Here is a 72089-nt window from a genome sequence, read left to right as displayed (position 1 = left end):
ACTCAATTAGGCCATTTAATTTAATTAAAAAATAAATACAATAACAGCCATTTTGAAGCCCTAGGTCGAAATTATCATGGGCTATAGGCCCGTGAAATTTCCCATTTGATTATAAGCCCATTGGACTTAAAATCAATGCCTGTATTATTTTCTATTGATTTAATTAATTAATTAAATCCTTTATCAAATTAATTATTTATAATTTGAACCTTGATTTAAATTTATTTATTAATTTAGATACCAATTTATCTTAATTAATAAATCTGCCATAATTTCTCTTTTCTTCTCAAAATTACACAACTCTGTGAAACTATCCAAAATTGACCTGGTCAACTTTGATAATTCTAATTACTAATTAAATCAATTAATTGAGACTATCTAGATGATTTTATCCAAGGTACAATGGGGACCATGGGCCTATGAAATCAAGCTCCAATAAGTTATCATAAATCTAACAAATAAATTTACTAACTTATTAATTCCTCGTGACTCCACTATAGACTTGGAATTGCACTCTTGAATTCATAGAACGCTCTATAACAAATATAGATACGCTATTAATTATCCATTGTTACAACCATAATTTTCACTCAATCCTCTATAGACGATCTACAATGAGATAGGACTAAAATACCGTTTTACCCCTCATTGTATTTTATTGTATTTTATCCTTAAAACACTTAGTTCCTTGTAAATGATATTTCAGTAAACTAATTTAATTACTGAAATGAGATATCTATCATTTAACACCTTGAACCAAACTAAAAGGAAACCATCGTTTCACTTCTTCAACAGAAGCTATAGATGTTCATATCTATGATTAACACTCCCACTCAATTATACTACCGAGTTCCCAAGATGAAAGTATGGGCTAGTCCGTAGGGTAAGCTGGTAACGAACAAGTCAAAGAACTCAAATAATACAATCAGTTAGAATACTAACCACTCAGAATTGAGATTGAATTGACCTATGGTCAACTATATGATATGACTAGAATAGATAATAACGGTATGTTTACTTATCTTATCAACTGTCAATATCGGTCCTACCCGATGTAACAAATACATCCGATCTTATCTACTTTGCTAATGTTCTGGAAAGAACATAACACTGTAATGTGTAAGTAGATCATATCGTAGATTGACAAGTCAGTGTAAATTCTGTGCACTGACTAATCTTAGGACTAACTTATTTTGAACATATAATCATATTTATATTCCACTGTGATTACGTCACTATAAATAAGATTATCTATATGCTCGGGATTTAATAGAAGTTTATATTAAATAAATAATCATGAAAATAAAACATGTGAGCAAAGTGATTGACCAAGTTAAAAAATGATTTCTATTCTTTTATTGATAATAAAATGAGATTACAAAGAATTTGGATTTTAATTAGGGCATAAAACCCCAACATAACAAATATTGCTTATCTTGTAAAACAATCTAAATTTTCATTATTGAAGACTTGCAATTTCATTTTATTAATTATATCAATTTTAATATAATTAATTATTAAATCAATTTCATTTTAATTAATTATTAAATAAATTTAAATTAATATTAATTATATTTTAATTTAATTTATTTATTTTAAAAAAACTGGAAAGTCTAAAATATAGTGGTGACACACAATGTCACAGCTAATAAGTTAACATTAGCAGCGACTTTCAACATCACCGCTAACGATTGATTAATTTGGTGGTTCTGGATTCATTTTTCACCGTAATGTTTTCTTATTAGAGGCGACCCCTAATATTTTTTTTATAATAAAAAGTTAATATTTTTTAATTCATAAAAACAATAACAATTACACATTAATTATATTTTCAAATTAATTCGTTTAGATGACAAAACTAATATTAATATTCATGCATACAATAATATATTAATGGCAAAAAACTAGTTTGGTCCCTGTGTTTTGCCTGAATACTTAATCGGTCCATGTATCTTGTTAAATGAAAAATCAAACCCTGTGTTTTGTAAAATTGAAAAAAATGATACCTTAAGTCCAATTTTGGTCAAACAATTTTTCAAGTTAAATTATTTTGTATGTTATTGAATTATAATTATTTTGATCATGTAAACGTATCGTATACAAATATCCATAGAATTGGCTTTTGAAATCTAAAGTTAAATATTAGATTAGAAATAAGAAAAAAAAATAAACTAGTAAAGATTACTTTAAATATAGTATGAAACTATATACATGGTTATATATATTCAAAGCAATCTATGTATTTATAAATAATAAAATCACATCAGCTTGTTTCAAGTTGTATTTGTACAAGTACACTCCAAACTTGTATTAAAATAAGAAAACTAAGATAAAAAAAATTACCAATCTAAAAATTATAACTAGTGTGACATGTTGATTTGTAACCGGCAATTACTCTACAAAATTGTAACCAATTAGTATCATATTTGTAATTGGTTACCCACTTTAAAAATTGTAAAAATTAATCAAGTGAGATAAAAATATTTATGTAACATCTATAACCAATTACTACTTCCTCAATTTCACATTGGTAACAAGTTACAATAATTCTCTGTTTGAGAATAGTAACCAGTTACAAGTATGGAGCCAAAAGAAGAAAAAAAATTGTAAACCTAGAACTGGTTATAACATTTTTCAGTTTGAGAATGGTAACTGGTTACAAGTTTGGAATCCATTACAAACATAGAACCAATTACAAATCTCAAACAAGGAATAGTGTAAGCAGTTACAAACATGCCATAATAATTGATTACAGTTTTTAGAGTGGTTTTGTTACTGATTCTAATTTTTAGAGTGGTAAACAATTACAAACATGGCACAGTAACTGGTTATAATTTTTAGAGTACTTTTGTAACTGATTACAATGTTTAGAGTTGTAACCAAGTAAAAATATGTCATAGTGGTTCTAGATTTTAGAGTGACTTTGTAATTGATTACAATTTTTAGAGTTGTAACCAGTTGCAAACATAACATAATAATTGGTTCCAATGTTTAGAGTAAGTTTGTAACTGATTACAATTTCTAGAGTCGTAACCAGTAACATAACATGGTAAAATTGGTTTCATAACTCTAATCATTGGATCAATAGCATGGATGTAAAAAAAACTAGAGGGATCAAGTAGTGAAAGTACGAGGTTTGCTTGACCATCAATCTCATAGAGTATTGTTCATTCCAGAATCGGGAGGCATGCACAAACAACATGTAATGACCCTATTTTCCTACTTTGTTAACTCACTAGAAAACGATAGCATTTTCTGTTTTCTGGTGGTCAATGCTTCTAGAAAAGGTCAACGTTTGAAAATGGTCGTTAGAAGACTTCTTTGAAAAGAAAAAAACATTATGTACTATTGGTGCACACTGCCACCATCAGCTTCATCATTAGACGTTGTCGTGGTGACCGTCAATGGTAACCACCCAAAATTATACTAACTACCACAAAAATAACCATCCCTCAAAATGGTAACTACCCCTCAACAACACCATCAAACTTAGATCCACTCACTATAACCTCAATTATCATAGATATCCCATCATCAAAGATCAAATCAAACACATCGGTCTATCACTACTACAAATAATATAAGCTTTCTCTGCAGTTTTTTTTCAACAATAAACAAAAAGCGCAGAGAAAATGTTTGAAAGAGTTGAATACAACCGCAGAGAAAAGTGTGGCCTTTCTCTGCGGTTTGGGTACTGTAATAACCCAGAATTTTTTTTATTTGTTTATTGTGTTTTATGTAAACATTATTCTGTGAATTGATTTTTTTAAGAGTATGAATAATTATTAAAATAATATTTGGTGAATATTATTTTAATTAGAGAAATGTGAGTTGATCGCTTTAGACCATAGTGTGGGAACTTAGATGTGAAATAAATCTAAGATGGACATCTTGTTCAAAGAGTTTAAATATATGATTTTATGTATTTGGAATCCACATAAAATCTTATAATTATTTTAGACTATGATTTTGTGACTTATTTACTAAGAGTCTATGAATAATTCAAGAGGAATTTTATAGGATTAAAATTATGATTTTATGTTGAAATGACTCACATAAAATCATAGACATAAGTTTATACCAAAATTGCATTATTTAGTGCTTAGACCAAAGTTGATTTTAATTAGCTATGGTTTAATGCATTATTTTGGATAAATATATGTAACTTTCAGCACATATGCATTGTGCTTCTTCATTAAGTCTCGGCCAAGCACTCTAAATGGGAGGGAAATTTTTTAACATCTAAGGGTGGTTATTAGAGGTTGAGAGGAAGTTAGAGACATTATCCCTCATTTGCATCAGCCATTGGCGATATTGGAAAGAAGGACCGAGAGAGAGGAAGAAGAAGAAGTGCACAGTGCTTGTGGTGTTGTACGTTCGGGTCCAAGGGGATAAGAACAAGGTGAGTTATTTTCTTTGGGTTTTTCATTGAAGTTACAGACCCTCAACATGTTCATAGAACCTCTTAATCCATTGTAGAAGAAAGCAAAGGAAAGGAGAGTATTCTTGAAGGTTTCGGTACAAGAACAGTTCGAAGGAAAAACGTAAGTAGGAACCTACTTTGCGTTGATTTTTCTCTTAGATTCTGAGTACCAAATTCATGCCGAATGGTTTTGTTGTGTTCATAGTGTTTTTGACTAAGTTGAGGAGAAGAAAGAACACACCAAGAATCGGCCACAGTAAGAGGTATATATTCATAGATTTCCTTCATAGTTTTAAGTTTCCAATTTTTCATTTTCGTTTCTTTGGATGGTGATGAATTTATGGGTTGTTATGTATGGTTTTAATCAGCGTTTTAGGACTAGAGAACATCCTTAAGGTGCTAGGGATAGTTTAATATATGTGTTCTTGAAGTTTTAGATGATTTGGTGGTGGTTGAAGATGGGTGGTGATGGCTGGCTGTGCGTGGGGGATACCACTTTGGGTGGTCACGCGTGGAGGCCGGTGGTGGTGATGGTGGTGTTAGTGGTGGCAGAAGTGATGAGCATGGTGGTCTAGGGAGTGAGATCGTGGCTTCCATGGTGAGAAACCTTGGTTCGGATGGCCATGGCTGAATATGTGATGAGGCTGATGAGAATGGGGTCACGTGCATGCATGTGTGCATGACCCAGCTGGTTATAAATGGTTACAAATTTGTAACCAAGAGGACAAAAAGTGGTATTTGGTCCCGAAACTTACTGCAAGGCTTGGAATTAGGTATTCTAAGATCAAAATCTGATTATTGAGAATTAAGGATAAAAATTCTCTAGTTAATTGTCCAAGTATAATAATTTACAAGCTAGGCTCGGGAATTATTATGTGAGCTTCAAGAAAAATTCTAGGTATGGGAGTTAGTTTCAAAATTTAGATTTGATGACTTAGAACCTACGAAATATTTTCAAGGACTTAGAAAATATTTTAGAAAGTACAATATTACTAATTTTAAGTCTCAAAGTCAAGAGGTGGGCTCGAAGCTCGTGAATTGGACTCGAGCATCGGAAAACAGAATTTTAAGAAATAATTTGAGTTTTGACTTGAAGTTTCGAACATGGCCTAGGATAAAATTATTAATGGAAATAATAATTTTCTAAGTTAAGTTTGGGATTCTGAGAGGGGTATTATGGTCATTTTACCCCAAGGGCTCGAGTTTGGGCCAGGGTCGGGAATTTCAGTTTTTTTTTTTTTTTTTAAATTCCCTTATATATTTTAGAATCCTAGTAAGCATAAACTAAGACATATTGTCCCAATATGATTATAGGGTCTAAACGTGATCGGAAATACTCACAAAGACATAATTCGCGAAAGATAAGGACAAGAGGTAAGGAAGTATACACCAAGAGTAACTTAGCTTGTTGTGATCTTAGTGAATTATTTGCATGTTTGTATATTGCTGGTTAAATTCTAGTTGCTATATATATATGTGTGATTATATGGCTGGATGCACATGATAGTACCCATCTATCGGGTTTGAATGTGCTTAGTGCAGTAAAGTTATCATGAATGCATGTGCAGTGTTTGTGACTGTCAAGGGAAACCTTGTGAGGGTGGACCCCCATGCAGCCGTGTAGTGGGGTTAGCCGCCAAGTCAGCAAAGTCATCGAGTTTTAGCGGAGTATACCCCTTTGGCACGGGAGGTGAGTATTCTCTGGGCAGGGAGGCTACCCGGGGATCATGACCCCACAGATAACTCGATGGCTCAGTACAAGGCCTTGTGAGGGCGGATCCTCATGCAGCCGTACAGTGGGGTTATCCGCCAAGTCAGTAAAGTCATCGTGTTTTAGCGGAGTGTACCCCTTTGGCACGGGAGGTGAGTATTCTCTAGGCCGTGGAAGCCACACTGAGATTAAAACCCCACAAATAACACGATGGCTCAGTTATATGCTTTCAGTATGTTACGCAACACTTTGACTTATGTGAATATGATGGACGTGTTGCTCAGTTTGCAGTTTCTAGATATGCATTTCTGTTATGCAAAGTTTGTTTTGGATAGTAGAATCATGAGTTGTAGCTAGCTTCTTTACTGAGCATTATAGCTCATCAGTTACTCTGTGTGTGTAGGTAAGGGCAAAGCTTAAGGAGCAGTGCAATGAGCTGGAGGGGATTCTGTCTGAAGTATGCATACTGTGAAACAATCGACCTGCAGGGTTGTCAGGGTTCTCTTAAGTTTTCCGCTGAGTCCAGTAATAGTTTTATCAATTTTATGTTTACGAGTTTATTTAAAGAAAGCCATGTGCTACAGACTATTTCTTAAGTTACGTTTAACTACATTTTGTTTTTAAAACTATGAGATCCCATCCAAATACTATTTTATTTCAAAGTACTCCAATGTAAAATTTTCTAAAGTTTACTTTAAAGTTTATTTAGTTTTTAACATCTGATTTTTACCAAAGTTGACCGTAAGGGTCTAGTTGACCCCGGATAGTCATGGTCGCGTTTCAGTGGGTCTAGTTAAAAAAAGTCGGGTCGTTACATATAGAACCCGATCCATTGATTTGTATCCACCCTCACAGAACTTGGTCATTATTTATTATGATTGTAGAAAAAAAATCAAACTCATACATGTCATAAAAAAATAACAATGATATTTATTTGGAAAAAAAAATCACTATGTACAATCATAAATGCAAAGATAATAAATAAAATAAATAACGAAAAAATAAACTAATTTACAAATATTCTTAACTGAAAACATAAGGGCTAAAACGTTAACTAAACACATAATCAAAACAACTAAAATATAAACACTTACATTGGCGGTTAGATTTGGAGCTTTGAGTGTGTGTATCGAGGAGAACTTCATGCGAATGAACCGTTGCTCTGATACCAACTGTAACGACCCAACTATTCTAGACTTTGGACCATTAATGACTACTATACTAATCTTAAGAAAACGTACATATGAAATAACCATAACTTTATTTAAAAACTATAAAGTAAAGGTTAAATACATAAAAATTCATTTAGGATATGGGATCCCATTGTTTTGAAAACAAAATATAACTTAAATAAATTGGCTACAAAATTGAGTGCGGAGAAAAATAATACATAGAAATCATAACTAAAAAACTTAAAAACTTCATCCTCAAATCGAACACGCAATCCACCGATTCTATCCTGCCTCAATACACTTCCCCAAGCTGCCAAGAATCTTTCCACCGCCATAACTATTTTCCTGCACATATAAACATAAAGGAATGAGCCTAATGTCCAGCAAGGAAAATCTACTACAAGCATGAAACATAATCATACACATAACTATAAGCTATAAACATATAACATATATCTATAAAGACGTACATCATATCAGACTATACTACTAATGACCATTAAAACATGTGATAAACTATCTATGTCTCCTTTCTAATATCTGAGGTAGGTTAGATCACATGGTAGGTTTATGATAATCCCTCTACGTCCCCTGTCTAATATCTGAGGTAGGGTAAATCATAACCATGAAACATAAGAAAACATAACATAACATACTATAGCATAACTTATCATAACATATCAACATAACATATAAGCATATAAAACTATCCTATTTTCCTTACCAATATACCGGGATGATGAGAACAAAGTCGGGATTTTGGAACACTCCTAAAAACCATTAATATAGAGGTGAGTATTCTAAAAAAGAGAGATGAATGAACTAAAAACCACTGAGAATATTCTTACCGACAAGAAATCTCAAGTTCGAAGAACTTACATGCCTAACCAAGAATAGAGAAGACTGAGTTAGGACTATAAAACTAATAAAACAATACTGAAAGAAACTAAGAATAGGAATACCTTTGAAATTGCTATGACCGAACTACACCTCGAAATCGAAATACACACTATGAACCTTACTTCCCAAGTGTCTAATAAGCTAAGAATGATAAAGCTTATAACCCCAACCCAAGTGTTTATCACTCTATAGTCTCACTAGCACCTGGAAGGCTCTGATTAATGCTTGAAGAATGAATGAAAATGCTTGGTGCTAGGTCCTATTTATAGAGTTCTAGGAATAAAAATCTTCTTTTTGGCTTTGAATAAAAATAATGAATTTAATTGAAAATATTTGAATATCCTTCAGCCAAAGGCTTAGGACTTGGTCAAATTTTTCAGAGAGATTTAAGGAGTCAAAACTTGATTTTTAAAACAAAAATAATAAAAACAAATAGAATTATAATGTCTAACTCCCTAAATCTCGTAACTCTAAACTCACCTGTAGTAAAATCAACATATCTCGAGCTGTAGGACTCCGATTTAGACTCTCTTTATATCGTTAGAAATCTAATTTAATTATCTACAACTTTATAGAAGTACTATTTTTCTAAATTCATAACATAATTGGGTCAAAAATAGGTCGGAAGTTACACTATCCTAAAGTTACGAAAAATCTATTTAATTATCTAACCTAATCCACAAATAAATAAAATTATGACAAATGTCATGCTCCTAACATATTCTGATGAAGACTAAGTCTTATATTTCCCTTATTTTATCATTTAAATAATAAGTGTCATAATCCTATTGACTCTATCTAAACCTTAGGAATAACTATGCTAATGACAAGTGTTATATTCTTATTGACTCTATCTAAACCTTAGGTTATAATAATTATCATATTAATAACCAACAATATTAATCAAAACTTATGTCATAATTAATATTCTTAAAATATAGGCTAAGCTTATAAAATCCATAACTATTGCTAGGAGTTTCCAACTAAGTCCCGGCTTGAACCAAAATCCATAGTCATAAACATACTACAACTACTACTAGCTATTACTATTACTACTACTATCTAACTAGCTAAATAAAGTTCTTGGACTCTACAAGATCTAGTTTTATTTTTATTCTCTTTGTTCTTGTTCTTCTTTTTCACATATGGTTTTGCCATTTCAAATATGATTTTGCACTTCATATTTAATTTTTTTACTTCTAAACCTAACTGTGTAACCGGTTATAGTTACGATCTGTTCTGATTTGATTTCTGGGTTTTTTTTTTTTCCAGAATAGTTTAAGTAATCGGGTACAATGACATGTGTTTCTTTTCATTCATATCTGATTTTTTTTTTTAGATCTAGCTGCAACCAGTTACAAAAACGATTAATTTAGATTTGTTTGTTTAGATTTAATTTTGTTTTCACACCTTACTAAGTAACCAGTACCATGGCGATTGGTTCTTTTTTTAGATCTGAATTTGTAATAACCAGTTACAATTATGACAAGTTTAACTTTTTTGTTTGTGATTCTATTTGTTTCTAGGTTTGGCTAAGTAACCAGTTACCATCGCAACTGATTCTTTTTCTTTTATATCTATTTTGTTTTTCGGACCTAGTTGTAACCAGTTACCTTCACGATCAATTCAGTTTATTTTTTACATATCATTTTTTTTTTCCAAATCTCACTAAGGAACAAGTTACAATTTAGTTGATATTTTGATAATGGTACATTACTAAGAAAATCAAAATTATTCTTATAGTTGTAACTAGTTACTACAACACCAATTAAAAATGAAACTAATTTTTATTGTTATACTCAGCTACCACACATTACTAAAAAAATTGATAGTAGCACATAATTACTATCACAAAAAAAAATCAAAATTATTTTGATAGTGGTAATCAGTTACTGCAGATAAAATGTTGATTGAGGAAGATAAAAAATGGAAGAAAAGAAGAAGAAATAGGAATAAAATAAATGGTGATGAAGGTCTCTTTTTTCTTCAAAGAATTATGTAAAAAATATATTTTATTAAAATTTGAATGATAAAAAATAATACAAATAGATTAAAATTATAAAAATAATCTCAAAACATATCAAAATTAACTACTAAAAATGTATAAAAGATCAAATATGGCATACAAATAAAATTTTATAACTATATGGGAAAAAACTACCATAAAAATGTAAACAAAAAAATATGCCATAGAAAACTTAAGAAAAAAAAAAACTGCCATATTTTTCAAAGTTTAAGAATAAATCTCATATATGGTGTAATTTCCTCTAAATATAAATATATGGAATTTCTTTGGTGCAACTCGCAAAAAGAAGTACATCGGTGCACCTCTTTTTGTTTGCAGCCTGTGAAGAGTTTTCAGTGCGATTTTTTTTATGATTGTGTATATTATAGTTATTTAGATCATCCTGAAAATTTTCAGAAAATTCTGAATAATTTAGAGTACAAAAAACAATGTTCAAACATATTGTGTTCCACTCGTATAAAAAAAATAGTCACGTGTGTAACAACTTTTTGATAAATGACTAAATTTTTTTGTATGCCACAAATTTAAAGCAACTAACAAACTTAGTGAAAGACCAAAACAAATCTTCTTATGTTCTATTTAAAAGTTATCAAATATTCTAAATAATATATTTAAAAAAAGTTACTTGAAATATTTCTAAAATTGTTTTAAAGTTGTTTAAAATACCATATGACATCTTTTAAATTTTAAATAAGAAAACAAATTTTGATATATTAAATTTTGTATAACTTTAAAATTTAATTACTTTTTTGTTAACAAAATATAAAAAAGAAACTAAAACGTTGCTTTTTATTCTGGTCATTTACTTCGATAATAGCGAAAAAACATGCACTTCCTACATATTAAAATGATCACTTTGAAGAGTAGGTTGCAATGGTGCTACTTTTTGAGCTCAACCGACTAGCGGCGTTGCCAAAAAAGATTTTTAAAGTTAAAGAGATGAGAGAAAAATAAATAAAGAGATAAAGCTGAAAAAAAAAGTGGGGAGCAAGTAATGCGGAGTGAGATCTCACATAAGACAAATTGCTATAATTTTTTTCTTTTATGGTTGTTTATATAGCTATAGTTAAAGAAGTAAAACTGGTAGAATAAAATTGAAGTATAGTATAAAAACACCGTAAAATATAAAAAAAAATAATCACGTAATTATGAAAAATAAACTGAAAAAAAAAATGACAGATCATGTATTTTTGTAATTATAAAACTTTAAAAATTATATTTTTAAAAACTTAATTACATATTTAAAAAAAAAAATTAAGAGCCATAACAAAGTAAAAAAAAAAACCTAAAAAATTATGTATTTAAAAAAATCCCTAATATATATATATATATATATACTACGTATAAATTATGTGCAATACATGTTATATTTTTTGTAAATTAATTAAAGAATAATTTCATATATTAGTATTTTTTAAATAAGTAGAAAAATTCATAACAAATATTAGAAGATGAGAAATTAAATTAAACTTAAAAATAAATAAAAACTCAAAGGAAAAAGAACATCTATAAGAAAGAAATGACATATTGCAATGAACTCAAGTCACCTAATTGGAACTAAGAATACTTACCAATTATACTAGAATAACTTTTTGTTGCGTAAATTGATTATTATAAATTAATATAAGTAAACATAAGTTTAATTATTGTCTTTAAAAATAAAATTAACTAATATATTACTGTAAAATTCAAAATTAATTAATTAATAAAACCAACAATAAATAAAAAAAAATGTAAGGTTTGGATGATTATAAATAAAATCTAAACCATTAGATTATTAGATCAATGATTATAAATTATTTTAACTATTATATATTAAGGAAAAAAAATCCTATTGTACCATTTTTTTCATTCATGCATATTTATTTAAGATGTGATTTATTATATTAAAAGTATTTGTCTAATTACTATGAGTATTTGTAATATTTTATTCTTATGATAAGATAACTACTGAATTGATGATGAATTAGTATTTTGTCCAAACCATATAGACCAACCCTATCTAGAGATGGAAATTGATGATACATACACATGCATAATCTGCTAAAAATCAAAGTTGGCTGCTACAGCTAATAGAAAAGTCAATCAAGAGAAGGAAATTAATTATTGTCTTGTTTGGGGAGCTGTAAAACATGACTTGATGTATTTCACTAAAATTCTAGTGTTAGTATACACATCTCAACTTATAATTATTAATTTTTTATACAAATAATTGTTGTTTTCACTATTACAAAAATGATCATTTGTGATAGTCTCAATTGTCATAATTGATTTTTTGCATCAGTTTTAGAAGTGATGCGAAATCTCATGATGAAAACCAACAACTTGACATTTGTGTCAGTGGAGAATTGTCACAAACGTGACATTTGTGGCAGTTTTACGCGTCAGTGTCTAACTGCCACAAATGCCACGTTTGTGACATTTGGGCACTGACGAGCATTTGTGTTAGTGGAGAATACGTTTGTGACAATTTTCCACTAATACAAATACACGTTTTATTTAGATGTTTGCGTCATTGCCCCGCTACCGCAAACCTTCTGTTAGCGTCAGTTAGGCACTGACGCTAACAATGTTGTTAACAACGTCATGTGGCAACTGACGCAAACAGTCTCTATTAACCCTGTCAGTATTATAACTAACACAAATACCCTTTCATTGCCCCACAATGTTAGGCATCAGTTAATTGACAAACACAAAAAATGTATTTTGGTGAAGTGTTTGTTCAGTTAGTGAATTCTGTTTGATTATAAAATAATTTTTATTATATATGTATTCATATAAATGACATATAATTATATATTTATATAAAGTAGCTTAAGTTTATGTTTTCTTTTTTCGATTTAAAGATATATATTTATTGTTGGGAATTTATAGCTTACACTTTCTAAATCAACAATGAATAATGAGAATTAATTCAATATTACGAACTCTAAAGATTAATTAAGAATTATATTCAAAGTACGAATGCAAATCTTGATAATTAAATAATCATATTCAAAGTATGAATACAAATCTTGATACTTAAATATTATGTAATTAAATAATTATAACATGAATTTAGAAACATTTAATCACAAATGATGACTTATAATTACAAAAGGAATATTGTAAATTATGAGAATCAATCACAATATAACAATGAATTTAATGGAAAAATAATACAAATTAGATAAAGAGAAAGAATAGACATTTGTGGAGAGAAAATCAAGTTACATTAAATCATTAAGATTGTGATTTTATGTGAATCAATGGAGATGACAAAATGCTTGACACATATTGAATTTGTTGTCCAAAAATATCTATTCCTAGCCTCCCATTAGAGATTGTTTGAAGCTACTACAAGTTGGAATGAAATTGAGATTTACAAGCCTTGATCTTCATACAAGTCAAGATTTCTTGATGAAGATCTTGTAGAAAACTAGTAATCTTTGTGAGTTAGAGAGAGAGAGAGAGAGTGGAGAGTGATAAATTCACCAAAGTCTCATATGAATCCCTTAAATAGTATATGAACAATCATTACTGTTAACCAATTAAATTAAATCATTTTAAAATAAGTTTTGGAGCCAAAATCTTGTAACTGTATGGTCATGTACGAACCCCCGGGATGCGTCGCTTGCACACGACGCCTGCACAGAGGCGATGCGTCGCCTGCACAGAGGCGATGTGTTGCCTCCCATAGGCGACACAACGTAGATACTTCTATAATAACACCCAGGATATCACTCCAAAATGTCTCAAAATGCCTCCAAACCTTCTGGGACCTCTTATATACTCTAAAGAAACACTTTGGACTCAAAAATATATAATTTATAGATGCCTATACCATAAGCCAACCTGCTCGCACTACTACAAAAAATGTCATTTATGACAGTTCCTAACTGCCACAATTGATTTTTTGCGTCACTTTTGAAACTAACGCGGAATCCCATGACGCAAACCAGCTTGACATTTGTGTTAGTGCCCAACTGTTACAAACGTGATCCAAATGCTATATTAAAAAAAATAAAAAAATGCTATGAAACCCGAGCCCGTCTACCTAGCCCCCAGCCACCCTATGCGACCCCATGCGACCCTAGCCCCCCTATACCCAATCCCCAGCCAGTCACCTCTCAACCCTTGCGACCCCAGCCACCCCCCATGACCCTTGCGACCCCACCCACCCCCATGACCCCTGCGAATCTAGTCAAAGAAAAAAATCAAGAGGAGGGTTTTTGGGTTTTGGTTTTTCAAACAATAATCTTCAAAATAAAAAATTTATACAAAAAATTAAAAAAAAAACTATATATAAGGTTCATAAACATATTATATTCATCAATTTAACTTTAAAATGAAAAAAAAAACTCACCAAAATGGGTTAATAAAGTTGGAGGTGTCGCTGGTTGGGAGAAAACCTAAGTTTTCGAATTTGGGAGAATGACGGGCTTAGGGACGATGGCTGTGATTTATTACTAGACAGACCGTTTGCGTCAGTAGGCAACTGACGCTAACAGCTTGTTTGCGTCAGTGGGGCACTGACGCAAATACGTCGTTAGTGTCAGTTGCCCACTGACACAAACGGTCTGTTAATGACGTGAGTGCCCTACTGACGCAAATTTTGCCAATTAACATCGTCAGTGTTATCACTGACGCAAATGCCAAAAGAGGTATTTTGGTGTAGTGTCGTATTGACTTTAGTGAAATCGTTATAGTTTTTTCATCTCTTTGTGTCTAACCAATTTCATTATGTATTTAACCAATCCTAATATTTATATTTTTCATAGGTTTATATAATTTTGAGTTTTCTTTAATTTAGTATTAGTTTAGATCCTCATTTTTAAATAATAATTATAAATGAGACCTTTTGTTTTGTATATTGGAAAATATGTTACCCTTAATCAAATAGTTTGTACTTAATTTCTTTCTTAATACAATTTCTCTATCTCCTCTTGTGAACTCAATATGCCATATATAAGAGACTTTGCCACTTTGCCACCTCAAGAAGACTATCAATACATGTTTTGTCAACTGAAGCAAACCATAAAAATAATGGGTAAAAATTAATGGGCATCATTTAAAATGCGCACCATGTCTAATTTCCATTATTTATAGCTTGATCGGCTTTTAAAATATATAGCTCCTATTTAGTTATAATAATAAAATCTTTCTCATAATTTTTCCTTTTTCTAGTTCTATATAAGTGTTTTCTCCTTTTCCTCTTAATCTTCTCTTAAATACTCCTTTTTCTTTTCTTGCTACAAAAAAAATATATACATGGAAGGAATATCAGAGATAAAGCTGGGGAGCTCACTTCCAGTGCCTTTGGTTCAGGAGCTAGCTAAAGAGATTACCACCATTGATGCAGTCCCACAAAGATACCTACGTCCTGATCTTCATCAAGACTCTCTTTTCAACACCATTAATAACACTTCTTCTTCTTCTTCGCAACTACTCATCCCAGTCATCCACTTCAACAACCTTCTTTCTTCAGACAAGTTCCTCATGGAATCAGAACTCCAAAAGCTTCACTTAGCTTCCAAAGACTGGGGTTTTTTCCAGGTGATAATCAACACACTTTTCCATGCACGTACCTTATGATTTTTCCTATATCTCTTCTATATAAAAATTGTGTAGATAACAATTTTTTTTTTGTTTTTTAACGGTTTATTTTATTAACTTTAACGGAATATACTTTAAAATTAACTAAAAATGGATATCTATTTATTATATTAATATAAATTCAAATATTATAAAATATTATTATTATAATAATAATATATAATACAAAACTAGATATTTAATAATTATATTAATATAAATTTAAGTGTTATAAAATATTATTATGATAATAATATATAATTCTATTTTTTTACTAATTATATTAATATGAATTCAAATGTTATAAAATATTATCATTATAATAATATTTAATACAAGATTAATATTTAATACTTATATTAATATAAATTTAAATATTATAAAATATCATTATAATAATGTATATTACATAGTCTTAATTTTTATTAAAAAAAATTATCATTTATGTTTAAAAATATTATCATAATATATATAAAAAATCATAAATAATGTTTTGGTTTAAAATGCACAATATAAAACAAAACGAATTAATGCACAAAATTAATATGTTTATGTTATTCTTTTATATATAATATTATTTATTTATTTAACATTTATATGACAATGATACACATTTAATCAAAATAATTAATAAATTATATAAATAAAACTAAGCAAATATGCATTGTACATTTGTTTGTATCTAATATATATATATATATAATAATATTCTTTTGATTATGAATTATATAATTTATTAATCTTTATTAGTTGGTGGATCATGGGGTGAGCCCTTTATTGGTGGAGGATGTTAAATCAAGAATTAAAGAATTTTTTGATATGCCAATGGAAGAGAAGAACAAGTTTAGGCAACAAAGTGGGGAGTTGGAGGGATTAGGGCAAGCTTTTGTGGTGTCGGAAGAGCAAAAGCTTGATTGGGCAGACATGTTCTTTGTGGTCACACAGCCAAAGCACTTGAGAAAACCTCACTTGTTACCCAACTTACCTCTCCCTTTCAGGTACCTAATTTCATTAATGTTTGAATGAGTTACTGGTAAATATTTTGCCATATGTCATTTTTCTAATAATAATGATATGACTATTTATTATTTTAAATTCATAGTACTTATCAAGAATAATACATGATTTTGATCGACAAATTCACAAGAAAAAGTCTTATTTTTTGTTGACTTTATTACCATTAATAGATAGTGATGGTTAGACATTAGCATTTAGAAAATTCACCATCATAATAATTAGTGGCTAATTTTCCATTTATAATAGAAAAGGACTATATGTGTGATTTGGCCCCACTAGTAAGGATGTCTCTCACATAATATATGATTTATTCTAATCTCTAGAGATGGAAAATATATGTACGCACATACATATATAAATCTTGATAAAAATCACAGGGGTATGCATAGTAAAATATACATGAGCTTATATTTAGTTATATATTTCACTAAACTTTAGTTACAAAAAATTGCGAATATTTTTACTAATAATATTCTTAGCTGTGAATTTTTTTAATAACAGCATAAGAATAATAATTTTTTTTTTCAGTTACAAATTTTTTACTTTTAGTCACAAATTTTAAACATAAGATTTTTGTAGTTCTAAGTGTCATCATGACACTAACATGAATATTTTTAAAAGGTACAAACAATAATAAAAAAAAAAAATTGAGCCGACCGAAAATAAAGTAATCATGATATGTTTATATAAATTGCAATAATATTCACTAACATGGTGAACAAGACATAGTATATGAATTTGATGTTGGTTTCTCAAGTTGGCTTGTATTGAATTTAATGTACCAAACATTGCATAGAGAAACCCTTGAAGCTTACTCAACGGAACTAGAGAAAATTACCATGAAATTGCTTGACTTCATGGGAAAAGCTCTAGGAATGGAACCTAATGAAATGATCGAGTTACTTGGAGAAGGATGGCAATCTATGAGGATGAACTACTACCCACCATGTCCCCAACCGAAGCTTGTGATCGGCGCGAACACTCACTCAGACTCCTCAGGCCTAACCATTGTTCTCCAAATCAATGAAATGGACGGTCTTCAAATTAAAAAAGATGGGATTTGGATCCCCGTCCGACCACTTCCTAATGCTTTTATTGTCAACATTGGAGACTCGATAGAGGTACAAAACTACGTAAATGCCCATTATATATTTATACTCATACATATTATGTGTTTGTATGATTATTTGCATGCATGTAGATTATAACAAATCGTAGTGATTGTATGTTACAACTTGAAATTTTCTTAATTAGCTAGGTTACACACACAACACAAAGAAATGTCACATTATTAATTAGGTCTCGTACTCATACATATCTTATATTTTGAGTGGTTGTGTAGATTGTGACAAATGGAATTTATCGAAGTATTGAGCATCGTGCAACCGTCAATGCAGAAAAAGAGAGACTTTCCATAGCCACATTCTATTCTCCAAACTTGAATGGTGACCTAGGTCCAGCACCAAGTCTTATAACACCGACGACACCAGCAAAATTTAAGAAAATTCATGTTATGGATTTCTTTAGGGGTTATTTAGCACGTGAACTTGATGGTAAATCCTATTTTGATTCGATGAGGATCACTCCCCAATAAGAAGGTCAAGGTGATCTTGTCTAAAACACCAAAAGCTAAGTGAGAAGTTCAATAAGAGAATTATTATATGTAAAATTAATAAGAAAGTTGGAGAGAACATGTAACGTCTCAAATTTGCTAATAAGACTTGATACATTGATTACTGTGCCAGGAGGGCATAATTAGATTTTTATGTGTTAATTGTGATTATACATGTGTGATTATGTGAATTATATGAGTTATATCATGTTGTGACTGCTTATGCATGTTTAAGTATATTAAATGTGCTTATAGGCCTATTCTGTTAAAAATGATATTTTCGTAATTTTTGACCCGTTGAGGGTTTATTTGTATTATACATATACTTTATGAGTGAAACCACATTATTATGTGGATATATTTGAGATATGTGGCCCGAGACGATCCTAGTGAGCAATATGACGGAAAAGTCACATCAGAGATTAATACACGGCTCGGGGTGAGCCTAGGGGTATTTTAGTAATTTGGTGAATTATCAGGAGTATTAGAATATGAGTTATAAATGAGGGAAAATATTGGTGTTTGGAAGATTAGTGAGATTAATTGGAAAAACGTACAATCTAAAAAAAGAAAAAAATGTTTATAATAAATAAAAAATCATTTGAAACACAATTCATAATACAAAAAAAAATGCAAAACAACCAAAGAAAAATTTAATATAAAATTAGTAATATAAAAAAATAAATAAGCTAAAAAATAATAATTAAATTACAAACATAACCTTCTAAATTAATAAAATTTAATTAAGAGTAAAACTATAGCATAAACCAACTTTTATACAAAAATATGAGAAAATAAACCCATAAATGTAAAAATTCTTAAAAAAAAGTCATTGATTAATTTTTTATTTTAAACAACCATATTTTTTGCACATTCTATTAAAAATCTCATATAAAATATAATTTCATCTTAGTTAAATATAATTGGGCCGGATGTATATTTTAATGAGCAGCAAAAGTTATAAGCTTGCTTCTTGGGCCTAAAAAGAAATGGTCAAAGCACTTGATTGGTGGCTGAACATATCTCTTTCTTTTATCTATAAATGTACTATATATAACTTGATTAAAAAAGAAGCCCACTTGTGTCTCCAACTTCTCTTTAATGAAATGTATATATATATATAGAGATCTTTACAAAAATATGGGAAAAAATAAATTACTATATTTATGAGAATAAAAGTTATGCCACAAAATATGATAATTCTAGCAAAAAAAAAAAAAGTTTAAAATATGGAAATCTCACAAAATACTATGAACAAAATACCATAAAAAATATATACACATTCTTTCTCTTACTTTTCTCTTTCTCTCCATCTCTCACGTATTCTTCACTTGCTCTCTCTATTTTCTCACAACAATGGCAGTCAACCATTTTCTCTCACAACAATAGGAGCTCTCTCACACCGTCAAATGGACGACGTATCTCCGGTCACTGCCGACGCCATCTCCGATTCGTATTCTTCTTCGCATTCTTCTTCGTTTTCACATTCTTCTTCTTCATCATCTTCTTCTTCTTTACGTTCTTCTGCGTTTTTTGTTGTTGTTTCAGATCTATTTTTTCTTTTCTTTTCAGATCTGGTTTTCTTTTAAAAATCTGGTTTTTTTTTCCTAAATCTGTCTAAGTAACCAGTTACTGTCACGATTCTGTTTTGTTTTCAGATCTGAGTTTTTTGTAGACTTAACTGTAACCAGTTACCTTATTTAATTTTCTTCTTCATGGTTATTTTAAAATCTGATTTTGTTTTTTAGATCTGGTTTTCTTTATAAAACTACCTAAGTAACTAGTTACTGTCACGATTTTATTTTATTTTCAGATCTGAGTTTTTTTGTGGACCTAGTTGTAACCATTACCTTATTTAATCTCCTTCTTCGTGTGTTATTTTTAAATCTGATTTTATTTTTCAGATTTGGTTTTCTTTATAAAACTACCTAAGTAACCAGTTACCTTCTTCGATCTTCTTCTTCTTAGTTATTTTCATATCTGATTTTGTTTTCGGATGTAGTTGTTTTTTTTGTTTTAAACATTTGGCTAAGTAACTAGTTACCAATTAATTGTTAGTTTGATAGGGGTAACCAGTTACCACCTTCTTCTTCTTCTACTACTTCTCAGATTAATTTTTTATTTTCTAAGTTTTTTTTTCTAGGTTTGGCTCAGTAACTAGTTATCAATCAGTTATTTTAATAGGGGTAACCGGTTACCTTCTTCTTCTTCTTTATTGGCTGTATTCTGATCTGCATAGTGATCTTATCCTTTATTAGGTATGAAATATCCCATAATTGTCATAAGCTTCTACATATAGTTGAGATCAACGATAATCAACACCGATTGGAGCCTTTTGACTACTAAAGTTAACATAAACACTCTTAATTAGGATAATTGTTGATCTTGGAACACTTAGAGTGGCTATCAAACTGTCGAGTAGGTCGAAGAACCCTATCAGTCAAAGTTGCTATGAAACTACCACGTCTAGATGAGATCGACAGTGATCGAGACTGATTTGAGCCTTTCTTTGTGCAAACAAACCCCAAACATGAGAATCTATTCGATAAATTTTAAATAGAAATTCACCAATTTTTAAAACAATATTTTCAAGAATACCATTTTAAAAATCCTTATGAAATTTAAATACAAAAACAATTTTATTTCTCTTTTTAATGAATTTTAACTGATTAATTTTTTAAAAAAGAATTCCTATTGTACCAATTTTTTCAAATCATACATATTTATATGAGATGTGATTCATTATATTAAAAGTATTTGTCTAATTATTATGAGTAATGTTTTGATGCATGTATATTTTATTCTTGGGATAAGATGACTACTCAATTGAGGTAGGATAATGAATTAATATTTTTTCCAAACCATAGAGACCCACAGTCCAGGTGTTGTTCTTCACTAGATGGAAAATTGATGATATATATATATATACACACACACATATAAATCTTGATAAAAATCAACGTTGGCTGCTACAACTTACAGAAAAGTCAATCTCAAGAGAAATAAATTTATATTATTATCTTGTTTAGAAGGTGTAAAACATGCGTATATGTATTTCACTATAATAAAATTCAATTATTATAGTATTCTAATAAATTGGATGTTTTAGTTGCTCCTATTTTTATCATCACTCATTTATAGCACTAACTTATATAAATAAATAAATATATATCCATATAACATATGGTTCAAGTAGTCTTCCTTTTCATATATATTTTTTTCTTTTCCGAGTTCTATAACTTGTACTTTTTCTTTTCTTTTCTTTTCTTGCTGGTAGACATTAATGGAAGGAGCATCAGAGATTAAGCTGGGGAGCTCAATTCCAGTACCTTTTGTTCAGGAGCTAGCAAAAGAGATGACCTCCATTGATACAGTCCCACAAAGATACCTTCGACCTGATCAAGACTCTACCATTAACAACATTTCTTCTTCTTCTTCACAACTACTCATCCCAGTTATCCACTTCAATAACTTGCTTTCTTCTGATAAAAAAGTCATGGAATCAGAGCTCCAAAAGCTTCACTCAGCTTCTAAAGAATGGGGTTTTTTCCAGGTATAATAATAATTTAAACACTTTTGAATATACATATATATATATTTATAGTATTCTTTTGACTATGATGAATTAAGCAATTTGTTATAATTTTCAGTTGGTGGATCATGGAGTGAGCCCTTTGTTGGTGGAGAAAGTGAAAACAATGGTTGAAGAGTTTTTCAATATGCCAATGGAAGAGAAGAACAAGTTTAGGCAACAAAGTGGAGATGTGGAGGGATTAGGGCAAGCTTTTGTGGTGTCTGAAGAGCAAAAGCTTGATTGGGCAGACATGTTCTTTGTGGTCACACAGCCAAACCACTTGAGAAAACCTCACTTGTTACCCAAGTTGCCCATCTCTTTCAGGTATATATATATATCCTAATTAAATCTTCACACTTTGTCAGTGTATATATATTAACACATATGAAGTTTAAGTAGTGAGTTTTTTTTAGTATATGATCACAGTGTAACTTGAAGTAATAACTAGTAATTTCACCACTATTTCTTATATATAATAAAATAATATGACTGATTATATTCCTAGAATCTAGGATATACACTATACAATACTTATAGATAAGAGAAATAGGTGAAAATAACCTATTTTTTATAAGTGATTTTGCACTCTGATTTATTTTTGCAAAATGACATTTGTCTAAATTTTTCGATCAGATATCTAAAATTTTTGACCGGCTGTTTGAATTTTTCGACCAACTACTGTATAAATTATGAGATGTCATTTTAAAAAGAATTATTAAAACTAGTTGTCAATGCTTTGGAAAGTAGTAAGACAAAGTAGTGGTTGAAAAGCTATAATCATATTAATTAGTTGTGTCTGTCTTGCCCTAGCAAAAAAAGGAAATATGTATAATGCAAACAATATATATAGACCCACCATGACCATGTGATGTTATTATCAACAGGAGAAAAGTTGATATAGAAAGAAAACTTCAATTATTCTTGTTTCAGATAAGAGTAAAACATGAGCTTATGTATTTCACTAAAATTCTAGTATAACATATAGTATTCACATCTCAACTTATTATATTATAAATAAAATTGATTATTGTTGTTTCGTTATCTGATTATAAAATAAAATAAAAATTATATGTACATAAATATTATATAATAATATAAAATAGTTCAGGCATATAATTTTTGTTAATTTTTATTAAAATAAATTATGTATACATTTTCTTAATTTTTTTTATAAAAATAAGGATATATAAGGAACTATAAGGATAAAAAAATTGTTAGTACAATTATAATTGATGTATAGAAACTATAAAGATAAAATATTTGTTCTGAAAGATTTCCCAATGAATTAGATAAAATGATAGACAATTCGTAGAAAAAATTCATTGCAAAAACTTCTTTATTTAAGAAAAAAAATGACAATATCTGCTATTTTATAAATATAGTTTCTTTTTACACCATGCATTTTGTCTCATTACTTGTTTGGACTCTGTATTTTGATAAATTATTTTTTGTACCATGTGTTTTCTAAAATAGTTCAAATAGACCCCTAAACTCGATTTTGATCAAATTTTTTTGAATTAGAATCACAAATAATTAATCAATCTAACAACTCAGAACAAAAATATATTCATTTTGCTTAAGAACTGTATTGTTATACTCAATTTTTTGTTCATCAAAATCAGGTTTATGGGCTTATTTGAACAATTTTACAAAACAATAAGTCCAAAAAATAATTTATCAAAACACAAAGTCCAAACAAGTAATGAGACAAAACACGTAGTAAAAAAAAAATATAAACCTAGTTATAATTATATATAAATATATATATATATATATATATACATAGGTGAGAGCACATTGTCACCGACAAAGAAAAGATACTTTACATTAGTACGTTTATATATATAAATATATAATCAATATTGAATAATGAGATACCTACGTACTACTAGCTAGTACAGTTCTATTGAAGTGAATGCATACATACATATAAATATATATATATATATATATATATATTTACAGGTGAGAGCACATTGTCACCGACAGAGAAAAGAGAGTCCGTTTATATATTTATATACAGGTAGGTAATCATTTGGTATCTTGTATTTTTACAAAGTATTATTTTGGTACCCTCTATTTTTAATAATGCTCATATAGTATTTGTATTTTAAAATCGTATATATTTGGTACCATAAACTCAAATTTAATTAATAAAAATTTATTAATTTAATCAAATTGTTGTCAATTATGTAAGTTCTAAATTTAAATTTAATTACTTAATTACATATAACTGATGACAATTTGATCATATTGACAAAATTTTATCTATCAAATCTAAGTCTAGAGTATCAAATATGTATAATTTTAAAATACAAGGTACTATATAAGCATTATTGAAAATAGAGAGTACCAAAATGATACTTTGCAAAAAAAATAAAGTATTCCCTTTTATATATATATATATTTATATATATAATCAATATTGAATAATGAGATACCTACGTACTACTAGCTAGTACAGTTCTATTGAAGTGAATATATATATACTGTACATGAAAGAGTCAATGAAAGAGTTTTCAAGGAAGTAATGGCTTGCCCCAAGTAGTCTTAACACTAATCGAGTGGCACTGATGAATATCAAAACCTTTACTTTTTTTTATATGTACTTTACAGAGTAATGATATAAATATATATATATATATATTATCTTTAAGTTTAAGGATATTATTATTTTTGTTTTCTTGCATTATTTGGTGTCAAAGCTAGTTGACTCGTATGTTTCAAGTAACAGACAAACTCATGTTGTATTTTGCGACATTTGATTTCTAGTACAGTTTCCACTACTTTTCTCATACATAATGAATTTTACTACAGTATATATTGAACTTTGATATTATCTAATTCTTGTGAAAAGTAAATAATATTTTTTGAAATATATATCCAACTTTGCATAGAGAAACCCTTGAAGCTTACTCAACAGAGCTAGAGAATATTGCGAAGAAAGTACTTGACTTTATGGGAAAAGCTCTAGGAATGGAGTCTAATGAAATGAGCGAGTTATTTGGAGAAGGGTGGCAAACCATGAGGATGAACTACTACCCGCCGTGCCCCCAACCGGAGCTTGTGATCGGCCTGAACTCTCACTCGGACTCCATAGGCCTCACCATTCTTCTTCAAATCAATGAAATGGATGGTCTTCAAATTAAAAAAGATGGAGTTTGGATCCCTGTCAAACCACTTCCTAATAATGCTTTCATTGTCAACATTGGAGACATGTTAGAGGTACCAAAATTATAGGGATCCTATACAAAATTTATTATTTTTTAAAAAATTATATATAAAATGATATTTTTTTAAAATTTGGGGACCTTAGTACATGTAAAAAAAATGATATTTTTCAACAAAAAAAAGTCGCATTATGTGGGTGCCCTAGGCACAAGCCTGGATCTTGTCATCTTACATCTTATTATGTTTTGTATTGCTTCCTAGATTATCACGAACGGAATTTATCGAAGTATTGAGCATCGTGCAACAGTTAACGCAGAGAAAGAGAGACTTTCCATAGGCACATTCTATGGCCCGAGCTTGTCCGGTGACCTAGGTCCAGCACCAAGTCTTGTGACACCAAAGACACCAGCACAATTTAAGAGAATTCGTGTTGTGGATTATTTCAAGAGTTTTTTTGCTCGTGAACTTCGTGGTAAATCCTATATTGATGCAATGAGGATTGTTCCCAAAGAAGAAGGCCAAGGTGATCTTGTCTAAAACACCAAAAGCATAGTAAAGAAGTTGAATAAGAGAATGAGAGAGACCTCATGGTGTCTCTTGCTCGGTAGCTAAATTTCTAGTTGTCAAAATAATGCCATAAAACAAATATCATATAATTAAATGTGTACCATGGAAAATTTTTGTTGCCCAGGAAAATTTATAAAAACACCTTTAATATATAATTTATATGTGTACCATTTTGGTATAATGATTGTTTTTTATCATTATATAAAATTACTTTTAGTATTTTTATTATATGGATAAGTTTCAACTCTATTTTTTTTACATAATGGTGTATAATATAATTATTGGGAACCTCCCATAAAATTTTAAAATTATAATACAATTTAAAATGTCGAAATCATGATTTCTACAATCTATTGTACTCGTGCTTATTTTAATATTTATATATGCATGTAATAGGTTCTCTTTGAATCTTGATTTTGACAACCTAAATTATTCAAAAAATTTTGGCATATGATCACAAGCATGCATACTATTTAATTAGATGCCCCTTGACACCCTACTCAAGATACTAAGTCTTATTTGGAAAATTGAGACATTACAATTAATGAGAGACTTTACTTTTTATATCAATTTGCATCTTTTTTTTTTTTAACACTACAAAAAATGGGCTTTTTGCCGGCGCAATTCGTAATTGCGCCGGTAAAAGCAACTTTCACCGGCACAACTGGCGAATTGCGCCAGCAAAAACAAGAACCTTTGCCGGCGCAAATTTGCGCCGGCAAATGTGACTTTTCCCGGCGCAATTCGGGGTTGCGCCGGCAAAAGTGATCGATTTTAAAAAATGGAGTACCTTTGCCGGCGCAACCCCGAATTGCGCCGGCAAAAGTCAACGTGTTTTTTGAATTTTGCACGTTTAGAAAAAGTAGGTGGGTATACTTTTGCCGGCGCGTTTAGTTGCGCCGGAAAAAGTCAAAAAATGCGCCGGCAAAAGAGGGCATTTGTAAAACGACGCCATTTTGTGGTAGGGTTTACTGAGTATCTTTGCCGGCGCATTTTTTGACTTTTGCCGGCGCAACGAAACGCGCCGGCAAAAGTCATAACGATTTATCACAGCCGCAAGCATTCTTCTTCCCCATTTCAGTCTCAAAGTTTTTCAAAAAAAACTCTCTCTCTCTCTTTCCTCTGTTAATTTCTCCGACCCACTTTCTCTTTTTTTTTTTTCAAACACTTTCTTCTTCAACGGCTCCATCTCTCTCAAGTGTAAGTTGTTTTATTTTTTTGTTTGTTTTGCCCCTAAATTTTCTACTCATTTCATTTTTTGTTTCTCTGTTTTAGTACGCCGACCGGACCACCACCACGCCACCACTCCGCCGCACCTAGCCGACCGGACCACCACGCCGACTGAACCGAGGTATACCGATATATATAAATATTTATATATGTTATATTATATATATATGTTATATTATATATTATAATATACTGATATATAAACTTATATATATTATATACCGATATATATATTATATTATATATTATATATAAACTGATATATATTATATTATATATAATTTGATATATATATTATATATTTAAATTAATATATATTATATATAAACTAATATATATTTAAACCGAAAAATGTATATGGTTATATTTATATTTATGTTTTTTTTTTCTGTCTTGTATTTTTTATTTATGTATTTCTGTTTATATATGATTTAATTTTTGTTTTTTGTTTTTTTTTTATTTTTATTTTCTGCTTTAAATTTAAAAAAAAGAGGTACAAGAAAAAAATCAAATTTTATGTTGTGCATGATAGTATAGTAAAAATAATTACATTAGATGATCTAATATAATCTCATAATTAGAAATTAATTTAATTAGTATTCGATTAATATTAAGATTATGATATTAGATTTAGTATTATAATAAGATTAAATTTTAGCAATTAAAAATCATATTTTAGAAATTTTAAGTAAATATACGTTTATGTTGTGCATGCTCTGGGAATATTATGTATATTGATCTAGTAATATTATGTATATTTTTGTGTGTAGTTTGCAGGTTTTATAAAATTTTGGGATAGTTTAAAATATAGTTGTTATGCTGCCCAAATTTTGTTAGTCTTAGGAAAATTAACATTAATTACAAAAAATATAGTCGTTAACATTAATTTTTATTTTAATGTTTTATATGTATTTGTTTATCTTAATAACAACTATATTTAAGTTACTTTTATAATATATGTTTTTTGTATTTATTAATTTTTTTTGTAAAATTTAAAAATCAGATTTGAATATGATTTTTTTTTTATTTTAATGTGTTATATGTATTTGTTTAATTTTTCTTGTTAATAGTTATTATATTGTATTTTGCGATATATGTATTTTAGTTAAAGTATGAACTTAAAAAAACCAGATTAATAATGTATGTTCATATTTTTAAATTGTTTTATATTAAATGTGATATTTTTGTAAATATGTATTTAATAATTTTTTTTGTATTAATAAAAAAAATTAGTTTTGGTATATGTTTTTTTTGTGGTTAAATATTTGTATATATGTAAATTGATGTATTTGTTAATGCATATATATGTTTTGTATGATCTGGGAATATTCTGGGTATATATGTGTTTAATTTGTAGGTTTTTCAATTTTTGGGATAGTTTGAAATATTGTCGTTATGCTGCCCAAATTTTGTTAGAGTTAGTAAAATTAATAAAAGTTTAATAATTAATTAAATAAAAATTTAAGTATAATTAAAAATTCATCAAAAAAATAATTTTTAACTATAATTTAAATAAAATAAAATTACCAATCATAATAATTGGTTTTAACATTAATATTAGATGTTTTGTAATTGAAAAAAGTTAAAAATATAAATGATTTAATAAAATATAATTAAGTAAAATATAAATATAATAAAATTGTTATTGATTAAGTAAATAATCCAATACAAATTGAAGAATTTAATAAAAAATTACAAAATGAAATTAATGTATAATTAAATTAATTTTAAAATAAAAGTAATAAATAAGTAAATGTTAAAGTTGACTAGTCAAAGGACACGTGACACTACATGATTTGTCCACATTGTTATTATTCTTAAAATAATTTTCAATTTAACAAAGAATAAAATTTACATTTTTTTAATAAAAAAATCAAACTTTTTTTCAATTTAAGATTAAGTATGAAAAATACATTTTTTTTAAATTTTAATTTTTTATTGTTAATATCCTCAAATTTTTTAATTTATTATTATTATTATTATTATTAAAATCTTCCTATTTATAATTTTGTCTACTTTTTTTCAATTAAAGATTAAGTAATTTTGTTTAAAATCCAAGCAATAATTTAAGATTAAATATTTTTTTTTACTTAATCTTAAATAATTGATTAAAAGCAACAAATTTGATATATTTTTTTTTAAAATGAGAAAATTTTATTTTTTGTTACTTTTAAATTGAAAAACAATAAATTGGATTTTTTAAAAAAAATGAAAAATATAAAATGATTTTTTTTATGAAAAATTATTTAAAATAATAATAATAATAATGTGTACCAATCATGTGGTGCCACGTGTCATTTGCCAGAGATAGGATATTATTATCAGTTAGTGATAATTAGGGAGACAAACAGTCATGAAATACTCTGACTATCACTTCCCTCATTTTAAGACAATTATTAATATTTTCTTAATTATTTCGCTTAAAGATGGCGAGCGACAGGAGCTGGATGAGTGCGAGGAATCGTTGGTCTCTGGAGTATAGAAATGGTGTTAAGGAGTTCTTCGATATCGCCAAAAATCAGTTGAACGATCGGGGTTTGGTTCGCTGTCCGTGCAAGAAATGTGGGAATGTTAAGTTCCAGCCTATAAATGCAATTTCGATGCATTTATTCAACAATGGCATCGTACAATCCTACAAAGTGTGGCATTACCATGGAGAGGCGCTGCCGTCGCCACCAGCTGTGGTACGAGATCATGATAGAGATGAGATAGCGGATATCCTGGAGGATGTTTACGCTGAAGATGACGTTCCTGCTGGAAACTATAATGATCCTCCCCAAGATGATCCTCAACATCGCGACAAGTATGACAATTTATTTAAGGAGATGTCAAGTGAACTGTACCCGGGTTGCCGAAAGTATTCCGCGTTGAACTTCTTGGTGAAGCTGATGCATCTCAAAGTAATTAACAAGTGCAGCAATCATTACTTTGATGGTTTGCTGGGATTGTTAGTCGACGCTATGCCTGACGGAACAATTTTACCTAAGTCTAACTATGAGGCGAAGGCAAAGTTGCGGAGTATTGGATTGGGATATGAGTCCATCGATGCTTGCAAGCATGACTGTGCACTGTTTTGGAAGGAGAATGCGAATTTGGAATTCTGTCCGGTTTGTGGTGAGTGTCGTTGGCAAGATAATCGTGGGAACGGGAAGAAAGTGGCCCATAAGGTCATGCGGTACTTTCCGTTGACGCCGAGATTAAAAAGGCTGTACAGTTCCAGATATACTGCAGAGGATATGAGATGGCACTATTCTAAAAGGCCAAGGGAAGATGGTGTGATGAGGCACCCCGCTGACAGTAAGGCGTGGAAGCACCTTGATGAGTTGTACCCATCTTTTGCAGCCGAACCTCGAAATGTTAGGCTTGGGTTGGCTACAGATGGTTTCAATCCTTTTGGGAACATGAGCAACTCTTACAGCATGTGGCCTGTGATACTTGTCCCATACAACTTGCCGCCGTGGAAGTGCATGAAACCACAGTCATTAATGTTGTCTATTCTAATTCCAGGTCCTTCTTCACCTGGAAAAGATATCGATGTCTATATGAGACCTTTGGTTGACGAGTTGAAGGAGTTATGGGTGAATGGTGTCGAGACACGAGATGCATACAATAGTACCTTGTTCAATATGCGTGCAGCAATATTCTGGACCATTAACGACTACCCAGCTTATGCTATGATGTCTGGGTGGAGCACAAAAGGGTACAAGGCGTGCCCGACATGCAATGAAGAAACTCCCTCTGTAGGGATTAGAAGTAAAATTGCATACATTGGCCATAGGAGGTTTCTTGATATGGATCATGAATGGAGGAGCAAACGAGCACTATTCGACGGTAACAAGGAACTCAGGCCACCACCGAAAGATTACTCCGGTGATGATGTGTTGAAGCAATTAGAGAATTTGCTGATTAGACATCCTGGGAAACACAAAGAATTTGGTGGTGTGAAACGCAAAAGGGCTCCGATTGAACTTAATTGGTCGAAGAAGAGCATATTTTTCGAGCTTGATTATTGGAAGGAGTTATTGTTGAGGCATAATTTGGACGTAATGCACATTGAGAAGAATGTTTGTGACAGTGTCTTGGGAACTTTGTTGAACTTAGAGGGAAAATCTAAAGACACTGACAAGGAAAGACTTGATCTAGCAGACATGAAAATTAGGGAAAAACTCCACCTCCGCAAAGAGGGAAACAAGTGGAAGAAACCGCACGCCAGTTACACCCTCAGTGTCCCGGAGCGTCGAGTTTTCTGTGAATTTGTGAAGTCAGTTGAATTCCCGGACAGTTTTGCTGCAAACCTTTCGAAGAATGTCAATGTCAATGATGGCAAGATAACTGGGTTGAAATCACACGATTGCCACGTGTTGTTTCAGCAGTTGTTGCCCGCCGCAATTAGGTCGATTTTTGTTCCGAAAGTTCGGAAGCCAATTATTGAGTTGCGCGGTTTTTTCAAAAAACTTTGTGCACGGACTTTGAATGTGAAAGACCTTGAGAAGATGGAGACAGACATTATCACCATTTTATGCAAGTTGGAAATGATATTTCCTCCAGCATTTTTCGACATTATGGTGCATTTGGTTTTGCACCTTCCGAAAGAGGCAATTCTTGGCGGTCCCGTGCACTTTAGGTGGATGTATCCCATTGAACGTTCGATGGGAGTTTATAAACAGTATGTAAGAAATCGTGCACGTCCGGAAGGTTCAATCGCAGAAGCTTACGTGGTGAACGAGGCTTTAACCTTTTGCTCAATGTACCTGCGGGGGGTTGAGACTCGATTCAATCGACCTGAGAGGAATGACGATCGCGTTGAATCCCAACCAAATCGGGAATATTCTATTTATAAGGCTGTTGGTCGTCCATTTGGTAAGAAATCAAGTATGCTCCTCAATCCGCAGTTAAAGCAAAAGGCTGAGTGGTATATCTTGAACAATTGTGCCGAAATTAAGGAGTACCTTAGGTTTGTTTTCTAGTATTTTTTCAATAATGATGTTTGGTTTATATACCAAGTAAATGCCAAAATCATAATATTGTTGTTCATTTGTAGTGAGCATATGGATGAATTAAGAAGACGGGGGGGCTCGAATCTTGAAGTTCAACAAGAAACTGATTTTCCTCAGTGGTTCAAAGAAAGAGTATGTGTATAATTTGAATTACCATAATGAATAAATGTTAATTTTATAACAAAAAACAACAGACATACATAATTTGAATTAGTTAATTAATGAATATTTTAATGTAGAATGGCCGAAACAAGTAATGACACAGGTGGTGGCTCTAAGAGAGGCAGGGGAGCTTATTACGGTGCCAATATCGAGAAGGAGCTGGCCATCAAAAAAGTTACTCATTTGAAAGTAGAGTTTGATAAAGAAACTGGAAAAGCTATTCAAAAGTACGGCAAGTGGTTCAACAATTCTATGGCTCGTTATTTGCGTAGCACCGTACCCCCAACTACACTAGCTTGGGAACAAGTAAAACCAGCTGATATCGAAGTTATTCGAAAGAGACTATATGTAAGCATTCTTTAAACCTTTAATAACTCATTATTAAATATTTTGTCTATCTTCATAATATTTTAACAAATTCCAATTTTAATTGTGATTTTAGGAAAAATTCATTTATCCAGAAGACAATCTAGTAATCAACGATGCCATGGTAAGACAAATGCAAAAACATCTGACTGATTGGCGCCACACGATGAAGAAACACTGGGTAGATGTTGGAGGAGAGGTGGACAATGAGAGAGCGAAGTCAAAACCTTTTGTGTCGATCACTTCTTCTGATTGGGTAGTTCTGTGTGATTTTTGGGCTTCTGATTCTCACCAGGTATGCCGTACATTTTACATTAATTTTTAATTATAAAATTACAATTTAGATTAATGAGTACTGTTATCTTTTTGAAGCGTATATCGAAGAAAAATAAAGAAGCTCGAGCTAAAATGACCATACCAGGAGGACACGGTTCCAAATCCATCGTTGCCCATGTTTATGATCACGTAAATTATAATAACTTATATCCTTACATTTACGAAAATATTATAAATATCACAATGTTTAAATAATTTGCTTTTTTAGATGGACCCATCTACTGGCCAGCTCCCGAGCATGATCGACACATTCGAGCACCTGCACAAGAAGAAGGATAAGTGGATTAGTGATGCAGCGGCGACAAAACATGTAAGTTGCATAACCTTAACTAATTTATGATCATTTAACTTTAAAAAAGTTTAGTAAATAATTAATAAATATTAATTATTAATTGGTTGTTGTCAATTAGTAATTATTTATTAATTATTAATTAAATTTTTAACAATGAAATCTTTATAATTTATGTGCCAATATTTTTATGTTTAATGATTGTGGACTAAGATAAAAAAAGAATGTAACTATTGTTGTCCCCGTATCAGGGAGCTTGCGGGCTAAAGTAAATTTGGTCATGAAAATCCATATCTGAATGAGAGACACGCAAATGTAGTTGATATATATGTTTGGAGACGTAAATTCCCCATTAATGGAATTAACTGCACTTACTGTATATATCAACAACATCTTCATGACTGTCATTCAGATATGGATTTTCATGACCAAATTTACTTTAGCCCACTTGCTCCCTGATACGGGAACAAAATTAATTACATTCTTTTTCAATCACTGGTCTACAGTCATTAATGATAGGATGTTGGCAGATAGATAATAAAGTTATATTTTATATGTTGTTATATTAAAAATTTATAAGTTAGGTTTTCAAATAATGTTATAATGGAATTCGAAATACGTGCTTTTTATTGTGCAGAATGAGATGACCGAACGTCGAGCATCGCAGAGTACGGCCCCTGCATCATCTGCTGCTTCTTGTGTCGGCGATAATGTCGACGGTCATTTCCCGCCTGATATGGATATTGTCACGGATGTCCTTGGACCCCGCTCGCGTTATAAGAAAGGGTTTGGGGGGTTGCCTAGGTTGAAGGCAATTGGCGCAAAGAGGGCAGCATCTTCGTCAACTTCTCAAATGTCCGGGCAATTGCCACCTGAAGTGGACACCATTTTGCAGCAAAATCAGGACATTATGCTAGAAAATCAGAACCTAAAGAAGCATACGACTAAACTTGAGAGTCGTCAACGGCGTCAAGATCTCCTGCTCAGTGCTTTGTTGAAGCAGGTTGGTCAATTGGCTCCTGGTTTTACTGTTGACTTACCAGACCAGGATTCGGACGAGGACGATGATGCTGACGGGGGCGGGAATGATGAGGCAGTCAGTACTCATTTGTAGAACTTTTTTTCTATTTATTTAAAATTTAATTTATGAGACATTTATTTTACTAAATTACTTTTATATTTTCATGTTTTGTGGAGACAATAAATATTAATAGATGTAATTTTTTATTTATTTATTTATAAAATTTTAATTTTAATTTTATTTCTAATTAAATAATATTACTAAAAAATTAAATAATTATTAATATATTAAAATTGAAAATTATTAATTAATATTAATATATTGAAAATAATATTAATAATTTAATAAAAATTATTATTTTAAAAATACTTTTACCGGCGCAAAATTACGTCGGCAAAAAGTTTCAATCTTACCTTCACATATACACTTTTACCGGCGCAAAAATGCGCCACTAAAAAATTAAACTATTGCCGGCGCATTATTGCGCCGCTAAAAGTGCTTTCCACAATATCGTGACAGATTTTTTTACCGGCACATCCATATTTTCACCGGCGTATTTTTTCGTCGCCAAAAAAGGCCATTGCGTCGGAAAAAGTGACATTAGCGACGGAGATACGACGCGATTCTTTGCCGGCGTAAAATTGAGTCGGCAAAAACTCCATGGTTTTTGCCGGCGCAAAACCATACTTTTGCCGGCGCAAATTTGCACCGGCAAAAGTCTCCTTTTTTGTAGTGTAAGAAAGTGACTAAATCACAAAAAAATGAAAAGAAGAAAGCAAATACTACATGGATTGACAATTTCCCATCGAGTCAGCTTATAATCTAACCAAAGGACATGCAAACTAATCTATTACCAGCTTTATAAGAAATACAACTAACAAAAAGATAGATGTCTTGGAATTTAAGCAAAAAAGTTATACAAAAATAGAAAATAAAATATTAGATTGAGAACTCGAGCCCCAAAACTCCTACAATATCAATTTGCATCTTAAAATAATATTGTGCATTGTAACACAATTATAAATACTGTGCTGAATATAACATTTATTTTTTGTATTCTTGTACCAAATTCAACACTTTTTTTAGATTATACATTGGTGGTGGTCTAATAAATTAAAGAGTAAATCTATTGACACCCACCTTTTTCCTCTCCTCTCTTACTTGATTAATTATATCTTTATTGTAAATTTACACAAATATCCTTAATTACTAGTTATTTAACAATAACATTATATTTCTTTGCACACACTTTTAACACATAAACTAAATAACAAGAGAATATAAATGTAAAAAAAATGAATATATTATAATTATTTTTACAAACATGAAAGTCAAATATATTGTAATTTAGTAATTTTTCATGAGGTAATTTTGTGTTTAAGAGAATAAAAAATTAAATTTTGTAATTATTTTTATTTGAAATATGGAGATGTACCAATTTTTCTTTATTATTTTAATAAAGCATGGGTGTAGAAAGATTTATATATATATATAAGGCTAATTTTGTACTAGATGATAATTAGTAAGAGGTATGAAAAGAAATTTTAAAATTTTATGAGAAGTGTAATTAGAAAAAAAAAAAAAAAGTGGGTGCTAATAGAAGTATTACATCTATCAAATTCTTAAAAACAAAAACTAAATAAGAAAATAAAAGAAAATTCCAAAGTACAAAAAAAAAAGTTCACTTTTTATTTATCCCTTTCAATATTATAAGTGTGCATATTTGCTACCCATTAAAAATGAATATGTTAGAGAAGAGCATAAATGGGCACATCATTTTCTGATCATGATAAAAATTAAAAGTTAAAACGAGAAAATAAGTGTATGTAAAGCTAAAACAATTTCAAGCAGAAAATAAATCAAAGTAATAAAATAAGATAAAGAAAAAGACAAAGACAAATTACATAAACCTATGAACAAAAAGAAAATGACAAATAAATAGACCAAACCCAAAATAATGAACAACATATTTTGATACCACTACAACACCACTACAACAATTATTGGTTATTCAAACATTGGTGGCATTTCACTATATGTTTTATATTAGTGGTAGCATTGGTAGGGTTTGCTTTTCTTTTTTCTTTTTTTTAAAAAAAAAACTATATATTTGATCTTTTCATTCTTCATATATATATATATATATTTATAAACTTTCTAGTGCATATATAAATATATATTATAACATCAAAAAACATTTGATGAATAATTTTTTTTTAAATATTTTATTTATTGATGTTATAGAGAAAATTTGAGAAGGAAAAAAAATTAGTAACAATTTTCAAAGGCCACTAAAATTATCTCAAATTACATTTTTTATAAATATCAAAAAATTAATTTATTAATGACATTTTAAAATACTATTAAATATAAACTTTAGTAGCATTATTAAAAGGTCATGATAGTTTATTTGAGTGGCATTTTAAAAATACTAGTAATATAATTGTTATCCCCATTTCCTGTCGTGGGCCTGGGACGATGCTCCAGGCCCATGGTCTGGTCGATTGGATATGGGCCTAGCCCAGGCCCGCGTAGTACGAGAGTAACCAAGGACGATGGCCCAAGTGTGATTCCGGACCACCGGATGGTGTCCAGGAAGATGATCCGTGACAGTTGCCCAGGAGGCATATGACCAGTTGGGGATACGGTCGAGGTATACGCAAAACGATCCTGGAGCCTGATAAACGGTCCGGACCTGTGGTAAACGAAGAGGGACAGAGGTAAACGAACCCAGACCATGCCCTCCAGGTTGGCAGGAAAAGGCATCCGTGACCCTGAATCCGCCCCATGACGCGTGGGGGTTGTCCCCACTTTTCACCTGCGAAAAAGGCCACCTCGGGATTGCATGCTGCTGGTTCAGACCTGCGGCACCAATACACTGGCTGACTTTGTCCCCTGAATCTGCCTCGTAACTCGGAATGCCCAGACCAAAAGCCAAATTTTGTCGGGCGAAATATAGTTCTTGGGCTGCCCCATTGGGCCTTGATAATTCTTAGTCTTCTTGTATTTTTATCCTTTATATTGGGCTTCCGACAGAGAAGCCAAGGGCATTTATATCCTTGTTGGGCCCGGGTCAGCCCGGCCCAAGCCCAGTGCTCCTGAGAGCCTATAAATACAGGTTACAGAGCACTGGAGTAGGGATCTCCCTAAGACTTGTATACTGTTACTCTGTCGAAACATAGAGAGAAACTCCATTGTAAAAAGCTTTCCAAGCTCTAATATAACTGACTGATGGACTAAGGCTCATTAACGCCCCAACCACGTAAAAATCCTGTTTTTATCTTCTAAATTCCATATCATTAGTCTTACCTGATATTCATTAATATAGTTTCCGAAAATCTCGGTAAACATTTTGGTGCTTTTATTGAGAGCCTGAGAAAGCTAGTGCTAACACCAACCCTCTACTACAATGGTGAATACAAGACACACCACTTTTGACCCTAGTAACCCAGAGCAGGGCAATGGAGATCTGTTGCCTTCCCAGCATCTTCCTCAGAATCTGCCTGAGAACGCTCCTCCTCAGACGTCTCACCTTGATGAATCACAAGACTATGAGGGTGGAATAGAGAACAAGGAGGAGTATTATGAAGAGGAGGAAAACGAGGAGTTCCACGATGAAGCTGCGGATCCCAAGATCCCTGAAGGAGAGCCCCACCAGCAAGACCTGGAGGTGACTAGACTGAGGCAGCCAGTCCTAGACCAGGAGGCCAGGATTGCTGAGCAGGCGGAGGCGCATCGGTGGATGCAAGAATCTCTCCAAGCCCTGCAGGCATTCATAGCCGCGCAGGGTCCGGCGACCAATCCCCCAGCTGGCCCACTTCCGGGAACGCAACAGCCCGCTCCGCAAGCCTGAGCCGGGGTCCCCGAAGATGCGAGGCCGGCCCCTCCCCCAGAGGGGTTTCCTGAGCCAGCCCCAGGAAACCCGGACAGGGAGAAACAGAAGGCCGGTGGAAAGACCCGAGAAAAGAGCACCCCCATCACGAAAGCCGGGACCCGTTCCCGGCTGCTCCCTAGGAAAGAGAAGGTGCACCCCGTCCCAGGACAGGACCACCCGATCGATCTACAGGGGACGCGGCCGCGGGATACATGGCCCTAGTACGCCCCAGGGCGAGACAAACGGGAAAGGTCTTTGCACCCAAGCGCCTCGATAAACAAAAACCGTCGGGAATGGCCACGCAGTGAGGACCATCATGCCCTTAGTTCAGGGGACGACACATCCCGGGTAGACCTACGCAACGAACTGAACGCTCGGAAAGAGCGGGCCCGTAAGGAAAAGACCCTCCCCCGAGGTGGTGACCTTAGAAATAACATCAACGACAGGAGGAACGAAAGAATCCCCCTGGAGGATGGCACGGCAAAGCAGCTCATGGAGCAGCTGGCTGCTTTGAAAAAGGTCACGGACCGTTTGGTCCGCAAACAGGAAAGAGCAGATACCGACTCCGATGAGGAGGACAAAGAGTCATGGACGTTGTGCTCCCCAAGGGGTTCAAGATACCAAGCCTCACTGCCTATACCAGAAATACCGACCCCAGGGACCATCTGTCCCGATACAACCGGCTTATGACAGTGGCCCACGTCAGTGACGACGGCAAGTGCCTCTGCTTCTCAATCACTCTAGGTGGTCCCGCCGAGGAGTGGTGGAAAAGACTTAAGCCGGGATCCATCCAATCCTGGTCAGGGCTGCAGTCGGAATTTCACAAGCAGTCCGTGGCCGCCATGAGGATGGACATGCAAATTAGCGCCCTCGCAAATATTAAGCAGCTCCCCGCGGAGACGCTGAGGGCCTACATCCAACGCTTCACGGAAGAAGCCTCCAAGACGAAGGTGGACGACGGACAGCGCCTGGTGGCATTGCAGTCCGGGATCCGGGCCGGGTCCCCTCTCTGGGATGACATGCAGCGTAGCAAGGCAGCTACCCTGGAAGAGTTCATCAGGAAGGCCCAAGGATTTATCAATTGGGAAAAGGCTCAGATCCAGGCTTTCGGATGGCCTCTGGCACCACAGCCAAATGCACAAGCGTTCCCGGCGCAGTCCTATGTCACGCCCCAGGTCGCCCCGTGAACGGCAGTTACACCTGGAATCACCTACACCCCTACGGTGTACGGTCCTGCCTCTTCAGGATATGCCCCGGTCAAATCCGCCCACTTTTTCGGATACGGAGCCGCGCCGGCGGGTCACAGCGTTGCCCCCGTCGGGGCCCAGCAGTCGCAGGCGGGAGTAATAGAGGCAAGCGTAAACCCCTCCCGGGGAAGAGATCTGGCAAAGGCCAAAATCGTTCTGAACCGGCTAAGAAAGGAAAAAGGGGCTACGAGCCCCAATATTCAGAATACACCAATCGGGTGGACACCAGGGAGAACATCTTCCTGGCCACAGAAAGGGCAGTCCACTACCGAAAACCTAGCCCCATGTTCAGAGGGGGGAGAAATCCGAGGGATACCAACAAACGGTGCGCCTACCATAAGGACGTGGGCCACACGACCGAAGAGTGCCGGCAACTCAAGGAAGAGATCGAGAATCTCATCAAGCTGGGGCATCTCCACCAGTGGGTCAGGATGCCCGTGGGAGTCCCGGGCCTGTCAGCAGGTCCCGGACAACCCACGATCCCGAGAGCACCCCGCCTCAGGGAGGGTATGCACAGGGACCGACGACGCAGACCCCTCAGGAGACCCCCTTCGTGCAAGAACTCGGCCCTGGAATGCCTTATCCATCCGAGACGGCACCCCCTCGCATGGACGGACATGTAGCCACCATCTCGGGCGAACCTCACCTGGGAGGGCCGTCCAGGAGCGATCAAAAGCGCTACCTAAGCGAGCTCGACCATGATCAAGAGGTGTGCGCCCTTGTCCAGGCCCCGGCTCAGCACCCGAAATTGATGAACCTACCCATCACCTTCACAGAGGACGACGCCTGCAACGTCCATTTCCCGCACCATGACTCGTTGGTCATAGATGCGCAGATCGCCAACAAGTTGGTATCCCATGTGTTGGTAGATGACGGGAGCTCCGTCAACCTCTTGTTCAAGCCCGCCTTCGCCGTCATTGGCTAGACTTAAGCGAATCTGGCATCGTGCCCGACCCAGATTTACGGCTTCAACGAGGACGCACTACTCCCCATGGGGAAGATCCAGTTGCCCGTGACGTTGGGAAGTGAGTTGCAGCACTCATTCAAGTTCTGCACCTTCGTAGTGGTGGACTACCCCACCGCGTACAACGTCATTTTCGGCTGACCTGCATTAGTCGAGTTCGGGGCCATCTGTAATGCCCCGGATTCCCTATTATGGTTAATGGCTGGATTAGTAGGCCGGGAGGGCCATAACTGTTTAATTATGCCATTAAATGTGTTTATGCATGTTTATGAGAATTATATTATAATATGATGTTAAATGCATGCATGTGAGTCCACATTTGTTTACAGGGGTATTCTGGTAATTTGGCCCGTTGAGGGTATAATTGAATATTTGTTTGTATGATAATGATATATTGTGAGACCACATTATAATGTGGATTGGTTCGAGTATTTCGACATGAGACGATCTTTAAACATGATTTATCGGTTTGGTCATAACAGGTTTGAGCCCAGGGCTCAAGGTGAGTCTCGGGGTGATATTAATGATTATAGCGTTACCGGGGATTTTAGGGTAACGGGATATGAATTATTGGTGTTTGAGGATATTGAGGTTAGCGGGAATTGGGAAGCGTTAATTATAATTAACGGGTTTAGTGGAATGTACCAATTTTGCCCTTGAGTAGGTTTAAAAGGCTTAGGATGACACAAGGGTATTTTGGTCTTTTTGGGAGGATATATGTGACTTAAGTGGATTAGAAGGCTGTAGAATAAATAGAGTAAAAAACAGAGGGGAGGCTGAGCTGAGCGCCGCGGCCCTTGGCGTCTGGCAGATGGGGAGGCTCTCTGTTTGGGGACGCGCCGCAGCGCAGCAAAGGGGGGCCGCGGCCCTTAAGGCCAATTTTGCTAAAATGTGGTTTTTAGCTCGGGGATTCAAACCATAGGCCTCGGGGTTGGATCTAGTACCCGGTTGGGTAGTGTTTGAGGTCTCGGGGGCTGGCTTTTGGTTTGGGAACCCTCGGTTATCATTTTTATTGATAAATTCTATAATTTGGTTATGACCAGGTGACCGTCAAGGAATATAAAGGTTGATCGTTCTCAGGGGTCGTTCATATTATAATTCTCACTCGAACCAGAGGTAAGAAAACAGTGTATGAATACAGTTGCACCCTGTATAGGTATATGACATGCATGGTTTGATATTGAGGCATGTTGGTTGATTTATGTGAACATGGATTGCATGTTAAATGCTAGTGAACGCTGATTACCTGTTTGAGACACTGACTAGTCAGGGACCGACTTTAAAGTCGATGATCACGCATTGAATGGCTCTATGGCATTAATGCGGGACCGACCCTAAGGTCGTAGAACTTATAAGCGCTTGCCTGGTCTACGACCAGATGACTATAGCCAAGGTATATGACCCCGGTGACCGTTTGTCACGTGGATAAGGGACGTTGTCCATAGTTTCGACTCTAGAGTCATGAGGAAGGTTATGTTGGTGACCAGTCACCATGCACCTGTCCTGAACAAGCTTATGAAGGAAATCACCTATCGGTTAAGCCCTGGTGACCCTATCGTCACATGGCTAGAGGGAGCAATGCTCATTACTGTGACTTTTGGCTATTGTCACCTATTTGTTGGACCGATAGTCCTGAATGGTTATTATGATCGTTGTTGATATTATATCATGTTGTATTGTGTTTTCTTGCTGGGCCTTGGCTCATAGGTGCTTTGTGGTGCAGGTAAAGGGAAGGAAAAACTTAACCAACCCTGAGTGGAGAGCTTGGGCGATGTGATGTACATACAGGGCCGCTTGACCGCCACGGTCAAGGTGTTCTCAGAGGGACTAGGGGTTTACCTTATTTTTGCCGCTTAGGCCGGCGGGGATTGTAAATCTGAAACAATAGCAACTCTTTTGTATTATGAACTACTTGTAAACATTTTGAAAGGCTCATGAGAAATTTACCTACTTAATGAAATGTACCCTTTCCTTTTTATTGGTTTTTCACCTTAACCTGATAATAGCACTTAGATCATGTTTTTAACCAAAGGACTCGGGTAACGAGTCAAATTTCTGGTTCACTGTTCACCGTAACTGTTCTGGGGTAGCCAGGGCGTTACACCATCACCTCTATCCGTCATCTTTGCATGAATTTCCCTTGCGACGATGGAGGGGTGGGGATTGTCCGAGGAGATCGGAAGAGCGCCCGGAAATGCTACCACGTTTCCGCTCAACCAATATACATGGTCCGGGACGAGCCCTTTGAGGACCTCATCAACTCGATTCTTCCCCCACCTGCTGAGAGAGTGATCCAAGAAAAAGATGACCTGGACCCGAGGATAGGGGATGACCACGTCCTGGAGCCAATGGACAAGATTGAGGAGGTGTGCATCAGCGACACTGATCCGGCCAGGGTCCTCCAAGTCGGGAAAAATCTGCTGGCAGATGTCCGGGCCGCCATCATCGCCCTAGTCAAGGAGAACCAGGATATTCTGGCCTGGTCTCACTCGGATATGACAGGGATCGACTGTAACATCATCTGCCACACATTGAGTATCGACCCGAACGCGACCTTGGCCGCCAAAAACGCAGGCCTTTGGGAACGGAGAGGGCCGAGGCCCTCAAGCTGGAAGTAGAGAAGCTGTCATCAATCAACTTCATACGCGAGGGTGTATACCCCGTGTGGCTGGCCAACCCCGTTCTGGTGTCGAAACCGAACGGAACCTAGAGAACGTGCATCGATTTCACGAATCTCAACAAAGCTTGTCCGAAGGATTGTTTCCCGCTCCCCAGGATCGACCAAATGGTGGATGCAACGTCCGGGTACGAGATCTTAAGCTTCATGGACGCGTATTCCGGTTACAATCAGATATCCAGGCATGTAGCGGATCAGGAACACACTAGTTTCCAAACCGACAAGGGGATATACTGCTACATCGTCATGCCCTTCGGACTGAAAAATGTCGGGGCAACCTATCAAAGGCTCGTCAATCGAATGTTCTGGGCCCAACTGGGGCGAAACATGGAAGTCTATATCGACGATATGCTGGTCAAGTCCAAGACGTCCGGGAAGCATTCAGACGACCTAGCTGAAGCTTTCGCAGTCATTCGGAAGTACGGGATGAAGTTGAATCCCAAGAAATGTACGTTCGGCGTGGCTTCCGGGAAGTTCCTGGGCTTCATTGGTAGCTTCTGAGGAATAGAGGCCAACCCGGATAAGATCAAGGCACTGATTGATATGCCCTCTCCCCGGAAGCACAAGGACGTCCAATGCCTGACCGGGTGGATAGCCGCCTTAAGCTGTTTCGTCTCCAAAGCCACGGACAAGTGCATCCCGTTCTTTAACATCCTTCGGGGAAGCCAGCAGTTCGAATGGTCAGTCGAGTGCGAAGAAGCCTTTCAAAAACTGAAAGAACACCTGGTCCAACAAATCCGGTGGACGAGGAGCCTCTGTACCTCTATCTGGCAGTGACCGAGCACGCGTTCAGCGCCGCATTGATACGGGAGGAGGAAAGGACCCAGCTCTTGGTGTAGTACATGAGTAAGCGATTGTTGGACGATGAATCTCGGTATCCACTAATCGAAAAGCTGACCTTTTGCCTGCTAATGGCATCCGGGAAGCTCCGGCCTTACTTCCAGGCCCACGCCATAAAAGTACTGGCCAACCACCCCTTGCGTCAAGTGTTACAGAAGCCCGAGTCATCAGGAAGACTCCTGAAGTGGGCCATGAAACTAAGCCAATTCGATATAGCCTACGTCCCTAGAGTATCCATCAAGGGTCAAGCCCTGGCCGACTTCATCGTTGAGTGTTCTGAGGTATCCCAGGAGGATGATCCCGAGGCCCCCGCGGGATAAGTCCATCCCGGTCAGATGACTGATAAGTCTATCTCGGTCAAATATTCTGGTCAAATGACTGATAAGACTATCCCGGTCAGATGACTGATAAGTCTATCTCGGTCAGATGGCTGATAAGTCTATCTCGATCAGATGGCTGATAAGTCATTCTCGGTCAGATGACTGATAAGTCTATCTCGATCAGATGACTAATAAGTCTATCTCGGAGGTTCCATACCCTCCTAGCCATGTGACGTGTAGGTCACCTAAGCCTTTTCGGCTCTAGCTCTAAGTAACTAGCCTTTAAACTAGACAAGCGCTTTTAGTTTTCATCGAACTTGAGGTCGGTCCAGCATTAATGCTCATCCCGGTCAGATGACTGATAAGTCCATCCCGGTCCGATGACTGATAAGTCTATCTCGGTCAGATATCCCGGTCAAATGACTGATAAGACTATCCCGGTCAGATGACTGATAAGTCTATCTCTATCAGATGGCTGATAAGTCTATCTCAGTCAGATGGCTAATAAGTCATTCTCGGTCAGATGACTGATAAGTCTATCTCGGTCAGATGACTAATAAGTTTATCTCGGAGGTCCCATACCCTCCTAGCCACGTGACATGTAGGTCACCTTAGCCTTTCCGGCTCTAGCTCTAAGTAACTAGCCTTTAAACTAGACAAGCGCTTTTAGTTTTCATCAAACTTGAGGTCGGTCCGACATTAATGCTCATGATGAGTCAGTCAATGCAGATTTCGATTAGATCTAATCTTTTCGGCTTGCGTTAAACACGCTAAAACCGTCCTTGAATCATAAGTCTATGCCATATGACCAGTGCTCGGTACCACTGCCGAACTTGACTAGTAAGTCATAGCTTCACAGTTAATACCGACACCATTTCCGATTCTGACTAATAAGTCAGTGCCATTCACAAGTGAGCAAGATTTGCTAAGCATTTGATATGCAATCAATGTCCACATTTAAACACTCAACATACCTCAATAATAACCATGCATGTCACATATGGGGTGTAGTTTTCTTACTTCTGGTTCGAGCGAGAAATACGTTAAGAACGACCCTTGAGAACGATCGATGCTTTAATCCTTTAGCGGTCACCTAGTCATAACCAAATATAACTTCCCATTAATGAAATCAACAATAAAAGGGTCTTAACCTAAACTTTACTCTCGGGACCCCAAATTGTACCCAAACGTTGAGTAGATTCGATCCCGAGCCTTAGGAATTGAAACCCCGAGCCAAAAACCCTCAAAAGTGCCCAAAATATGCATCTGAGAAAACAGGATAGCTCTACAGCGCTGCCCCCCTAGTGCCACAGCACTACAACTAGAATGAAAAACCCCTGGCTAGCGCTGTAGCGCTCCCTTTGGGCGCTGTAGCGCTAAGACCAGGCAGATCACCCTAGTTTTTCCCCTCCTTCAAATCCTCCATTTCCAACCTGAAAATCAAGCTTCCAAACTTCTTTCAAACCCCCAAATGAACCCAAATACTATATACACAAGTCATAGGCAACATAACCCAAGTAACCCTAGCCAAAACTTCCATCAAATTCTCAACTTTCCAACTAAAAAACCAAACTGAAAACCAAATGAAAACAGAGCAAGAACATGAGATTCTATGGTTAAAAACTCACCTCAATCTCAGAATCACACCCTCTTCAATGGTAGAGCATAACCCAAAACCCTCCAGGCTTGGTTCCTCGAAAAGAGCTTCAAAATTCAAAGAGAAAGGAAGGAGAAAAACTATCGGGAGAAGAAAGAAGGAAACTCTATTTTCTTAAGCTTCCTACATCTTCTAATGGCTGATATAAGTCCTTAAGCTCAAAAGACCAAAATGCCCCTAGGTCATTTAAAATCCTCTTAAGGCCACCAAGGGCGAAACCGTCCTTTCGCGCCTATCTCGTTAATCATAATTAACGCCATCCAATTCCCGTTATTCTCAATATTCTCAAATGCTAATAAATCATATCCCATTACCCTTTTAATTCCCGGTAATGTTCTAATCCTCAAATCACCCCGAGACTCACCCTGAGCCCCAAAACTACCCCATTATGACCAGATCGATAACTTACATTCAAAGATTGTCTCATGCCGAATGGCTCAAACCAATCCACATTATAATGTGGTATTATTTATAATTCACCCACATGCATGAAAATATACAATTACGCCCTCAACGGGCCAAATTACCAAAATACCCTTATAATAAAATGTGGACCCATATGCATGCATTTATCATCATATAATAATATAATTCACATAAGCATGCATATATTCATTTAATAGCATAATAAATTAATTATGGCCCTCCTGGCCTCCTAATCAAGGTTGTAAACCTTATTAAGGATTTTGGAGCATTACAGTTAGCCACATAGGACGAAATCTAACAGAAGTCCCATATTTTAGTAACGTGCATAGTTCGGGGGGAATTTTTAACATCATGAATCATTTAGGGGGCACGTTCAATGGTCATATTATGTTTTTTAGATTTTATATAAATTTTAAATAAATAAATAATATTATTATAAAAGAAGATGTTTAATTAATATATAATTTATAACATGAACCCATAAAAGAAAAAAAAATTAAAGAAACTTAAACGATAACATTATCATTAGCTATCGAAATAAACTGAGAGAGAAATTATAATAAAGCTTATACATAAAAAAGAGATTTTTTCTTAAATACACATTTTTTTTGTTTTTTACTTTTTTACTGTTCCTATTTTTTTTAAAACAAAATACACACTCAAGTTTTCAAAAATATGATTTTCAAAGTTTCATAATTATGAAAATACGATTTTTAAGAAAAACAATAATGTAATGCCTCGAATTCTCCGATGTGGTTTATGGCGAGATTAGTAGGCCGGGAGGGCCATACTTGCTTAATGATGTCATTAATTGATAATATGCATGTATATGTGAATTATATTATAATATGATGTTATATGCATGCATGCGAGTCCACATTTGAGTATTATGATATTTTGATAATTTGGCCCGTTAAGGGTATATTTGTGTATTTGGGTGCATATTGTGATATGTGAATGAGATTCCATTATTATGGAGATATATTCGAGCTATTCAGCATGAGACGGTCCTATATAATGGATTAGCGGTTTTGTCATAACGGGGTCAATTATTGGGTAATAAGAATGTTTATTTGATGATGAATTGAGAGTTATTAAGATTAGGATGGAATTCTGGAAGTTTTGACTATAATGTCCCCGGAGGTGTTTTCGGGGTCCCTAGCACTAGGTTTTATTTGAGGTTACTTAAGCTTGAAGTAGCTTATCAGATAGAACGTACGTTAGAAAAACCTCTCGTTCTTTCCCGTTAGTTCGTTTTACCGTTCGAGCCTTTTCGAAGAAATCTCGAGTTCTAGGAGTCGGAATCAAGCGAGGATCGAGGCACATAGCGATCCTAGGAAAGATTAGAAGCTTCTTGACGGAAGGATTTGATGGAAAACAACCCAATCGAAGGTAATCTAAGTTTAAAGTTTTGAGTTTTGAGAGTTTCTAAGCTTTGAATTGGATTTTGTGAATCGTTGAGTTTTTGGTTCGATTGAGCCTTGGGTTTTGATGGTTTTGGGCCATTGGGAAGCTTGGGAACTTTGATTTGATTATTTGGGAATGTTTAGGTATGTTTTTGGAGGCTTTGGGATGAAGGAGAACGTGTTTGGGAATGGCTCTGGGTTGGGGGTCATGGCCCTGTTCTTGGGCCCCGCAGCCCTAGCTTGAAGAAGCAGGTGGGGGGAATTTTCCCTTGCTGGGCGTCGCGGCGCTGGCTCCAGGTATGACTGGGGACCGCGGCCCAAGGTGCCAGGGCCGCGGCTCTTGTGCAGTTTTGAGCCCGTTTGTGTGTTTCGACCCTGGGAACATAGTTTTAGGCCTCGAGATTGTTCCTACTACTTGGATTAGTTTGAATTGATGTCCCGGAGGCTAGATATTGGTTTGGAAACCTATGTTGATCATTTTTATTGATGATGTCCCATATTTGGTTATGATTAGGTGACCGCTAAAGGACTAAAGGTTGATCGTTCTCAAGGGTCGTTATTTTAATCATTCTAGCTCGAATCTGAGGTAAGAAAACTGCACACTGTGTATGTATGACATGCGTGAGTATTATTGAGGCATGTTGGTTGATAAATGTGGACTTGGATTGCATATTAAATGCTAGTGAATGTTGTTTACTTGTATATGGTACTGACTAGTCAGGGACACTGACCTAAGAGCCAGAACCGACATAAGCATCCTGAACGCAGGGCCGAATGAAGATTAGATCTAATCGATATCATCGTTGAATGACTCATATGGGGCATTAATGCTGGACCGACCCTAAGGTCGATGAAACTTATAAGCGCTTGGCTAGTCCAAGACTAGTTACTAGAGCCAGGGCCTAAGGCCCAGGTGACTGTTTGTCACATGGCTAGGGAACGATGTTCCATAGTTATGACTCTAAAGTCATGAGGAAGGTTATGTTGGAGACTAATCACCATGCACCTATCCTGTTTAAGCTATGAAAGGTTCACTTATTTGTTAATCCCTGGTGACCGTATCGTCACATGGCTAAAGGGGGTTGTACCCACTTTAGTGACTTTTGCGACTGTCACCTATCTATTTTGGACTGATAATCCTGAATGATTATTATGATCATTGTTGATATTATATCATGCTATATTGTGTTTTCTTGCTGAGCCTTAGCTCATGGGTGTTATGTGGTGCAGGTAAAGGGAAAGAAAAGCTCACCCAGCCTTGAGTGGAGAGCTTAAGTGGTGATGTGTACATATGCGGCCGCTTGACCACCACGGCCAAGGCATTATCAGAGGAACTAGGGGGTTTACCCTATTTTGCCGCTTAGGTCGGCAGGTTTGTAAATTTGAAACAGTAGTGACCATTTTGAGTTGTAAATAGCATGTAAACATTTTGATAAGCTCATGAGCAGTTATATACTTAATATAATATATCATTTCCATTTTATTGTTTTTACCATAACCTGTTAATAATACTTAGAGCACGTTTTTAACCAAAGGACCTGGGTAGCAGGTCAAATTTTCGGTTCACCGTAACTTTCTGGGGTAACCAGGGGGTTACAAATAACTTGAAAACAACTCACTAGACCAACAAAAAAAAACTAAAAAATAACAAAAATAATATATATCATAACAACTAAACATCAACAAAAAACAATGTCAAAACAACTTGAAAACAACACAAAAAAAAGACAAAATCGTAAAAATATAAAAAATTTCTTTCTGACCAGAGGTACTTTGGAGGTTGCGGCTTCAGGTAGGAAGATTCAGTTGAACAATCTGTATATGCTGCTACTTCATCAGAGCAAAGTGAGGTTTGCCAAAGTGGTTTGGTGCAGTTTGTCCCTTCCGAATCACAGATTTGTTCTTTGGCAGTCTGTCCTTGGTCACCTTCTGACTTGAGACAATCTTCTTCATCGGCAGATCCCTATTGATTCTCCCTTATGCTCAGTCTGTGAGATAGATTTGGAGTCATATGAACATCTGTTTTTTGACTGTTTGCACTCTCATCAGATTTTTCATAAGATGGCTAATTGGTTGGGTATTGCTATATGGCCTTCCAAATTTTGTGAATGGATTGCTTGGATGGATGGGAGGCCTAAATGTTTATATCAGCGAATCTTGGTAGCTACACTTGCTACTGCTGCTGTCTATTTCATTTGGCTGAATCGTAATTCATGTATTTTTAATTACTCATCTATTTCTAGTAATAGAATTCTTTTTTTGATTAAGGCTAGATTGTTGGGTATTGCTAGGAAGAAACTTGGAATACTTGAGAAGACTTTTCTTGATTCTATGAATTAGTTGTAATTTGTTTGTTCTTGTTTGAGTTGTTCTGAGCTCTTTTTGAGCTTGTGCTTGTAATTGTTGGTTGGTTCAATAAAGTTTCTTTCAGAATAAAAAAAAATTCCTTAAAATTGTAAAATTGAAGAAAAAAAATATTTGACAGTAAAAACCTAATTTTTTAGCAAAAATTAGTATTTTATGTAAGAATCTCTTAAAAAAAAAAAAATAAGTAAGTGTTTTGGTACTCGCCAATTGCAAAATTTTAATATATATCTTTATGTATATATAATCTTCATAAGCTGGTGAAGTTAAAAGCTAACAACTTCTTCAACAATTTCAATAGCAAAATTAAATTGGTTATCGATAAGGACATATCTCATCTCAATTTTATTTCACCAACCACCCAAATAATACAGCCCTAAGATTCAATGTGCAAGAAAATATTTAACATTAGACAACCTCACAACAAATCAATTAAGACTATCCGGATTGAATACACAACATTTTAGATTAATCTAAAGAGTGTTGCTATTTGGCACCTTAAGGTGCCCAACACCACATGAGATGTCGCCTCATGATTGGTTAGCGATACCCCATAACCCTTATTAAATTCAAATAAGTGAGACGCGATATTGGATTGCACCAATAACGGTATGCCACCTACTTGTGGTGTTGGGTACCAGTGGTGCCCCTTAGCAATTCTCTAATCTAAATAGTAACCATGTATTCCATTATTCATTAAAACACACAAACATATACTACTAAATTATATATGTAACACATTGACTTGTGACTAAATTATATTTTTTGTCACCTTTTTTTTTTTGTAAATTAAAACTTTATTATTAATTCTGATATTTTTTTCCTATTGAAAGAGATCATCTTAAGCTTGCTCCTATCTATTTGTATCACTCATTTCTATAAACTTCTCACCTTCTATTTCTTTCTTCTATATATTCTGAGAGAAGTAGTAATAAAATCAGGTTTATATAGACACAACACAGACTAATATATATATATATATGGAAGGAATATCAGAGATAAAGCTGGGAAGCTCACTTCCAGTACCTCTGGTTCAGGAGCTAGCCAAAGAGATTATCAACACAGTCCCACAGAGATACCAACGTCCTGATCAAGACCCTCCTTTCAACACCATTAATAACACTTCTTCTTCTTCTTCTTCTTCTTCTTCTTCACAACTACTCATCCCAGTCATCCACTTCAACAACTTTCTTTCTTCAGACAAGTTCCTCATGGAATCAGAACTCCAAAAGCTTCACTTAGCTTCCAAAGACTGGGGTTTTTTCCAGGTGATATAATCAAACACACTTTTGCATGCACGTACCTTATATATGATTTTTCCTATATATATATTCTTTTGATTATAGTTTATTAATCTTTATTATTAGTTGGTGGATCATGGGGTGAGCCCTTTATTGGTGGAGGATATTAAATCAAGAATTAAAGAATTTTTTGATATGCCAATGGAAGATAAGAACAAGTTTAGGCAACAAAGTGGAGATGTGGAGGGATTAGGGCAAGCTTTTGTGGTGTCTGAAGAGCAAAAGCTTGATTGGGCAGACATGTTCTATGTGGTCACACAGCCAAACCACTTGAGAAAACCTCACTTGTTACCCAACTTACCTCTCCCTTTCAGGTACCTAATTTCATTAATTTCATCAATTCAATAATTTAATAACTAATGTTTGAATGAGTAACTGGTAATAAGAATGGCATAATCGAAGTTTTTTTAACAAAGTTTACAAATTTATTACAATAGTATAATTCTTTTGTGAACAAATTTGTAACAATATGTTACAATTTTCAACATAATCGTAATTAATGTTTGAATGGGTAACTAGTAATTAGAAGGGTATAATCGTAAATTTGAAGTTTTTTTTAAACAAAATAATACAGTTTTTTTTAACCAAAGTTTACAAATTTGTAATAATATGTTATAATTTTGTAAACACCATTTACAGACTAAATAAAAAATTATAACAAACTATTATTTGTGTTTTGTAATTTTTGTAAAATTTCATGTTTTTCAAAAACAAAATTGAAATTTATAGTGATATGTGTAATTTTTCCAAAAAATTATCTACTATTTTTTTTTATAATAATTCTTTGTTTTTTTCTAAAAATTATTGATTTGGTCTCTTTTAATTTTGTTAAAAGACCATGGTCCCATGAATTGGATTTCTTCTTCCATCCCTTTTATGTATAATAATGCCAAAAAAGTATGTTAAAATATCTCAAAACATGACAAAATAGTATGTAAATATATCCCTTGGATTCTTGTTATTATTGGTTTTCAATAAATAAAAAGAAAATTTTGTTTATTTTGAAAATGAATGATATTGATGTATTGAAAGATGGGGACAAATTTTACCCAATAATTATTTGGTGCATTTTCTTTTAATTAAAAACGTACTTCCATAATATGGTACTAATTGAGTATGTGTGGCTGTGTATCCTTATTTTTATTCTTTATTTTTAATTAAATTATTAAAAACAATTAAAACTCTAGGAAAATAAAATCATATACTACTTTTGTTAAATTTTGAATAATTAACATTTTTGCCTCTCGAACTCAAGACACTATCATATCGTGCTTCCTAAAATATATGGTCGGTTAAAAATTCCCACTGAACTTTTTCATTCAGAAATATAGTTCTTCTATTAACTTCAGTTCCATTTTTATGTTTAAAATTTCATGTGGCATTGCCATGTCGATCTCATGTGTAGAAAATTAACATTTTTGCTCCCTGAATCTTGATTACTACAAAATTGTGCCTTCTTTTATTAAAAAAATAATTTCAAATTAATTTTTTTATTAATTCTTATAAAAACAATTCAAATATTAATTGAAATCTTAAAAAATTAAATAAAATTCATTTAAACTCTAATAAAATCTTTAAAATTCAATCTAGATTAAAAAAAAAATATCTAACAAATATGAGTGAAATAAACAAATTAAATATAAATAACATCTTAATTAATTCAATAGACTCATATTAGGAACCTATTTATTTTTGTTATAAATTAAAAAGAAACTATTCTTTCTTGCTGGCTTTTAAGTTGCACGGCTTTAATCATTTCATTTTGTTATAATTTTTCTTTTTTTCTATTTTTTTAAATAAAGAAGATGCATATAATTTAATTTGAACTTGAATGTATATTTAATTTTTTTTTTTGACAAAGAATATATATTTAGTTTGGTATTTAAGTTTTGGTTTCATTTAACTTTGATTTTTATAAATTAAATTATTATAAATTCAAACTAATACTAAAAAAAATTCAAAGATTTAAAGTTTTTCTTTTTAATGTTTTTGTTTTAATTTTATTTTGATTTTAATTTTTGAATTTTTTTTAAATTTGTTAGGTTTGAATTACTTTTTTAAAAAATTAATACGAAAAGTATATATTTTTTATTTTTTAATAAATTTTTCTTAAAAAAAAAGCCACGATTTGGTAATGGTCAAAGTTCGGGAAAAAAATAATAATTTATCATAATTAACAATGCCACATCAGAGTTTAAACGACAAAATTGAACAGAACCTAATGGAAGGACTAAGTTTCTGTAAATGATATATTTAAGGGAGAGTTATTTTTAACAAGCTATATATTTTAGGGGACTAGATCTAGTAGTGTCATAAGTTCCGGGGGAAAAAATGCTAATTATTCTTAAATTTTTATTGACAAAATTATTAATTAGTAAAAAATAAAAAATAAAACTTTATGTTTGGGAATTTGACGATAGTATTTAACATTTATTTATGGGTTTATGCTTTTTTAGACCCTATATTTTGACTCATTACCTGTTTGGACCTTGTGTTTTGATAAATTACTTTTTGGACCCTATATTTTCTAAAATAGTTCAAATAGACCCATAAACCCGATTTTGATCAAATTTTTTTGAACTAAAATCACAAATAATTCATCAAACTAACAATTCATAACAAAAATACAGCAATTCTGCCTAAAAACTGTGTTGTTATATTCAATTTTTTGTTCATCAAAATCAGGTTTATGGGCCTATTTGAACCATTTTACAGAACACAGGGTTCAAAAAATAATTTGTCAAAACACAGGGTCCAAACAGGTAATGAGGCAAAACACAGAGTCTAAAAATGTATAAACCCTTTATTTATTTCACTTAATTTTAGAAATTAAACTAGAAAAAGTAATTGAAATTTGATATAGCAATAATCATTATATTAAAAAAAACGTTTTGGATTATTAAAAAGAGACTGAAAACTTTACTGCTATATATGTTGTTTTTTATGTCCTTACTAACATGCCAATAAGTGTGTTCATGGACTAATATTATGAAACAATTTTAAAGGTGCAAACAAAAGAGAAAAAAAAACTTGAGAACTGACCCAAAATGAAACTTTCTCTATAATACAAGGACCAAGAAAGTAATTAATCTTTTTTGAAATTGCAATGCAACTGACTAACTTGAGTAACAAGATTTGTGTATGAATTTGATGTTGGTTTCTCAAGTTGGCTTGTATTGAATTTAATACCAAACTTTGCATAGAGAAACCCTTGAAGCTTACTCAACAGAACTAGAGAAAGTTGCCAAGAAATTGCTTGACTTCATGGGAAAAGCTCTAGGAATGGAGCCTAATGAAATGAACAAGTTACTTGGAGAAGGATGGCAATCTATGAGGATGAACTACTATCCGCCATGTCCCCAACCAGAGCTCGTGATCGGCTTGAACCCTCACTCAGACCCCGTAGGCCTCACCATTCTTCTTCAAATCAATGAAATGGAAGGTCTTCAAATAAAAAAAGATGGGATTTGGATCCCTGTCAAACCACTTCCTAATGCTTTTATTGTCAACATTGGAGACATGATAGAGGTACAAAACTATGTATGCCATAACTTTCTGGTTAGGTCACACACAAAAATAAGAGTAATGATATGAACACACTCTTTACACCAAAACATTATACACACCTATGTGGCAAGGCATTTTAATTTAGTAGGATTTATCCTACATCAATGTGATTAGTTGATCAATATTGCCACATAAGTGTGTGTAAATACAATTTGACAACTTTCTAATTAGGTTAAAAAAAAAAACTCTTACTCATGCATCTTATGTTTTGTATGGTTGTGTGTAGATTATATCGAATGGAATTTATCGTAGTATCGAACATCGTGCAACGGTTAACAAAGAAAAAGAGAGGCTTTCCATAGCCACATTCTATGGTCCAAGCTTGCATGGTGACCTAGGTCCAACACCAAGCCTTGTAACACCAAAGACACCAGCACAATTTAAGAGAATTCATGTTACAGATTACTTTAGGGGTGTTTTTGCACGTGAACTTCGAGGTAAATCCTATATTGATGTGATGAGGATTGATCCCAAAGAAGAAGGGTCAGCATGATCTTGTCTAAAATACCAAAATCTTATCTAAGAAGTAGTTCAATAAGAATGTTTTGGGTTTTGTTATATTCTGTTTGTTGTCAAAACAATGACTCCAATAATATATATTTCAAAAACTTTTATATACCAAATTTCATGTTTTCCCATGGTTCTTGATTAGATGAAGTTTGGGTAGTAGAAAAGAAGATAATTTTCCCTAACACTAACACTAACACTAAAGCTCTGACAATGAGTATAAAACAATAATGAAGTTATTGTTCAAACTTTTTTGTTATTGTGATTTACCAATGGTTACCAATTTTGGTAACTCACAACTGTGTTTATTGGCATCATGACCAATGATAATGAACTAAGGCAGGCCCTAAGCTAAGGCGGGCTAGGCTCATGCGTAGGGTCTCCTTAGCCCAAAGGCTATTTTTTTAAAATTATTTTGAAAAATACCACAAACGTTTAGAAACTTCATACAAAAAGTCCATAATCTTTAACATTTTCTAAGACCCAATTTTATTCAGAGTTGGCCTTGAACGATTAGGCCTACTTTCATATAGAGCCAACCATTCAAACAAAGCTACTCTTTGGGCCTAGGCCCATAGTTCAAGAAATAGTTTATATTGTTTTTTCTTATTTCTGGAATGGAGACTAGACTTTCAATAATTTAATATAAAACTAATTGTCAGTATTGGGATGAGACAGTTTTGGAGTAAATCCTTCTTATATTTAATTAGACATGTTTCTTTTGGACAAAAAAATTAGACATTTTTTTTTCTGAAATTATCAAATTTATTTTATTCTTTTGAAAGTTTTTTAATATTTTTTGTATATATACATATACATATATATATATATAAACACACATATACACACACACGATCATAGCATGCAGTGACACTATCAATACATAATAATGGTTTTTCTCTTGATTCTTTCTTTCCTTCTGGTACATCCAGCCACATTCACATGTCGACTATTAAAATTATGAGCCTTATATTTTTACTGTTGTATATAGCAACGAACACTAGACAAAAATCACATAAACGATAAATTTGTATTAACACGTTATATATGTACTTAATTATAGGAGGATCTATAGAGGGGAAAATAAAACATAATAAATGGTAATATTAAAAGTTTATATACATTTTGTTTTACGTGCTATAAGATCATTCAAAATCAAATATAAAAAAATTGCTAGTATCAAATGACATATATATTGTAATGTGGCCAAATATGTGCAATAATCAGTATGAGGCTCTAGCTTTTCTTTTTTGTTTTGATAAAAAGGTAATAATTGGTTTCAATACAATGAGGCTCTATCATAGAATTGTGGTCTTGAATTTTGGAGTTTCGTCTGCCACTAAGTGGGTTTTCTTTCCTTTTTATTATTTTCTTCTTTTCCATCGAGTTCCTCATCAGTTTAATATATGTGATCTTTTGCATTTATTTTTGGAAGGGAATGATTTATATATATATATATATATAAATATATAAACTCATTTCTTTCAATTTATAACATGTTTAGAAATGTTATTATACATTGTTGGAAATGACTTATAGTGTGAGCTAACTTTTGTTCGTTATCTATTAGTTTTGATTTGCACCCAACTTTTTCTGTCGATAGAGTAATGTAATTATATCACTATTTTTTTTATTGCACAACTCGTTTTCTCACACTTTTTTGTTCTAAGCATCAATATACTTAACTTAATAAGAGACGAATATATAATATATTTCAAACTTAACTAATAGAAATCAATTTCATAATGGCTAACAAGAAAATCAATTATGCTACTGTCAAAATCAATTGTAGATGGTTATAATTCGAGAAGTTTTAACTTTTGCTTTCTTTCGCTGTCATATGAATTCAGCAAAACATGAGAACCCAAATTATCCAACTTAACTTTTTTGGTGAATAAAGGACAGGAAAGAAAATCAATGGATAGAGATGAAACAATAATTAGTTTCAATACAATACGGCTCTAGCTACCTGTGCCTGTGACATATACACCAAACAAAAAAAAAATCAATAACTTTTTCCTTATCATACCACTACTAAAATAATTTCTTTTTTTTCTTCAGGAAAATGCAATATATACTCACTGAGACCGGTTGGAGACTGAAGCGACGTGAGCCATCGCTTGCCACAAGCACGTAGCGCTTTGCCAGCCGTCTGAGTCCAAGATCCATGACAGAGTCTCCTCTGCTTGTGTCCGCCTAAGTCCGGGAGTTACGACACAAAAGAGAGAGTAGAGAGAGACGAATAGTTTGGTTACTGCGACTCGAAGATTAATGGAAAGGTTTTTTTTAATGCATAGGGGCAACTTTTAGCGGAGACACGTGTTGCTGCTAATAGTCACTGCTGATAATTTTTTAATCAACGTGGTGACTATTAGTAGTGTCATATGTCGCCTCTAATAACCTTTTATTTTAAGGTGGGAGGAAAATTTCCTATTTTTTTCAGGGTATTTTGAATATATTAGCAGCGACATGTCGCCGCTAACAGTAAAAATGTCGCTGCTAATAATATTTTTAATAAAAAGAATTACCCATCTAATATCAACGACGATTGAGTTTTGTCGCTATTGACAATGCTATTATTTCTTGTAGTCGTTAAAGAGTATTTTTCTTGTAGTGTGGTGAAGTTAAAAGCCAACAACATCTTCAACAATTTCAATAGCAAAATTAATGAACAACATATTTTTGTTCACTCTTTTATATATGTGTCTTTTTGTTAAATCATGTCAACTCCTACTATATATGTACATATATTGCAAACATTGATTGGATTTTGACACCACTACAACAATTAATATATTGCAAACATTGATTGGATTTTGACACCACTACAACAATTATTGGTTATTCAAACATTGGTGGCATTTCACTATATGTTTTATATCAGTGGTAGCATTGGTAGGGTATGTTTTTCTTTTTCTTTTTTTTTTAGAAAAAAAAAACTACATATTTGTTCTTTTCATTCTTAATATATATATTTATAAACTTTCTAGTTAATATATAAATATATGTTATATTATTAAAAAATATTTGATGAATAAATTTTTTTTAAAAATATTTTATTTATTGATGTTATAGAGAAAATTTCAGAAGGAAAACTATTAGTTACAATTTTCAAAGGCCACTAAAATTACCCCAAATTACATTTTTTATAAATATCAAAAAATTAATTTATTAATGACACTTTAAAATACTATTAAATATAAACGTTAGTAGCATTATTAAAAGCTCATGGTAGTTTATTTTGAGTGGCATTTTAAAAATGCTAGTAATATAATATTAAAAATTGTGTTAAAATATTTTAAGAAGAATAAATAGCAATTTTGTCCCCCGAACTATGATCACTATATGATCGTGCCCCTTGAATGAATCGAGATGTTAAAAATTATCCACGAACTATGCACGTTACTGAAATATGGGACTTCTGTTAGATTTCGTCCTAGGTGGCTAACGAACTGATGATGTAGCATTTTGTCTCTTGATGTGGCAGTGTCATGTGTAGAATAATTAGAAATTTTGCCCCCAAATTTTGACCACTACCAAATTGTGTCATTTTTATTAAGACTAATTTAATTTTTTTTCTTTTTAAAAATGATAACTAAATCCTTAAAAATTTTAAAAAAAATCATTTTAAAAGATTAAGAAAATATGCAATACTAAAAGTTTCAAATTAATTAAATAAAATTCAAATACTCGAAAATTAAAAATCTAATTAATAGCGAATAACTTTTTTTTTTACTTTTTCTTTTCTTTTACAATATAAAATAAATATATTTTAATATAAAAATTAAAAAATAAATCCTAAAACAAAGTTTTTTCCCCTTTGTCCTCCTCCTCTTCAATTTAAATTTTTATTTATTTATTTAAGTCTTTCGTCCACCTCTTTAATTAAAAAAAAATTCTTTGTTTAAGTAATTATTTTAAATGTTCATTCTAAAATAATTTTAATTAATATTGTAAAAAAAAGTAAAAAAAAAATAGGTATTTGTTGATAATTAAAATTTTTATTTATTAAGGATTTAATTATTATTTTAAAAAAAAATTATAAAAGGGGTATAATTTGGTAGTGGTCAAAGTTCGGGGGACAAAATTGATAATTGTTCTACACATGGCATGCCACATCAACAGACAAAATGTTACATCATCAATCCGTTAGTGTAACGCTCTAATCTCCAGGGACTGTTATGATGTGCATTTAAACAGTGTTAAACTCGCTAACTTAGTCATTTGGCCATAATCGTGTAACTAAGTATGATTAGCAGTTTAGGGTTAAATTTTGATTAAGATACAACGTTTCACTTAAACATTTACCATGTACATTGGGATCCCAAAAATATAATTTAAAGGTTAATTACAACAAAGTATTTACAACCAGCTGACCTAAGCGGCAAAATAGTGTTTAACCCTAGTTCCTCTTTAAACCCTCGGTCGTGGCGGTTGAGCAACCGCATATGTACACATCGTCACCTAAGCTCTCCAACTCAATGATGGTCCAGCTTTCTTTTGCCTTTACCTGCACCACATAGCACCCGTGAGCCGAAGCCCAGCAAGAAAACTCAATATGCTCGTGAACAAGTAATAACATGTTACTAAGTCATAATAGGCATGCCTAGTAGTAATAACCCTACTCATGCATGAAAACAGGTACAAATAAATATTTGTGAAGTCTTGCGCTCTGAGTAGATGACTAATAAGTATCTCTGAAGTAGATGACGAATAAGTCTCTCTGAAGTAGATGGCTAATAAGTCATTCTAAACAGTTGACTAATACGTCACTCTCTAAATAGATGACTGATAAGTCAATCTCGGTTAGATGACTAATAAGTCCATCCTAGTCAGATGACTGACGATCAAATGACTGATAAGTCTATCTCGGTCAGATGACTGATAAGTCTTTCTCGATCAGATGGCTGAAAAGTCTATCTCGATCAGATGGTTGATAAGTCAATCTCGGTCAGAAGATTGATAAGTCTATCTCGGTCAGATGACTAATAAGTCTATCTCGGAGGTCCCATACCCTCCTAGCCACGTGATGTGTAGGTCACCTTAGCCTTTCCGGCTCTAGCTTTAAGTAACTAGCCTTTAAATTAGACAATCACTTTTAGTTTTCATCGAACTTGAGGTCGGTCCGGCATCAATGCTCATGATGAGTCATTCAATGCAGATTTCGATTAGATCTAATCTTTTCGGGTTGTGTTAAACACGCTAAAACTTTCCTTGACTCATAAGTCTATGCCATATGACCAGTGCTCGGTACCACTGCCGAACTTGACTAGTAAGTCACAGCTTCACAGTTAATACCGACACCATTGCCGATTCTAACTAATAAGTCAGTGCCATTCACAAGTGAGAAAGATTTGCTAAACATTTGATATGCAATCAATGTCCACATTTAAACACTCAACATACCTCAATAATAACCATGCATGTCACATATGGGGTGCAGTTTTCTTACCTCTAGTTCGAGCGAGAAATACCTTAAGAACGACCCTTGAGAACGATCGATACTTTAATCATTTAGCGGTCACCAATTCATAACCAAATATAACTTCCCATTAATGAAATCAACAATAAAAGGGTCTTGACCTAAACCTTACTCCCGGAACCCCAAATTGTACCCAAACGGTGAGTAGATTCGATCCCAAGCCTTAGGAATTGAAACCCCGAGCCAAAAACCCGCAAAAGTACCCTAAATATGCATATGATAGAAAATAGGATAGCGCTACAGCGCTGCCCCCCTAGTGCCACAGTGCTACAACCAAAATGAAAAACCCCTGGCTAGCGTTGTAGCGCTCCCTTTAGGTGCTGTACGCTAGGACCAGGCAGATCACCATGGTTTTTCCCCTCCTTCGAATCCTCCATTTCCAACCTGAAAATCAAGCTTCCAAACTTCTTTCAAACCCCCAAATGAACCCAAATACCATATACACAAGTCATAGGAAACATAACCCAAGTAACCCTAGCCAAAACTTCCATAAAATTCTCAACTTTCCAACTCAAAAACCAAACTGAAAACCAAATGAAAACAGAGCAAGAACATGAGATTCTATGGTTAAAAACTCACCTCAATCTCAGATCACGCCCTCTTCAATGGTAGAGCATAACCCAAAACCCTCAAGGCTTGGTTCCTCAAAAAGAGCTTCAAAATTCAAAGAGAATGGAAGAAGAAAAACTATCGGTAGAAGAAAGAAGGAAACTCTATTTTCTTAAGCTTCCTACATATTCTAATGGCTTATATAAATCCTTAAGGTAAAAAGACCAAAATGCCCCTACGTCATTTAAAATCCTCTTAAGGCCACCAAGGGGAAAACCATCCTTTCGCGCCAATTCTCGTTATTCTCAATATTCTCAAATGCTAATAAATCATATCCCATTACCCTTTTAATTCCCGGTAATGTTCTAATCCTGAAATCACCCCGAGACTCACCCCGAGCCCCGAAATTACCCCGTTATGACTAGACCGATAACTTACATTCAAAGATTGTCTCATGCCGAATGGCTCAAACCAATCCACATTATAATGTGGTATTATTTATAATTCACCCACATGCATGAAAATATACAATTACGCCCTCAACGGGCCAAATTATCAAAATAAACTTATAATAAAATGTGGACCCATATGCATGCATTTATCATCATATAATAATATGATTCACATAAGCATGCACATATTCATTTAATAGCATAATAAATCAATTATGGCCCTCCTGGCCTCCTAATCAAGGTCCTAAACCTTATTAGGGATTTTGGGGCATTACAGTTGGCCACATAGGACGAAATCTAACAGAAGTCTCATATTTTAGTAATGTGCATAGTTCGGGGGAAATTTTCAACATCATGAATCATTTAGGGGGCACAATCAGTGGTCATATTATGTTTTTTAGATTTTATATAAATTTTAAATAAATAAATAATATTATTATAAAAGAAGATGTTTAATTAATATATAATTTATAACATGAACACATAAAAGAAAAAAAAAATAAAGAAACTTAAACGATAACATTATCATTAGTTATCGAAATAAACTGAGAGAGAAATTATAATAAAGCTTATATATAAAAAAGAGATTTTTTTCTTAAATACACTTTTTTTTTTCTTTTTTTTTTTACTTTTTTACGGTTCCTATTTTAAAAAAAAATACACTAAAGTTTTCAAAAATACGATTTTCAAAGTTTCATAACTACGAAAATACGATTTTTAAGAAAAACAACTAATAACTTGAAAACAACTCACTAGACCAACCAAAAAAAACTAAAAAAATAAAAAAATATATATCATAACAACTAAACATCAACAAAAAAACAACAAAAAACAACTTGAAAACAACACAAAAAAAGAAAAAAGACAAAATTGTAAAAATATAAAAATTTCCTTTTGGACCAAAGGTACTTTGGAGGCTGCGGCTTCAGGTAGGAAGATTCAGTTGAACAATCTGTATATGCTGCTACTTCATCAGAGCAAAGTGAGGTTTGCCAAAGTGGTTTGGTGCAGTTTGTCCCTTCCGAATCACAGATTTGTTCTTTGGCAGTCTGTCCTTGGTCACCTTCTGACCCGAGACAATCTTCTTCGTCGGCAGATCCCTATTGATTCTCCCTTATGCTCAGTCTGTGAGATAGATTTGGAGTCATATGAACATCTGTTTTTTGACTGTTTGCACTCTCAGCAGATTTTGCATAAGATGGCTAATTGGTTGGGTATTGCTATATGGTCTTCCAAATTTTGTGAATGGATTGCTTGGATGGATGGGAGGCCTAAAGGTTTATATCAGCGAATCTTGGTAGCTACACTTGCTGCTGCTGCTGTCTATTTCATTTGGCTGAATCGTAATTCATGTATTTTTAATTACTCATCTATTTCTAGTAATAGAATTCTTTTTTTGATTAAGGCTAGCTTAAAGGCTAGATTGTTGGGTATTGCTAGGAAGAAACTTGGAATACTTGAGAAGACTTTTCTTGATTCTATGAATTAGTTGTAATTTGTTTGTTCTTGTTTGAGTTGTTCTGAGCTCTTTTTGAGCTTGTGCTTGTAATTGTTGGTTGGTTCAATAAAGTTTCTTTCAGAATAAAAAAAAATTCCTTAAAATTGTAAAATTGAAGAAAAAAAATATTTGACAGTAAAAACCTAATTTTTTAGCAAAAATTAGTATTTTATGTAAAAATCTCTATTAAAAAAAAAATAAGTATGTGTTTTGGTACTCGCCAATTGCAAAATTTTAATATATATCTTTATGTATATATAATCTTCATAAGCTGGTGAAGTTAAAAGCTAACAACATCTTCAACAATTTCAATAGCAAAATTAAATTGGTTATCGATAAGGACATATCTCATCTCAATTTTATTTCACCAACCACCCAAATAATACAGCCCTAAAATTCAATGTGTAAGAAAATATTTAACATTAGACAACCTCACAACAAATCAATTAAGACTATCCGGATTGAATACACAACATTTTAGATTAATCTAAAGAGTGTTGCTATTTGGCACCTTAAGGTGCCCAACACCACATGAGATGTCGCCTCATGATTGGTTAGCGATACCCCATAACCCTTATTAAATTCAAATAAGTGAGACGCGATATTGGATTGCACCAATAACGGTATGCCACCTACTTGTGGTGTTGGGTACCAGTGGTGCCCCTTAGCAATTCTCTAATCTAAATAGTAACCATGTATTCCATTATTCATTAAAACACACAAACATATACTACTAAATTATATATGTAACACATTGACTTGTGACTAAATTATATTTTTTGTCACCTTTTTTTTTTTGTAAATTAAAACTTTATTATTAATTCTGATATTTTTTTCCTATTGAAAGAGATCATCTTAAGCTTGCTCCTATCTATTTGTATCACTCATTTCTATAAACTTCTCACCTTCTATTTCTTTCTTCTATATATTCTGAGAGAAGTAGTAATAAAATCAGGTTTATATAGACACAACACAGACTAATATATATATATATATGGAAGGAATATCAGAGATAAAGCTGGGAAGCTCACTTCCAGTACCTCTGGTTCAGGAGCTAGCCAAAGAGATTATCAACACAGTCCCACAGAGATACCAACGTCCTGATCAAGACCCTCCTTTCAACACCATTAATAACACTTCTTCTTCTTCTTCTTCTTCTTCTTCACAACTACTCATCCCAGTCATCCACTTCAACAACTTTCTTTCTTCAGACAAGTTCCTCATGGAATCAGAACTCCAAAAGCTTCACTTAGCTTCCAAAGACTGGGGTTTTTTCCAGGTGATAATCAACACACTTTTGCATGCACGTACCTTATATATGATCTTTCCTATCAATATATATATATATATGTGTGTAATAATATTCTTTTGATTATAATTTATTAGTTGGTGGATCATGGGGTGAGCCCTTTATTGGTGGAGGATGTTAAATCAAGAATTAAAGAATTTTTTGATATGCCAATGGAAGAGAAGAACAAGTTTAGGCAACAAAGTGGGAAGTTGCAGGGATTAGGGCAAGCTTTTGTGGTGTCTGAAGAGCAAAAGCTTGATTGGGTAGACATGTTCTTTGTGGTCACACAGCCAAAGCACTTGAGAAAACCTCACTTGTTACCCAACTTACCTCTCCTTTTCAGGTACCTGCTAATAGTTACCTTTCTCTTTTACTTTTCAACATATGTATAATTCAGTTCAGTCAATTAATAATTAATGTTTGAATGAGTAACTGGTAATTAGAAGCGCATAATCGTAAATTTGAAAAAAAAAATTAAACTAAGTTTAGAAATTTATAGCAATACAGTTTTTTTTAACAAAAATTTACAAATTTATAACAATTTGTTACAATTTTGTCACGTTTACAAAATAAATAGAAAATTATAACAAGCAGTAATATATAATTGTTACAAACTGTTATATGTATTTTTGTAATTTTTATAAAATTTTAATTTTTTGAAAAGTATTAAATTTATAGTGATATGTGTAATTTTTCCAAAAAATTATTTACTATTTTTTTTTATAATAATTCTAGTTTTTTCTAAAAATTAGTGATTTGGCATGGTCCCATGAATTGGATTTCTTCTTCCACCCCTTTCATGTATAAATGCAAAAAATATATGTTAAAATATCTCAAAACGTGACAAAATAGTATGTAAATCCCTTGGATTCTTGTTATTATTGGTTTTCTATAAATAAATAGAAAATTTTGTATATTGTGAAAAGTATTGATAATGATGTATTGAAAGGTGGGGACTAATTTTACCCAATAATTATTTGGTGCATTTTCTTTTAATTAAATACGTACTTCCATAATATGGTACTAATTGAGTATGTGTGGCTGTGTATCCTTATTTTTATTATTTATTTTTAATTAAATTATTAAAAACAATTAAAACTAGGAAAATAAAAGCATATACTACTTTTGTTAAATTTTGAATAATTAACATTTTTGCCTCACAAACTCGTGATATTACCAAATCGTATTCCTTAAAATATAAAGTCTGTTAAAAATTTCCCTTGAACTTTTTCATTTATAAATATAGTTCTTCTATTAACTTCCGTTCCATTTTTTGTTTAAACTCTCCTGTGACATTGTCACGTCGATCTCATGTGTAGAAAATTAGCATTTTTCCCCATGAACTTTGATTGCTACAAAATTGTGTTCCCGTTTATTAAAAATAATAATTTCAAATTCTAATTTTTATTAATTCTTATAAAAATAATTCAAATATAAATTGAAATCTTAAAAAATTAAATCAAAGTCATTTAAACTCTAATAAAATCTTTAAAAAAAAATATCTAACAAATATGAATGAAATAAAAAATCAAATATCAAATTAAAATATACTTTAGATATTAAAAAATCAAATATGAATGAAATAAACAAATTAAATGTAAATAACATCTTAATTTATTCAATCGACTCATATTAGAAATCTATTTATTTTGTTATAATTAAAAAGAAACGATTCATTTATGCTGGCTTTTGAGTTGCACAGTTCTAATCATTTCATTTTCTTATAATTTTTCTTTTCTTTTATTTTATTTAAATAAAGAAGATACATATAATTTGATTTGAATTTGAATGTACATTTAGCTTTTGTTTTGACAAAAAATGTATATTTAGTTTGATATTTAATTTTTAGTTTCATTTAACTTTGGATTTTTATAAATTAAATTATTATAAATTCGAACTAATACTAAAACAAAATTCAAAGATTTAACGTTTTTCTTTTTAATGTTATTGTTTTAATTTTAATTTTTGCAATTTTTTAAAAATTTTATTATGTTTGAATTACTTTTTTTAAAAATTAATACAAAAAGTAGATTTTTTTAATAAATTTTTCTAAAAAAAAGGGTCATGATTTGATAATGGTTAAAGTTCGGGGAAAAATGTTAATTTATCATAATTAACAATGCCACATTAGGGTTTAAATGACAAAATAGAACGAAATCTAATGGAAGGACTAGGTTTCTGTAAATGATATATTTCAGGAGGAGTTTTTAACATGCCGTATATTTTATGGGGCACGATCTGGTGGTGTCATAAGTTCAGGGAGAAAAATGTTAATTATTCTTAAATTTTTATCGAGTACAAAATTATTATTTAGTAAAAAAAATAAAAATAGAACTTTATGTGTGGGAATTTGACGATAGTATTTAACATTTATTTATTTCACTTAATTTTAGAAATTAAACTAGAAAAGTAATTGAAATTTAATAAAACAAAAATTGGATTATTAAAAAGACTGAAAACTTTACTGCTATATATGTTGTTTTTTATGTCCTTACTAACATGCCAACAAGTGTGTCCATGGACTATTATGAAACAATTTTAAAGGTGCAAACAAAAGAGAGAAAAAACTTGAGAACTGACCCAAAATGAAACTTTCTCTGTATTAAGGACCAAGAAAGTAATTAATCTTTTTTGAAATTGCAATGCAACTGACTAACTTCAGTAACAAGATTTAGTGTATGAATTTGATGTTTCCTCAAGTTGGCTTGTATTGAATTTAATATATACCAAACTTTGCATAGAGAAACCCTTGAAGCTTACTCAATAGAACTAGAGAAAGTTGCCAAGAAATTGCTTGACTTCATGGGAAAAGCTCTAGGAATGGAGCCTAATGAAATGAACAAGTTACTTGGAGAAGGATGGCAATCTATGAGGATGAACTACTATCCGCCATGTCCCCAACCAGAGCTCGTGATCGGCTTGAACCCTCACTCGGACCTCGTAGCCCTCACCATTCTTCTTCAAATCAATGAAATGGAAGGTCTTCAAATAAAAAAAGATGGGATTTGGATCCCTGTCAAACCACTTCCTAATGCTTTTATTGTCAACATTGGAGACATGATAGAGGTACAAAACTATGTATGCCATAACTTTCTGGTTAGGTCACACACAAAAATAAGAGTAATGATATGAACACACTCTTTACACCAAAACATTATACACACTTATGTGGCAAGGCATTTTAATTTAGTGGGATTTATCCTACATCAATGTGATTAGTTGATCAATATTGCCACATAAGTGTGTGTAAATACAATTTGACAACTTTCTAATTAGGTTAAAAAAAAAAATTCTTACTCATGCATCTTATGTTTTGTATGGTTGTGTGTAGATTATATCGAATGGAATTTATCGTAGTATCGAACATCGTGCAACGGTTAACAAAGAAAAAGAGAGGCTTTCCATAGCCACATTCTATGGTCCAAGCTTGCATGGTGACCTAGGTCCAACACCAAGCCTTGTAACACCAAAGACACCAGCACAATTTAAGAGAATTCATGTTACAGATTACTTTAGGGGTGTTTCTGCACGTGAACTTCGAGGTAAATCATATATTGATGTGATGAGGATTGATCCCAAAGAAGATGGGTCAGCATGATCTTGTCTAAAATACCAAAATCTTATCTAAGAAGTAGTTGAATAAGAATGTTTTGGGTTTTGTTATATGTAATGTTGTTATATTATCTTGCTTTGTGTTTACATTTTGGTTTGTTGTCAAAACAATGGCTCCAATAATATATATTTCAAAAACTTTTATATACCAAATTTCATGTTTTCCCATGTGTTATCCCCAAAAATTGGAGTTGGATGACGTGGCAATAGAAGTGACAAATGGCAAGGAATGGTTGGGTAATCTGGCTTAGGAGTGACCCGGTAGACCAGTGAAGATTTTTGACTGGCCAGTCAAGTGTCATGACCGACCAGTCATGACCTTGGTCGACCAGTCACATGCTTTGTCTGCCCAGGCATGATCTTCGCCGACCAGTCACATGTTTGTCTGCCCAGGCATGACCTTGGCCGAGCAGTCATAACCTTGGCCGACCAGTCACATGCTTATCTGCCCAGGCATGATCTTGGCCGACCAGCCACATGCTTGTCTGCCCAGGCATGACCTTGGCCAACCAGTCACATGCTTGTCTTCCCATGTCATGTGTCGTGTTAGACCAGAGATGTGCCATGTTAGACCAGAGATATGCCATGTCTGCCCTGTCAGGTGCTTGTCCGCCCAGTCAGGTGCTTGTCCGACCAGACATGTGTTGGCCGACCAGTCAAGTGTTTGGCCGACCAGTGGAGTGCTTTGGCCCTTCAGTTTTCCTCCTGGGTGTGATGTGTACTTACTAAACAGAGCAGGGCTACACAAAACATCACAGCAACAACATCAACAAGAATTGGTCATACCTGCGCGGGAATCTCTCAGATATCCCAAAATAATAGCCATATTGTTGTAATATTAGATTTATTTATATTTTATTAATTAAAGTCTGTTGAAAGAATAAATGACCCGGTAAAAGGGAGATATTTATGTACGATCCATGAGCCTATAAATAAATGGCTCATGGCATCATTTGGGGATCTGATCTTTTTGGGATGAGAAAACTCTCTCGTTTTGAGATTTTGTGGACTGTTACTTGGGGCATTCTTGGGGCATTTTCTGAGAGGTTAGAGAGATAAAGTTTGTATTCTCTAGAGAGAAACTCTATATTTTTCTACTTGCACTTAAGAAACTCAGTTGGCTCAAGTTCATCTGATCTTAAGTGTAGGCTAAATATATCACAACCCTAAGTGGATTAGGCTATTACCAACAAATTGGGGCTGAACCACTATAAAAATTACGTGCGTTATTTACTTTCTTTTCAAGGCTTACTGTAGTTTTGACGTCTACTCGTCGTTGGCCAAAATCGTGGTCAACATTTTGGTGCTTTCATTGAGAGCCTGAAGAGAAGAAACGCACTACTACCACATCATAATGGCGCCCAAGAATACCGATGTGGCATCCAAAAAGTCAGGCACGTCAAAAGAGCCTGCTAGATTAGAAGGTCCTGGACCGCAGAACCTAGAGACTAAGCCCAGGGTCTTTCTCGAGGAGACCACTCCAAAAGTTGAACAAATCCAGGAAGCAATAGGTGCTTTCCAAGAGGAGATGGTGCAATTCAATGCTCGGTAAGAGTCTTTCGCTGAAGAGATGGCCAGGCAGAAAGCTGCGTTAGAGCAGCAAAGGCGCGATATGGAGGCTAGAAGCGAAGAGCTCAGACAGCGACAAGAGGAAGTCGATCGGAGACATCGTGAAGCAGCACTTGCTCTAGAGGTGGCTACCCAGTTGGCCCAAGCCAATGCTCAAGCCGCGGGACAAGCAGCCACCGAGGGAGCAAGAAATAATAATGCTGGTCGGAGGACCACTGACAGAGCCAATTCTCGGGGACCGGACAGAAACAGGAGTAACCCCCTGGTCAGGAAGATGATGGGGTCTAATCCAGAACTGCCACGATGCAAAGGGAGCACTCTAGAACCCCCTCTAGGAGCCACCAATCAGAAACTTCAAGATCAGGAAGTCACCGATCAGGTAGTAAGAAGGTTCCACCCAGGCAAGATCAGACCAGAACTCCTCGAGATAAAGGAACTTCACAGTTCAGAGATGAACATGGTCATGATGAGGCTAATAGTCATCACATCGACCAGTCAAAGGATAAAGAGGACAACAACCCACAAGGAGGAGAAGACTGCCCGGGACGTACCGAAAAGCCTCCACTGCACCCCGGCCAGCAGCGTAGTAGGAGAGAGCAAGTCCTGCGTAGTAAGCCCTCTGGAAAATCGAAAAGTACAGTGTTTGATCGAGCAGGATAGCATGCTTCCCGAAAGGATCTTAGGGACGTTATCACCAACAAGAGAAGGACCGTCCTGGTCGAAGGGAAAAATCTGAACAGCCCTGCCAGTCGAGTAGAAATACTTGACGACAGTGCACCAGATGGTAATGCCCGACCAGGCGGTCAAGACCTTGGAACTTCATCAGTTGCACCAGCCATCCAAGCCCAGCTTGACGTGATAACAGCTACAGTGCAAGGTTTGTCAAAAAGACCTTCCGAGATTGATGCGATAGACCACCGAAGTGGCAGCCCATTTTGTGCCCGGATTAGAGCAGCCCAGCCGCCGGCAAAATATAAAGCACTGGTTCTGCCAGTATATACAGAAAAGGCAGATCCCATCAGACATGTTGGGAAGTTTAAGGACCAGATGGAATTGCTCGGAGTAAGTGACGATTATCGGTGTAGAGTTTTCCCGACTACTTTGTTAGATACCGCCCAGGAATGGTATTGGAAGTTTAAGCCAAACTGCATTACCTCTTGGGAAGCATTCAGGAAGGAGTTTTGTAGACAATTCAGCACTGGCCGGACTCCACCAGTTTATGCCAACCATTTGGCAGATATCAAACAAGGAAAAGATGAGTCTCTAAAGAATTATATACAGAGATTCATGAGAGAAGTCAATAGAGCAACTGTTGTAGGAGACGAGGGGAAGATGGTTGCCATATCCGTTGGGATAACTTATCGGAGCCCTTTGTGGGATAGTATACATAGAAATCCAATTTCAACACTTCAACAATTTCTTGACTGAGCTGACAAGTATATCAAATTGGATGATGCAATCGAGAAAGAGGAGAATGGCATAAACAATCCGGGCGGATCAACTGACTCTCCTAGTAATGGTGGAAAGAAACGTGGAAATAACGGGTCTGACCACCATGAGGAAAAGAAAGCAAAGTTGAATTCAAATGAAAAGCCAACCAAGTATGAGCCTCAATTCACTAATTACACCACTCTCTCGGCCAGCCAAGCATAAATATATCTTGCTAGTCATGAAGAGGTTCCCTACAAGAAACCTCCACCCATCAGAAAAGAGATGAGGAGGAGAGACATGAATAAGTTTTGTCATTTCAATGGAGATTATGGTCACGATACAAATGAGTGCAATCACCTCAAGGACGAGATAGAATTTCTTCTCCGGTCGGGCAAGTTGAGAAAGTACCGGGCAGAGACACCCCAAGGAGAAGGAGGCAGTAGCAATCCTGGGTTAAAACGACAAAGATCTCCACCCTTGCAGCCCAGACTTGTGGACTTTACCTTAGACACTATATGTGGAGGTCCACACTTAGCTGAGGATAGCAACAAAGCAAGGGAGAGGTATGCTGAGCAGGAGTGCTAGGATCAGAAACCACTGGAGTGGCGAGCATCGGAGGATATATTATTTCTAAATACCGCTTTCAGAGTGGTAGCTTGATTTCGAGTTGTTTGACTTGTTATTTAAGTTTGGTTTATGAGCTAGTTATTTGCTAACCAGTCATTTTATTTTTGAACAATTTTGGTTGTTTAAGACTCGTTATTAGACATGTTTTGTCCTTTTTAATTTACGAGTAATAAAAGAGATTACGCGCAGCGTGGTCGATTCATGCTACAAATGTGCATGTGTGTTAATTATTCGAACAGTGTTCAACTGGTCGGTAAGATCGGACAGTGTTCAACTGGTC

General features: G+C 33.9%; 6 protein-coding genes across 7 annotated transcripts in view; all 6 read left to right on the top strand.

Moving 5' to 3' along the window:
- Positions 1 to 15366: 15366 nt before the first annotated feature.
- Positions 15367 to 18606, top strand: LOC133802433 (codeine O-demethylase-like). The gene is made up of 4 exons (XM_062240731.1): positions 15367 to 15767; positions 16557 to 16804; positions 17620 to 17944; positions 18166 to 18606. Exons 1-4 carry the CDS (start codon positions 15483 to 15485, stop codon positions 18415 to 18417), a joined length of 1110 nt encoding a protein of 369 aa, XP_062096715.1. The 5' UTR covers positions 15367 to 15482; the 3' UTR covers positions 18418 to 18606.
- A 3016-nt stretch (positions 18607 to 21622) lies between these two features.
- Positions 21623 to 25928, top strand: LOC133802432 (protein SRG1-like). Its single transcript, XM_062240730.1, has 4 exons — positions 21623 to 21988; positions 22086 to 22333; positions 24907 to 25234; positions 25442 to 25928. The coding sequence occupies exons 1-4, from the start codon at positions 21719 to 21721 to the stop codon at positions 25715 to 25717; spliced, it is 1122 nt and encodes a 373-aa protein (XP_062096714.1). The 5' UTR covers positions 21623 to 21718; the 3' UTR covers positions 25718 to 25928.
- Positions 25929 to 29328: 3400 nt separating this feature from the next.
- On the top strand, positions 29329 to 33896 carry LOC133802428 (uncharacterized). The gene is made up of 5 exons (XM_062240726.1): positions 29329 to 31931; positions 32019 to 32484; positions 32579 to 32797; positions 32875 to 33148; positions 33765 to 33896. The coding sequence occupies exons 1-2, from the start codon at positions 29404 to 29406 to the stop codon at positions 32116 to 32118; spliced, it is 2628 nt and encodes an 875-aa protein (XP_062096710.1). The 5' UTR covers positions 29329 to 29403; the 3' UTR covers positions 32119 to 32484; positions 32579 to 32797; positions 32875 to 33148; positions 33765 to 33896.
- A 16926-nt stretch (positions 33897 to 50822) lies between these two features.
- Positions 50823 to 55414, top strand: LOC133802429 (protein SRG1-like). The gene is made up of 4 exons (XM_062240727.1): positions 50823 to 51191; positions 51291 to 51538; positions 54428 to 54752; positions 55018 to 55414. Exons 1-4 carry the CDS (start codon positions 50904 to 50906, stop codon positions 55282 to 55284), a joined length of 1128 nt encoding a protein of 375 aa, XP_062096711.1. The 5' UTR covers positions 50823 to 50903; the 3' UTR covers positions 55285 to 55414.
- A 7325-nt stretch (positions 55415 to 62739) lies between these two features.
- LOC133799305 (uncharacterized) lies at positions 62740 to 63270 on the top strand. The gene has a single exon (XM_062237326.1). The coding sequence runs from the start codon at positions 62740 to 62742 to the stop codon at positions 63268 to 63270; it is 531 nt and encodes a 176-aa protein (XP_062093310.1).
- A 911-nt stretch (positions 63271 to 64181) lies between these two features.
- Positions 64182 to 72089, top strand: part of LOC133802430 (protein SRG1-like) — a 14348-nt gene continuing 6440 nt past the window's right edge. The window contains exons 1-4 of one of the 2 annotated variants that reach the window (XM_062240728.1): positions 64184 to 64558; positions 64666 to 64913; positions 67312 to 67636; positions 67902 to 68335. In XM_062240728.1, the coding sequence (XP_062096712.1) occupies positions 64274 to 64558; positions 64666 to 64913; positions 67312 to 67636; positions 67902 to 68168 (1125 nt within the window). In that variant the 5' untranslated portion in view covers positions 64184 to 64273 and the 3' untranslated portion in view covers positions 68169 to 68335. Of the gene's footprint in view, positions 64559 to 64665; positions 64914 to 67311; positions 67637 to 67901; positions 68336 to 72089 lie in introns of those variants that run through there. The other variant, XM_062240729.1, reaches the window with a different exon arrangement.

The sequence above is a fragment of the Humulus lupulus genome, chromosome 9 (assembly GCF_963169125.1).
Source record: "Humulus lupulus chromosome 9, drHumLupu1.1, whole genome shotgun sequence".
Taxonomy (NCBI): Eukaryota; Viridiplantae; Streptophyta; class Magnoliopsida; order Rosales; family Cannabaceae; genus Humulus; species Humulus lupulus.
The sequence above is the reverse complement of the archived record's forward strand: the minus strand, read 5'-3'. Positions and strand labels throughout refer to the sequence as shown.

Coding starts and splice junctions, on each gene's coding strand:
- LOC133802432 (XM_062240730.1), top strand. CDS start 21,719: ATGGAAGGAGCATCAGAGATTAAGCTGGGGAGCTCAATTCCAGTACCT. Junction 22,334..24,906: donor AAGTTGCCCATCTCTTTCAG/GTATATATATAT, acceptor AACTTTGCATAG/AGAAACCCTTGAAGCTTACT. Junction 25,235..25,441: donor ACATTGGAGACATGTTAGAG/GTACCAAAATTA, acceptor ATTGCTTCCTAG/ATTATCACGAACGGAATTTA.
- LOC133799305 (XM_062237326.1), top strand. CDS start 62,740: ATGCTGCTACTTCATCAGAGCAAAGTGAGGTTTGCCAAAGTGGTTTGG.
- LOC133802429 (XM_062240727.1), top strand. CDS start 50,904: ATGGAAGGAATATCAGAGATAAAGCTGGGAAGCTCACTTCCAGTACCT. Junction 51,192..51,290: donor AAGACTGGGGTTTTTTCCAG/GTGATATAATCA, acceptor CTTTATTATTAG/TTGGTGGATCATGGGGTGAG. Junction 54,753..55,017: donor ACATTGGAGACATGATAGAG/GTACAAAACTAT, acceptor GGTTGTGTGTAG/ATTATATCGAATGGAATTTA.
- LOC133802433 (XM_062240731.1), top strand. CDS start 15,483: ATGGAAGGAATATCAGAGATAAAGCTGGGGAGCTCACTTCCAGTGCCT. Junction 16,805..17,619: donor AACTTACCTCTCCCTTTCAG/GTACCTAATTTC, acceptor AACATTGCATAG/AGAAACCCTTGAAGCTTACT. Junction 17,945..18,165: donor ACATTGGAGACTCGATAGAG/GTACAAAACTAC, acceptor GTGGTTGTGTAG/ATTGTGACAAATGGAATTTA.
- LOC133802428 (XM_062240726.1), top strand. CDS start 29,404: ATGGCGAGCGACAGGAGCTGGATGAGTGCGAGGAATCGTTGGTCTCTG. Junction 31,932..32,018: donor GAAATTAAGGAGTACCTTAG/GTTTGTTTTCTA, acceptor GTTCATTTGTAG/TGAGCATATGGATGAATTAA.